General features: G+C 37.7%; 1 protein-coding gene across 1 annotated transcript; it reads left to right on the forward strand.

The window, feature by feature from the left end:
• The first annotated feature begins 1747 nt into the window (after positions 1–1747).
• IL13RA2 (interleukin 13 receptor subunit alpha 2) lies at positions 1748–32555 on the forward strand. Its single transcript, XM_078065303.1, has 11 exons — positions 1748–1850; positions 5641–5772; positions 9048–9171; positions 10883–11034; positions 12436–12589; positions 13114–13234; positions 16077–16261; positions 17604–17749; positions 19357–19501; positions 31530–31645; positions 32409–32555. The coding sequence occupies exons 3-11, from the start codon at positions 9081–9083 to the stop codon at positions 32457–32459; spliced, it is 1161 nt and encodes a 386-aa protein (XP_077921429.1). The 5' UTR covers positions 1748–1850; positions 5641–5772; positions 9048–9080; the 3' UTR covers positions 32460–32555.
• The last annotated feature ends 39534 nt before the right edge of the window (positions 32556–72089 follow it).

Genomic DNA, 72089 nt, shown 5'->3' on the forward strand with positions numbered 1-72089 from the left:
AACTGTAGTCATTGTCTCCACTGGCCCATCCATTCTTTCCTGAACCCACTTTAATCTGAGTTTTGCTTCAAATATTCCACATGTTCCCTTATCAACATCACCAATTATTTCCCATTTGCCAAGTCCATTAGATCTTTTTCAGGTCTCATCTTAGTTGTCCTATCAGCAGCTTTTGACATTATCTATCACTCCTTGAGACATTTTCTTTACTTGGTTTCTGGGGCACCACAAACTCTAGATTTTTCTCTCACCTCCCTGGCTTCTCCTTAGTCTCCCTTGTTGGTACATCCTCATTTCTTTGACCTCTATAGATTGGAGGGTCCCAGATCTCAGTTCTTGGTCCTCTTTTCTTTATTTCATCTATTTTATACCCTAGGGGACTTCAATTGTTTCTGTGGCTTTAAATACTATCTATATACTGGTGACTGCCAAATATATATCTATAGCTCTGGTCTTTCCTCTAATCTCCAGAGTCAAATATCCAACTGCCTATTCATCTTCCTCCCTTGGATGTTTAGTTAGGCAGCTTAAACTGAACCATACAAAGCTGATCCCTTGTCCGTCATCCCCAGGCCACATAAATAATTACCCAGTTGCCCATGACAAAAATAGAGGCATCATCCTCTGATGCTCTGCACTCAATCCATCAGTAGATCCTATCAGCATCTCCACTGCTATCAACTTGATCCCCGTCACCATCAGCTCTAGCCTGCATTATTGCTTCTACCCTTTCCTTCCATACATCGTGTCGCTATACTCACAACTGTCCAGTTGCCTCCCATTTTACTAAAATAATTGAGAAATTCATTACCATGGTCCACAGCCTGCCTATCTTTATGAGATCAGATAAACTTTTCTCTTTCCTATCCTGCTGGTCTTGCTAGTTCTAGAACTACTAAGCTGATTCCCACCTCAGGGCTTTTGAATGTGCTGTTCCTTCTACCTGGAAGATTCTTCTCCTGTGTCTTTACCTGATTCATTTCTTCACTTCACTGAGGTCCTTAATGCCACTTTTTCAGAGAGGCATTTCCTGACCACCCTATCTAAAAGGAGCCCTCATTACTCTCTTTCATATTATCTTGCTTTATTTTTCTTTATAAAAATCAAAATTAGAAATTATAATTATCTGATATGTTTATTGTCTGTCTCCCACACCAGAAAGTTCCAGGAGAGCAGGTTTTTTGTCTTGTTCACTGTTGTATCCCTCATGCCTGGAAGAAGGCCTGGCATGTAGTAGGCTTTCAGAACTAATTGTTAAATAATGAATACGTGATAGAAATATTTATATGTTTTTGTTAGCATTCCTTTCTATAATTGATGGTACTATATATGATATAATACTATATTTTCATGTATTTACAGTTTATACCTCATGGACCTGAAGGAATATACTGGTAGAATAACACTGAAGTCATATAATCTCTGCTATGGTGGGGGCACCTGGGTGGCTCAGTTGGTTAAGCGTTTGCCTTCAGCTCAGGTCATGATACCAGAGGGGGCGCCTGCTTCTCCCTCTCCCTCTCCCTGCTGTTCTCCCTGCTTGTGCTCTCTCTGTCAAGTAAATAAATAAAATCTTAAAAAAATTAAAACCTGCTATGATACATTTTGTATTCTGTTTTTACTTAATTTGAGGGGGTGGGGCACACTCTATTATTTACTTTTGAAGTTGTTAACGCGAAGTGAATGTTTTGAGTACACAGTGTTTGCTTGTTGACAAGTATTTGGGAGCATCTGGTAGTGGGGAGAAGGGTGGTGAACAAAAGAGATTGTTTTGCTAGTTCCAGAGAAGTGGTGCCTTCCAAGATACTGCATTGCTCTACAGCTGTGACTTCACTTGAATAGGATATAAGGTATATTTCACAATAACAATTTGACCTGTTCTAAGAAGTGGATGAAGTGGGGGCTTTTTTTAAAGGGTTGTAGAAGTCTGTTGGTGTTTTTTTGGGTGGGATTATAACCTAATAAAGTTCTGATCGGCTCAGATTAGGGACTGATTCTGAAATGTGTGAACTGCTTCATGAGTTAACACTGTAAACCTGGCAGTTGCTGTTGTAGCTCAAAACTGAATTCACTGGCTTTGTGTGTGCTTTAGGAAACTTGTTAGCTGGATGAACTCAGGATGTCATACAGGAAAGCATCTACAGAATGTTTTTTTTTTTTTGTATACAATGTTGGAATGTAATGTCAAGGACACAAATATAATCATATTATAGATAACCCGTTGTTAAAGTAGTATTTGTTGAAAAGAGATCCTACCTGTATTTCATTGGTCTACAGTGATTTTTATCATTCAGCTTGTGCCTAACATTTTTGTGTATTTTTGTGGGAGGTGTCTTAACACTTGACTAGTGGCAAGTATGATGAATCTGTCTGATTCAAAGTTTTTTTTGTGTGTTGGAAAGTACACAGTCATCTTCAGCATTCTTTATGAATTACTCCACTGCAGGACAAATTATTCGCTAGTTATTATCTAAATTAAATTTGTCTCACCACTAGTTCATATGCTGATTGAGCCACGTATTGATCTCAGCATGTTGTCAGACCTCAGGATCTGGCAGGTTCCAGAGGTGCTGATTATGATGCTGAGTCATGGCCATAGGCCAGAAGCTATGAATAGACATTTGCGCATGTTGAATGGTCTCCTTGAAACGAGATTAGTTTTTCAGGAAGTTAGTGCTTTTGAGTCACATCCTGAAACCATGCATGGATACACAGCAGATTAACTGATGAAACAGAGTGATATCCCAGGGATAACTTGTATGAGAGGAAATTTAGCTTCACTAAAGTGAGATTAGTTGAAAGACAATATTATATGTTAAAAGGAACATAGTCTTTAAGAATCAGATATACACATCTTCTCTTGCTTAAGTTATATGACCTTGAGTAATTGAGCCTCAAATGACTCATTTGTAATATTGGGATAATAATATAGTAACTATCAATGTTTGTGAGACTTAAGTGAGCTAATCCATATTGATGTGGTTTTAGAATATAGGTGAGGTTCAGTGGGGTCAAGTCCGGAGCCAATGACCAAGAATGAATTCTTGAGATGTCTTTGGTGCAAAAAGGTGATTAACATAACATAATAAAATAAAATTTAAAAGAAGTGGTTTATTAAAGCATGGGTACAGGATCAGTGGGCAGAAAGAACTGCTGCCCCGGGGTCTTGAGGAGTGGCTGATGATATTTTCCGGAATTGGGGGAAGTAAGGAAAAGGGAGGTTTCAAAAGGATTTTCATATTTAAAGAAGACCCTCAGGATACTGGAAGCCTGGCTTTTATCAAGCTAGGGTTGTTTTTCCCCCTGGCAAGGCATTAACATTAAGATAGTTGGGAGATTCCTGGGCGCCTGGGTGGCTCAGTTGGTTAAGCGACTGCCTTCGGCTCAGGTCATGATCCCGGAGTCCTGGGATCAAGTCCCACATCGGGCTCCCAGCTCAGCAGGGAGCCTGCTTCTCCCTCAGACCCTCTCCCCTCTCATGCTGTTTCTCTCTCTCTCTTTCTCTCAAATAAATAAATAAATAAAATCTTAAAAAAAAAAAAGATAGTTGGGAGATTCCTGGAAGAATGTCACACATGTCCCACTCAGGAGTGGGGGTGGGGGGAAGCTGCAGGGTGTCCACTCATGCTTTTCTCTTCGGCTAGCCTTCTGCTCCCTCATTGCATATCAAGCATCTGGCACAGAGCTTGACACCTGGTAAGAGCTTAAAAAACTGTAGTCCCTGTTAGTATTACTTTCTAAATCCCCTGGCAAAGTTGGTGCTAGAGCCCAGACCTCCTAGTCAGTGTGCCTTCTCACTTAAGACCATATAAATTGTTTCACCCACAGATGACATTTAAGCCTTTGCAATCACCCCACTTTTCCATTTTTCTCTCCTCAAGCTCTACTTCTCTATTTTCCCAGTTTGTTTTTTTTTTCTCTAAGCCCTATTCTTTTTTTTTTAATTTTAATAAATTTTTTATTGTTATGTTAATCCCCATACATTACATCATTAGTTTTAGATATAGTGTTCCATGATTCATTGTTTGTGCATAACACCCAGTGCTCCATGCAGAACGTGCCCTCCTCAATACCCATCACCAGGCTAACCCATCCTCCCAACCCCCTCCCCTCTAGAACCCTCAGTTTGTTTTTCAGAGTCCATCGTCTCTCATGGTTCTTCTCCCCCTCCGATTTCCCCCCCTTCATTCTTCCCCTCCTGCTACATTCTTCTTCTTCTTTTTTTCTTTCTTAACATATGTTGCATTATTTGTTTCAGAGGTACAGATCTGAGATTCAACAGTCTTGCACAATTCACAGCGCTTACCAGAACACATACCCTCCCCAGTGTCCATCACCCAGTCACCCCATCCCTCCCACCCCACCCCCCACTCCAGCAACCCTCAGTTTGTTTCCTGAGATTAAGAATTCCTCATATCAGTGAGGTCATATGATACATGTCTTTCTCTGTTTGACTTATTTCGCTCATAAGCCCTATTCTTACTGCTTTGGCTGATTTTTTAGATACCTTAAGTAATGTGAATGGAAAGGATCAAATTTTGTAACACCGATTTTTTTTCCAGTCTAATGGCAACATAAATGATATAGCCATACTTTATGTGTTTTTTTTAGAAGTCACCTTAGTGGTATTGCAAAACTCTATTCATTATTTAAAAAAAAAAAATAATTATTTGTCTCTGCAACTTGCTCACTGTCTTTATAAATGAAATAAGAACCTGTGATCATTTCAGATACTTTGGAATAGACTTTTTGTATTTCTTTGTCAGGGTAGAAAAGGAACTTTTTCCACAAAGCCATATTATTTAAGTGACTGCATTCTTAGGCTTGTAGCATTTTTCTGCCCCTTACTTCTTTTACCTTGCCTTTCCATACAGATTGTATCAGTTGTGAGATCTTGGGCAAGTCACATCACTTCTCCAAGCTGCAATATTACTGATTGTAAATATGTAATACCAACGTTATACACCTGCAGATTTGTTAAAATAATTCACTAAGTTCTTTGTAAACTGTAAAAGATAAGCAAAATTCATGAAGTTATTGTTAAGACAAATATCAGTAAAGGCAACTGATGGATCAGTAAGGGTGGTGAAAGTTTGAAGTTAATAATAATTGTCTACTTATCAACTATGGACAGGTCAATTTTGCTGAATTAGTAGGAGCAAATGTGTAGGGTTGCAGCAAGTTATTTTCAAATTTTTGATTAGTAGCAAGGTACTCAGAAGCAAACTCCTAAGCATACAGAGCAACTTAACTCTTACAGTACTTTCACATACATTGTCTCATTTAATCTTCAGCACAAATCTGTCAGGCTGGTGTCATTATCTCCATTTTATAGATGGAAATTGAATTATAATTTGCTTCCAGGAACATTAGTGGTTGAGGCAGACCTGAAATCCAAGTTGATACTTACACCACTGTGCCTTTTGTTATAACAAGTTCCTCAGCTGTATATGTATTTGTTTATCCAAAGATTAATTAGTCCTGTCAGCTTTTACATACCTTGCTGTAATTCTTAATTTGCTTTAGATGCTTTTAGCCCAACCCATAACCTCCCCTGTCTTGTGATTTGTATAATCTGTATCCTGGCCTGCTGGCTATTTCAGGAACACCTATCTTCTTCTTTTTTTTTTTTTTTTCCAGTGTGCTTGATCATCAGACAGGAAGGGAAGTATTAGAGATTCTAATTAACATCTCCAAAGTGAAGAAGAGAAAAAAAGGAGGACCTGTGATAATTGCCTATGATAATTAATTTCTTGGGAAACTATATTATTGGTAAGTACCTGGAGTTTCTCCAGTCATGCAAGGTTTATCCCTGTCCAACTCCTAGAACAAGGGGATTGTGTAGCATGGCTTTGAAGAGGTGGGGAAGTGAGGCTGAAAACAGGAAATAGTTTAGGCTTGCCATTCCAAAGGAGATTCTCAGTGGGAAACTGTTTAAGCAATAGTGTGTGAAACTGAGTGGGTAGAAACAGGAAGCTGCCCTCGACATTGATCTTAGCAATGGAAAATGCCTAGCCTAGTGGTTGTCATCAAGGACTCTGGTACTAGACTATCTGGATTCAAATCCAAGCTTCACCGTTTATAGTCTGCATGACTTACAGGAAGTTGTTTAATTTCTCTGTGTTTCAGCTTCTGGTCTTTAAAATGGGAATGAAAATAGTATATCCATCCAAGGTTGACTATGAGTATTATATGATATAATGTATGTAGAGTGCTTAGCATGGGGCAGTGCCTGGAATGCTGTGAATGCTGAATAAATAGGAGGAGGATTGCTACTATTATGGATATTGTGACTTGTCACTTGCACCTTGTATCTTGGACAAGATTTACCTGGAATAGTATCTGGCAAAACAAAACACACAAACAAAAAACAACAACAACAAACAAACGTGCTCAGTGAAAGCTTATTGAATTATTACTCTGCCAAAAATGTCATGATGGTAAAACTGTGTGGTGGGTTGATGGTTTGGGTGGTGAGAGTAGGTTGACCAAGGTTCAGGGGAGGCTTCTGGTAAAATAGGTTCAGGACAGACTCCTTATAACAAGAAAATTCATTGTTTAGTCAATGGAAAGGGCTCATGAGAGCTGGTTTTCAGTCCTAGCTTTACAACCAATAAGTTGTGTGAGTTTGGACAATTCATCTACCTCTCTTGGTATTTCCTCATTTTTAAAAATAAGGAGTTAAGGCCAGATGAGGTTTGTTGTTAACTGTGGTTGTTAGGGGACTGGGGGTGGAGAGTATAAGTGGTTGTTAACTGTGGGGTGGGGGTGGAGAGTATATCAGAAACTGTTTTAAATTTTGTATGTCTGTGTTTTCATCCCCCATCTTCCCTTTGTCTTCAGGTCCCTTCCCCTCTTGTGAAAAATCCTGTCTTTCCTGGTAACCATATAGTATGTAAAGCACCTCATTGCTCAAGTGGCAGTCTTGTAACCCAGAAGCCAAGGAAAGAGTTGTCTTCACATTCATTTGTATGAGAAGGTCTAGGTGGGACCCTAAGTGTATTGTAATTCAGGGAACTCCTTTCATAGGTTTATAGAAAAGTGACTCAGGAAGTGACTATTCCATTTCCTACCTTTGCTTAAATGTTTTGGGCTGATCTAGGAAATATGCCATTTGATAGCCTGAATCAAATTTCAGTAGCCTATAAAAGGAGTAGAAGCAAGGGATTTTTAACTCTCACCATTTGTGCTGCACATGCGACACAGGGCTATGAAAATATATAAGGACAGATTGATAGGGGAGAGAGAACTTTAAGATCTCTCTGGGAGCAGTTTAAGGGAGTTCTGATTGGCTTCGTCCTTATTAGTAATAAGAAAGGATTTCTCTTTGTCAGATCTATTTGCTGTCTTAGATCCCAAAGTAACCAGTGTGTTCATCTCAATCTAAGAGAGCAGCTCTGTGGAAAATCTGTTGACAGACCTACCTACTACTTACAGATGCTTTAGAGGACAGCAGTGGGTTTGCATGTGGGCAGAGAGGAATTGAGGAGAGAGATTTATTGGACCTCAGTAAGAGAAACGCTATTCTCTTACGATTTTATGAGACATAGAAAAAAATAGCATGGTGTGGATTCAGCCTGGCTAGCTAATTGAAGGAAGACTTAAATGCTGGAGTCCCAGAGGAAGAGCTTTCATAGTCCTCAAATGTGTGCAATCCAGCATAATAGGGTGGAAGTACACTGGGTTAAGAATCATATTTCTGTCCTACCTCCAGCTCTGTTACTAACTTGCTATGTAATCTTGGGCAAGTCTGAGTTTCACTTCCCAGTATATAAATGAGGCTGGGCTAACATAGTCTCCAAAATACATGCCGGCTTTAATAGTTTGATCTCAAGATTCTATGATGTAATAATTGAAACCTACCAATGTTAGAACATTACAGATGGACCAGGTAGGTTGAAGAGGGTGGTGCAGGGAGAGAGGGTCTCCCCTGCTTAATGAATTTATGTAGGAGAAAAGAAAAGTAATCACTGAATATTGGAATAATGACCTTTACTCCTTAACTTCCTGTGAAATTGTTGGTTCCAGGAATATAGACTCAAAGAGAAGTATAGAGCTGGGAGTAGTGATTTTTCTTTGAAAGAAGAGTGGTTGTTGATTAGGTAGGTATGTGGAGACATGAATCCTTTAAATTTTGATCACACAATCAATATTCTTCAAGAATGTAAAGACTATTAAGTTGTATTCTATGACAGTGAAGTGTTGTTTTAAGAAACAGGTGAAAAGTAAGATTTGCCCTTTAGAGAGGTCATTCTTGCTGTATGTGGTATGGAGGATGGCTTGGAGGCAGTAAAGACTGGATAATGAAATCCTGATGATAAATTCCTCATCTTGGAAGGGGTCGTGATAATGGAGAGGTTGTATGGGAGAGGGAGAAGTTGAAGAAAACTCCCAGGTTTCTGGTTTGGGCAACTGGGAAGATGAGAATGCTATTTACTGATACAGCAAACAGGAAAGAGTGGAACAGATAAAGAGTAGAGAACGGTGGTTTAATATTTATGGAGCAAAAAAATTTCTGAGGTATATGAGGCTTTGGTGTAGGTTCTGTGCTAAGTAATCAGATAACTTTCAAATACTTTTTAATCTCAGAAAAGAGTATATGTATCAATGTTTTTACTTTGCTGCTAGGGGAGAGGGTTGCTATAGAGATTAATGATACCATAACTCCCACTGTGAACCAATAAGGACACTGGTGGGTCTGACTCAGTCTTCAGGCGGAAGGCTATTTGAAGTTATCCTAGGCATGTGATGTATGAAAAAGTCTCTGTGTGTGGGGGGGGGCGGGTATGATGGGATACAGGCAGTTGTATGTTTGTATGTTTGTTTTGCCTTTTTTTTTTACTCTTATAGAAAAATGAGCCTAGAATCCTCCCTTTCCAGGTTATTGGTTCCAAACCTGGTTTTTTCTGTTTCCATGGTTCAAAGGGGCACAGTTTTCCCAATTCCTGGTAGAAAGCACACAGAGTCTCCAAATGTGTTTTTAATCACATTTAGTCTTGGTTATTTGAAGTAAGATAAAGTTAAAATGTTGTATTTTTCCTTCTTAGAGTGGATATTTCAAAGTATTGAATCTTGGAGAAATGGCTTTCATTCATTTGGATGTCAGACGTCTCTATACCCTGATTATTTGCACAGCATTTGGCTCTATGCCTTCAAATGCTGAGATACAAGGTAAACCAACAATGGAGTAGTTTTAAAATTTGGGATATTAACTGTCTTTTCAACCTACCCTGGGAAAGTGCATAACAAGTAGATAGATTGTTACTGGAAATATTTCAGGAAGTCCATACACAAAAGATGTGTTCTTACTAGTCGGCTTCACACATAAGGTAACTAATGATAACATTTTGCAGGATAAAAGCCAAACTAAAAGACATTTTCCATACCTTTTTGTATAGTCTTCTAAGAAATAGGTTAATTATCTGAAACCTCATTGCCTGGTACTCAGCTAACTGGAAACTTTCCTTATTTGTGGTCCTTAAGCTTTGAGACAATTAGATAAATAAGGAAAAATATACAGAGATTTAAAGTAAAATTTAAAAATAATTACAGAATTATTAAATCATGTCTAATGAATTTTTCTTATTGCAGAAGGTAATCAGAACAATGCATTTCACAAAGATTTGTAACCGTAAGAGTTGAAACAATAGAACTGTCATTTCATTCTCAAAAGAGACCTTTATTGGTACCTGGTGGGGGTCCCATGTCAGATCATAATTTGTGCCACAATTTCTTTTGGTAGATTCTTTTCTTCACCTCAGTAAGTATTATGAAGTTAGGCATTAAAATGAGCAAATGGGCAGAAATGAAAGGAAAATTATTAGCAGAAAGGCAACATGAGGGCAGTACTATAGTAGTATTAGATTTGTTAGTAGGAAAATTTATAGAATTATTTGTTTGTTTGCTTTTTAAACCACCAGTTGGGGGAGCCACTGCTGTGCACTGCTCCCTCCCCACAAATAAAATGGGCTTTTTCCTGATGTCACTTTGCTCAGCTGCCTGATACTTTTTCTTATGTCCTTCCAAAGAGTGGCCCTGGTTGGCCCTGGGATAGCTCTGAACTTTAGTTGGCGGATTCAGTTTACCAGAATGGAATGACAAGATCGGCTTGTTCTAATCCTTAAGGTGTTTAGCCATAGTAGTCATATTTTACACTTTCTATCCCTTTTGTAAGTTATATGCATATAGTAAACACTGAATTAATACTGATTGGTTCTTGCTATTAGAGTGATTTATGTAATAAAGTGTTCCCATCCTAGGCCAAATTCTGGTCTTTATAACCACAGAGATAATTCCATGTTGAATTGCCTGTTTCTATGAAAACTTAGTACCTAGGTAGGCAAAGTCATATTTGCATATAGCAGTATTCTAGACTTTTTAACAGCTTTATTGATATGATTTCCATAACATAAAACACAGCCTTATAAAGTGTACTGTTCAGTGGTCTGTAGTATCTTCACAGTATACTTGTGTAACAGCCCCAACTACTCAATTCCAGAATATTTATATCCCCTCCCCCAAAGAAATCGAATATTTATACAGCAGTCATGTGTTATTCTTCCTTTCCTCCAGCCTCTGGCAACCACTAATTGACTTTTGTCTCTATGGATTTGCCTATTCTGAATATTTCATATAAATTGGTCTTATGTGATCTTTTGTGATTGGCTTCTTTCAAGTTAGCTTAATGTTTTCAGGGCTCTTGCATGTTGTAGCATGGATCAGTACTTCATTCTTTCTTATGGCTGAATAATATTCCATTGTATAGATGTACTACAGTTTATCCATTCACCACCTGATGGACATATGGAAGTAATCTAGGTTTAGCAAGTTTTGTCATAAGATATAGGAAAAAAGTAAAAATATTTTATTGATTTTATTTCAGTTAATCCTCCTCAGGATTTTGAGATAGTGGACCCTGGATATTTAGGTTATCTCTCTTTGCAATGGCAACCTCCACTGTTTCTGGATAATTTTAAGGAATGCACAATAGAATATGAATTAAAATACCGAAACATTGATAGCAAACACTGGAAGGTAAGTAAAGCATGCACTTGAAATATCGGTGTGATTATTAGGAACTTTCTTGTAATTTTCGATGTCAGTGTCCACTCTGATTCCTGTATCTCAATAGCTACTTTTTTTTTAAAGATTTATTTGATAGAGAGAACACAAGTAGGCAGAGCGGCGGCAGAGGGAGAGGGAGAAGCAGGCTTCCTGCTGAGCAGAGAGCCCATACAGGGCTCGATTCCAGGACCCTGAGATCATGACCTGAGCCAAAGGCAGATGCTTAACCGACTGAGCCACCCAGGCGCCCCCTCAGTAGCTATTATTAAGAAATAACAAGCTGCCATGCCTGCTGCTATCTCCTGTGTATCCTGCCACATCTATTTTTACCCCACCCAGTATTAAGACGACTACCATTAGAAGTACAGGAAAAAAAAATTGATCCATGGAATATGGACTTGAAGAATACTTACACATTTTACTGTATTTTACAGTTACTTACATACCTGTATAAGGGTCTTATATATGCTATTGGACCATAAGCTTTTTCTTTGTAGGAATTAAGCCTTATTTTTCTTTGTACTTATCCCACAGAACACAGCATAGTTCTTTGCATATATTATAGTAAGTGTTCAATGAAAGTTTATTGACTTATTAACGACATAGTCAAGCATGTTCATTCAAAGATTTCTGTTGTATGAGGCATACTGTTAACCTTCCTCATTCAGTTTAGATAGTTTCAAGAGACAATTCAAATACAACATTTATTGAGCAACATTTTGGGCTAGGCACTTGGCTAGATATTGGGAATACAAGGATAAATGACATGATTGTAGTCCTCTCGGAGCTCACAATTTGTCTGGCTTTCTCCAGTTACCTCCAAGATTTTACTGTATATGATTCCTGAAGAGTTCAAGTGATATTTGAAATGTGATTAGATCATTTGTCATGTAATATGCATATGGTATCTGAAAATTATCTCTTGATTTCAAGTTCATTATAGCTCAAGTTCTTGCCATAGAGACTCTTCTCTTTTCCCAAGTTTTTTGGGGTTATTTTTGGTTTTCTTTTGTTTTGTTTGTTGTTGTTGTTGTCATCGTTGTTTCTTTGTTTTTAAGTAGGCTGTACACCCAACATGGGGCTCGAACTCACAACCCCAAGATCAAGAGTCGCATGCTCTACCGACTAGGCCAGCCAGGCACCCCTGGGGTTATTTTGAATAAGAAGTTCAGATTCAGATGATCTCATCAGATGATATAGTATGCAGAAATGAGCCTGCCAGGAATATATCTAGGACACTGTATCAGATAATCATTAGGAATTTCTTAGATATTGGGAACACTCCAGGGTGACTTCTTAGCCCTAATAATGTGGCTCATGATGCTGTCACTGTTTATAAGTTTGGCTTTGTCTCATCTCCTTATCAAACAGACCATCATTACCAAGAATCTACATTACAAAGACGGGTTTGATCTTAACAAAGGTATTGAAGCAAAGATACACACGCTTCTGTCAGCGCAATGCACCAATGGATCAGAAGTTCGAAGTTCATGGTCAGAAACTACTTATTGGACATCACCACGAGGTTAAAATAAAGTTCTCTTTTCATATTTAATGCTGTCAGAGCAATCCATATAGGGCATAAAGCCCTTAACCTGTATTTACCAGATTGTATGTATAAGTGAAAGTGTGGCAACAAATAGAATTCTTCTTAGGAGTGGGTGACTGGCCTTTTTGAATCCTTTAAATCAGCAAACAAATTTGGCAAAACCTGCATCTTATTAGGTTAATATAGTCCCCAGTTTTGAGGCCATATTAGTAAATATGTGAATATTTGCTCAACTGCTCAGAGCGTCCTAGAATTATTAATTTAGTACCTTTGCATATGCTTACACTAGTACCATTAAATGAGCCCTCAAAGTTTTTTGATTTTTACATGCCCCATTACAGTAAAGTGATTTCTAACAATTTCCTTTTGGAATATTCCTGATTATATTGATTGCTAAATGAAATGGAGAGATCAAAAGAAATGAATTAAAATTGCATAGTGATTTCCCAAATGATTCATCACCATGCCTTTCAAGCATTCACAGTTCATTCATTCCTTAGGAAATCTGGAAACTAAAATTCAGGATATGGACTGTGTATATTACAACTGGCAATATTTACTCTGCTCTTGGAAATCTGGCATGGATGTCCATTTTGATACCAATTACCAATTGTTTTACTGGTAAGTATTTTTATAATAAGAATTCCACATTAAGAAAATATCTATAAAAATTATAGTATGAGTAACTATATTTTTACTAAATTAAATTTATTATTTTTCAGAGATGTATTTATGATGAAGGTTGCTTACAATTATTTGGGGTTTTTCGATGGAAGTAAGTAGGTTTAGGCTGTAGCTACTGGAGGTCACTCTATGGGTGATATAAGGAATACAACACTGTTCCTGTACTGGATTAAATTTTGTATCCTTTAGATATATAGGATTATACCCTAAAAAGTTTTGGCATATTTTATAATCTCTCCTTTTAAAAAAAACAGGTACCTATTAACACTGGATCCTTTTCCTGACTTCCCTATCTTTTTTAACGATCACTGAGGCTTTTAAACTTAGAGCCATCTGAATCTTCTATCTCCTTCATTCCTTCATTGTTTCATGATAACATTGATCACTGCATTCTGACACTCCTTTCCAAGGTTGCACATCTGTTCTTTACTTCTCATCTCTACTATAAGAACACTACTGGAGGCTCACCTCATTCCACACCTGGATGACTGCCATAGTTTCCCAAATGATGGTCTGCTTCTAGTCTCTTCCCTTCCTGTTCATTCTGCACACTGTAGCCAGATTTATCTTCCTATATTGCTATTTTCATATATCAAAAACTTCCAGTGGCTATTCATTGCCTCCAGGATAAAAATCGAGTCTGGCATTCAAATTTCTGCCTCACTGTATCACTGCTTTTCCAATATTACCTTCTACTGTCACCAGTGAGTGTTCCACTCCATTTAGACCCATCTCTACATTTTTTTTTCTCACCCATGTTATGATCTTTTATGTCTTTGTGTGAATTACTATCTGGAATGCCTTTGGCCTTCTCACTAACTCTTACCCATCTTTCAAGGCCCATCTGGTATTCAGTTTCATTAACTCTTTACTGATCACATCGGCTTCTGTTCAGTTTTTCTCTGAACTATTGCTTATTTTGGCTCTTAATTCCTAGTCTGCATGGCATTTAAATTTTTGTCATATATGTGTGCTTTGTCTGCTCCCTTAAATTTTTAAGAGATTGGTGGGCATGAACTGTTTCTTACATTTCTCTTCACTATCTATGCTGTGCGATGCCTACATCGCACAGTAGATCATCACAAAATATTCATTAAATGAATGAAACAAATGAGAGTATTGGTACATTGATAAATATGTAACAGAATTTATTCATTTATTAAATAACATAAAGAAGCAAGGAGGACAAAGTGTTACTCTTTGTGTTTCAAGCCCAAATTATCATGGCTTTTTTCTTTAGACAAATCGTAAGATATAAGTGATAAGGCATAAGCTATTGAGAATACTGAGAACTGGGTTCTAATGCCTGCTCTGGCATCATTGAGTTTGGTGGTCTTGGGCAAGCAGTTTTCCTTTCTGGGGTCTCAGTTTCTTCATCTGGAATTGGCTGGGTCAATATCTACAGTCTAATTTATTTGTTCCTTAATTCAACAAATATTAAGCAATTATTAAATGCCAGGCACTGTTCTAGATAAAAAGGCCAAAAGTATGAATAAGACAAAGTTTCTGCCCTTTTATACATTGTAGTTCATATTTAACATATCTTTTTCCTCATCTTAGTAGTGAGAGATAAATACTGACATCTTAGAAACTGGAAAATAAGGGTGCCATGAGGCTTCACATTGGCACATAGTAAATCTGGGGTAAAGTCAAGCCTAGAACTCAAGTCTCCCAAACATAATCAGGTAAACTAACCAAGAGACTATAACTTTGCAATCTCTGCCCAAAATAAATACTTCGCTACTTGAAAAGGGAAATTAAACTTACTATAGAATGCTTGTATTTCCTTCCCTGTCTCTAGCTGCTGGCAGCTATTGTGTTAAAAAATAAAGTATATTTTCACTATCATAAAGTTCTTTTATTACCCCCCTCATGCAAATAAATAACAACTTGGGGTAAAAAACAAACAACAACGGAAACAAACTAAATACTTGGCATAAAGTGAATTCAAGAAAGTCTGGCTATTTGTATCAGCACCTGATCAGCTGCTAGATTGGCCTAATTTCAAAAGGGATTTTGGCTGCTTTTACAGATGTCACATTTTGCATTGCAAAGTATAATTTAGGAAAACAAACCAGGCATTTGTGCTTTGAAAATCAGTAGGGAAATCCACCCTAATTCCCACTAGCTTTATTACTGGAAAGAGGTTAACTTTCAATGATATGGCAACATTTCTTGTCTAGGAGAATGGGAAATCAGATATTTACTTGCCAGACAGCTCTTTTTCTTTTTGACCCCTCTGTTGGCTTTTCTGAGGCTTATCTCTTGATGTGTATTATATCTTCAGAGGACTTTCATTCATTTTATTAGACATAACAATATTTTGTAAGTCTGCTTTTTAGATGTGCTTTCTTCTAAGTTCTCCAGTACAATATAAAAAAGGCAGTATCACCCAGCATTATCTATATAAACCCCAGGTTTTCTTAATAGAAATCTTACTCTTTGATTCACAAATCCTGTGGGCAAGTCAACATAACCTAAGTACATGAGTAAGAACCCTTGCCTTATCTTTGATATTTTGTAAAGACTCCCACCAGATTGTAATCTCCATGAAATTATGGACTCTGTCTGCTTTCTTTACTATTGTATCCCTAGCACATAGCATAGGATGTTGAGCAACATCAATAAATACTGGTGCTCAATAAATATTGCTCAATAAATATTGCATGTTATTAAATGACTTTTTTATTCACTTGGCATCTGAAGATAATTGAAAACTGAATACCATGATACTTTAAGATATTGGTAAGCACAATTCTTACAATACCTCTTTTTACAGGTATGAGGGCTTGGACCATGCAATACAGTGCACTGATTACATCAATGTTAATGGAAAAAATATGGGATGCAGGTTTCCCTATTTGGAGTCATCAGACTATAAAGATTTCTACATCTGTGTTAATGGATCATCAGAATCCCATCCTATCAGACCCAGCTATTTTATTTTTCAGCTTCAAAATATAGGTGAGTTAAACAACTTCGAAATGTTTCTAGTTTAGGCCATTTACAACCACATGGAAGAGAAGAGATGGAGACAAAGATATAGAGAAACTTACGGAAATGCAAAGCCAGAAAAATGAGGGCCAAGAGAGCATATGAAGAAGCTCTTATTAAATATAAAAGTACAGGAATAAGGAATTGAATGAAGAATAATTTTTTTTTAGATTTTTATTTAGAATTTACAATTTATTCCCCAGCTTCAAAGAGTTGGTCTGCTGTAAAGTATTTTTGTCTAGTGTTAATGATGGAGTAATTATAGAATCCCTTATTCCCACATCTCAATAGGCAAATGGTTGGATATTCTGAGTCTGAGTTCTTAGTTTTAAGAGTTACAATAATAACAGATTTTAGAGTCAGCCATACCTGGATCTGAATCTTAGATTGACCACTTTCTAGCTGTATGACTTTGGGCCAGATACTTTTAATGTCTGTTTCAATTTCCTTATCAGTAAAATGAAGATAATAGAGGACACTTCATAGGTTTATTGTGACATGAGTGAGTTTTTGTTTTTTTTTTTAAGATTTTATTTATTAGAGAGAGAGCGAGCAAGAGAGCATGAGCAGGGTGGTGGGGGGAGGGAGGAAGGAGAAACAGACTCCCTTGCTGAACAAGGAGCCCAGTGAGGGGCTCGATCCCAGTACCCTGGGATCATGACCTGAGCTGAAGGCCGACACTTAACCGAATGAGCCACCTAGACACCCCCATGAGTGAGTTTATGATGTGACATCCCTGGTTCAGTGCCTGACATATCATAAGGTATAAATGAGAGTTAGTTATTGATAAAAATAGTAGTAGTAATGGTTGTGGCAGTTGTTCCTAATGCTACCAAATGGAAAAATGACTGTAATGATTTGGCTCTTCTAACCTTTCTTTTGCGCTTAAATATTTGTCAATATGTGACTTATCAAAATTTAGTTTCCAAAATAACCAAGTTTCTTAATAAACCAATCTTGGTTGGCAAGCAACTTTGATTTTAATTCACATTATAGAGATTAGTCTTAACCCATCTGATTGATTTGTCCTAGAGGCTTCTCTTACTAGGTGTCCCTAGCTTTTGATAAGAGCTACTGCTAAGGGCGCCTGGGTGGCTCAGTCGTTAAGCATCTGCCTTCGGCTCAGGTCATGATCCCAGGGTCCTGGAATTGGGCCCGCATGCTTCTCCCTTTCCCACTCGCCCTGCTTGTGTTCCCTCTCTCGCTGTCTCTCTGTCAAATAAATAAATAAAATCTTTAAAAAAAAAAAAAAAAAGAGCTACTGCTAAACTTAATGACCTCCATGTTGAAATGGCTTCCTTTTGCTTTTCAGTTAAACCTTTGCCACCAGACTACCTTAGTCTTACTGTGAAGAATTCAGAGGAAATTAACCTGAAATGGAGCATGCCTAAAGGACCCATTCCAGCAAAGTGTTTCATTTATGAAATTGAATTCACAGAAGATGATACTACCTGGGTGGTATGAACATTGCATTTATTTGGGAAAATCATAAACATAGCCTTTTATTTTTTTTTTAACATAGCCTTTTGAATAAAATAAGCAAACATGAGAATCAGAATCAGTTGCTATCCATATGAGGAATAGAATATGACATGTATCTTCGTATAATTTCCAGAAAACAATATAATGTAGGGGACAAAAGAAAGATGCTTGCTTGTGGTCTGAAAGCATAACCAGTCATACCAATTTTAAAGCTACTTTAGGAATTTAGAGATAATGTAGTCATTTGTTTCTAATATTGTGCCAATGAATTAAAGTTGCCAAGTACAAGTATGTGATGGATTATGATGAGGCGTCAGGTGAAAAGAAAAGAAAGGAAAACAACACAAATGTAAAAACCACTTCTTGAGGAACAAGCATCAGGTCAGAATTAGACTGACAGGGCTACCTGAATTTCTTGTAGTGCAGAAGAGGGGCTGACGGAGGAAGTAGACAATGATTGCAAGACTCATTACCCCCCAGCAACAACAATGTGATGATGCCTTTAGCCCTACATTGTTATATGTTAAGTTTATTCATTGGTTTCCAACTTAGAAAGTGGTGGAGACACGTAGGTGAGCCATTAGTTCTAATCTATTAATTTCATATACCGATGAGAAAACTGGGAGTTGAATTGATTTACATGTTGCAAGGAAGTGAAATGATTTACAAATTACTCAGCTATTCCCAGTCCATTACATTATGCTGGTTCCCAAGAAAAGTTACAACAAAAGAGAAGCTGTTATTTTAGATGAGAGATACTGTTCAGTTCTTTGAAATGCAAAACTGAAGCAATTTCTTCAGTGATTTTTTTTTTTCCCTTTGAGATCATCCAGCCTTGTGTATTCTCATATCTGAAGAAGTTTCATGCTAAGCCCTGAGCACTGCTACACAGCTTTTATGTTTTTTGTTTGTTTGTTTGTTTGTTTTTATTTATTTGACAGAGAGAGAGATAGCTAGAGAGGGAACACGAGCAGGGGCAGAGGGAGAGGGAGAAGCAGGCTTCCCGCCGAGCAGGGAGCCCGATGCGGGGCTCGATCCCAGAACCCTGGGATCATGCCCTGAGCCGAAGGCGGACGTTTAACGACTGAGCCACCCAGGCGCCCCTACACAGCTTTTATGTGAGTTAACCAAAATAAGGAGAAAAAAAAAGACTTTATGTGTATGAACTCTGTAGTTTCCATAGAAATAACATTCACATGATGGCTCCTTTTGCTAACTCAGTATATGTAGCATTTTCCAGTTTATGTAATCTGAGAAATTTGACACTAATCCAAATACTGGGTATCATAAACACGAAAGCTATCTAGGCATTTTGCTCTGTCACACATGCCTGTACTACAGGTGATCCATTATCAATATAGAAAAATTTTATAATATAGGTAAGGAAGGGAAGGAAAAAATGAAAAAAAAAACCCCACCATACAGAGAGATAATCATTGTTAAGATTTGGTATATAGCTTTCTAGTCATTTGATATTTATATTTTATGTAACAAAATCCACTACAAAAGTGACAAATCAAATGGGATCTATCTAGCTGCAATTAGATCAAATGATAGCATCTTATTTTTTACTTGGTTTTCAGACTACCACAGTTGAAAATGAGATACAAATCACAAGAACATCAAATGAAAGCCAAAAATTATGCTTTTTGGTAAGAAGTAAAGTGAATATGTATTGCTCAGATGATGGAATCTGGAGTGAGTGGAGTGATGAACAGTGCTGGAAAGGTATGAGATAAGAGCAGTAACTAAATAGCTATTTGCTAGCAGATTTATTTTCTTTCAGTGAATTTTGTAATTATGGAAATCAAAACGCTCTTGCATATAGTCTATAAAGAAGATAAATTAGCAAGCACCTTAAACATAAACTTATGGAAAATCTAATACTCAGTTTTAACTAGGAGTAAACTAGTTTAAGTAAGAATCTTGTTATAGTTCTGTCATCAACATTCTTGTTTTTCTGGCTGTTGGTAAAGAGAATATGCTAGTTCTTTTCTTAGGAAGCCCTATTTTAATCAATATTTTTCTAGGCTCTCAATTTTCAAGAGAACAGAAATCTTAAAGCAAGGATAGGTCAGCTTACACTTGTTTTTGAGTGTCTAGTATTGTGCCTAATGAGTATTTTTTCTAATTAATATATCATCATTAGTAAAAGCAATTCGATTTACTTCCAATTCTGATTTAAAGTGACTTATGATAAAAAAGACATTTAAATTAAATAACAATATAAACTAAAAAGCCTCGAGAGTGAGGCAAAATATTATTGTGCTTTACAGTACACTAGTTTTATCAACAGAAATTACTAATAATTGTTCAAAAGTGAAGGAAATTAACTCAGCATTACTTTTTCAGGTATATAGATATGTAAATACATATATAGATGTAGATACAGACAGATACTGGCATCTATCAATCATTCATCTCTTTTCCTATTGTTCCATTATAATAGAATCCCTGTTTGACTTATCTCACAATTTTTTTTTTTTTAAGATTTTATTTATTTATTTGACAGAGACACAGCGAGAGAGGGAACACAAGCAGGGGGGTTGGAGAGGGAGAAGCAGGCTTCCCGCTGAGTAGGGAGCCTGATGCGGGGCTCGATCCCAGGACCCTGGGATCATGACCTGAGCCGAAGGCAGACACTTAACGACTGAGCCACCTAGGCACCCCTGTTATCTCACTATTGTATTGATATTGTTCTCTTTCATTCATCAAATATTTAAAAAGCACCTAATATGTGTCAGACTTTTTCAGGCATCAGAGATACAACAGTAAAAATAAAAATCCCTCTCCTCACAGAATTGATATTGTATTCTCATATTGAATAGAGATAAGCAATAAACAAAGAAGCCAACTGTATCATATAATCACTAAGGGCTATGAAGAAAACACAGGTAGAAAGGGAGAACTCAATTAACCAAGAGATGTATGGAATCAGAAAGAACACTTACTGGTTCTGTTATTCATTTTTGTCACTGCTATAAGAAATCTGGAGATTCTATGGAACTGACATTGAGAAAATCGTATCCTGAATTATATCTTATCATTAGTCAATGCATAGTTTAAAGTGGATATGGTGAGTTTTTAGCCACATTCTCAAAATAATACATCCTTTATGTATATTACATATAATCTTAACTATGATATTGATGTTTGAGATTTCTTTTGCCCTGATGGGTATCTTTTGGTAGAATCTTAATAACTTTGAGGTTAGGAACAAAGAATTTCCTAAGCTACATGTGGTCTTAACTCTTTAGATTTCTTTTTTTATTTTATTTTATTTTATTTTATTTTATTTTATTTTATTTTATTTTATTATGTTATGTTAATCACCATACATTACATCATTAATTTTTGATGTAGTGTTCCATGATTCATTGTTTGCGTATAACACCCAGTGCTCCATTCAATATGTGCCCTCTTTAATACCCATCACCAGGCTAACCCATCCCCCATCCCCCCCCCCAGAACCCTCAGTTTGTTTCTCAGAGTCCACAATCTCTCGTGGTTCATCTCCCCCTCCGATTTCCCCCCTTTCCTTTTTCCCTTCCTACATATCTTCTTCTTCTTTTTTTGGGGGGGGGAGGAGATTTCTTATTGAATGTTTCAAGTAATAGAAGTATAGGACAATACTTTCTTTTGGAAATGAAAATACATCTTCTTTAGGATTGACTCTGTATGTAGGGAAAGCAACTGGAACCTCAAAGAAGCCTGCTTTCCCACTGTTAATTTTGTATGCCAAAAAGCTTAGATTATTAGTCATTCTTCTGGATTATATCTTGCAGATCTTAACTGAGCTGAACATATGAATTTGGTAATTTTTTAGTAGAAAATAAGACCGTAAGGGAACAGGACAAAGAAAATGGTGGGGTTGAGGGTAGGTTTCAGTGTAGGTATGGGCCTAGGATTCAAGATGCTCTGTAGTACTTCAAAATAAGTAGAAGATACTGGTTTTGGAAGGATAAGTTTTGTACTTTTTCAGTTTGTCTAGTGATTGCTCATTTCTTGCTATGCAGAGGAACCATTAAAACATTATCCTAAAAAGAAAAGAAAAACAACCTCATCTCATTTAGTCTCTAAAATATGAGACAACTTTAAAAACATGACCTTTAAAGACTAGCTCCATTATTCACACAGGGACTTTTATGAAGACCAGTGTAGGGGAGGAAAAATTTTACTTCTACCCTCCTATGTTCTTTGGCTGGTCTAATAGTTAACTTGACATAAGACAGACTAACAGGAGAAAAACAAATTTAATTTTGTTTGTATAGGATCCCATAAAAATATGAGACTCAAGGGTAAGTAGAGCAGTCAGGGCTTATTATATACCATCATGAGCTAAGGAATGGGATAGGGGCCTAGAGCTTCAAAGGGGAATAGGACTCACAGGACAATAAGAAGAGCAGATGGTTGGTAATTAGATGTTTGCCCTACCATGCAGATAGGTAATTCAGATAAAAGTTATCTTTGATAATAGTTCTCTCTCTGAGGCAGGCCCACTATCTAAATTCTTTAGATGGTTAAGAGAGAGGTAAGTGTTTTTCTAAAGACTGCTGGGTCTTGATTGTCTTCAGCTCAAAATAATCCACATGCCAAAGTGGCACATTTTGGTTCATGTATTCTGCTCCTCTACAGTCTTGCCTTTGAAACTTCAAGTTTCGCAGCCCAGAAACAGTTTAGTTAAACAGTTTTGTCTCATTTCAGGAGTTGGTGATGCAGGTGGGCTCCAAAAGTTAGGTCTATAATGCAAGCAATCAGGTTATTTAAGAAGAGGCACTTCTTTGGAAACAAAAAATGGTTAGTAATTGGGGCAGATTATGATTTTAGTTTCTGACTTCTGAAGGCAACCAGTCAAGAAGATTTCTAGATGTACTGCTTAAAGCATCTTTAGATGGACCAAGGGCAGGAAGTGGCAATCTGATAGATTTTCCTGGTTTGCAGTTTGAATGTCTCTAATGATCTTTCTTAGTAGCCCACACTGCAATAGGCATAAAGATTGTCTATACATGAGCTGTTGTGGTGATTTCTTTGAGGTTTATATCGAGTTGTTTAGCTTTAGCTTGCATGGCTTCAGGAAAAGGGATTTTTTTCTTCTCATTGATTCCAAATCAGAAGGATGAGAGAACATTGGAAATGTCAGTTTGGAGGGTTGTAGCCATATATGGAAGGAAAGTAGAAGAGTTCAAGATATAGTCCATTTTATAGGTAGAAAACAAAACCTCAAAGATAATTAACAGTACTAGAATTTGATATCCATAAAGGTGTATTACTAAAACATAGGTTTTGGGGTGCCTGGGTGGCTCAGTGTCTTCAGCTTGGGTCGTGATTCCGGGGTCTTGGGATCGAGCCCCGCATTGGGCTCCCTGCTAGGTGAGCCTGCTTCTCCCTCTCCCTCTGCCTGCCGCTCCCCCTGCTGTGCTCTCTCTCTCTCAAATAAATAAATAAAATCTTTTAAAAAATTTTTTAAAATGACATTAAAAAAATAAACTAAAACATAAGTTTCCTCCCTATAGTCAACTCCATTTTTATCGAGAACCACAGTAAGACAAATGTGTTTGCAAAGTCTAGTTTCAATACACTTGGCCTGATTATTTACATAAGTGCAACAAGAATAATGATTGATCATATAGGCTCCTCTAAATCTGCTTTGCTGGAACTTTTCATAAGGAATCTCAGATTGGATTTTTAAAAGCCTCTGGAGGCTATGAAGCCAAGCTGAATTTTCATCATTAGACTTTGCTTGCACTAACTATAGATTTGGATGAATTCCTCTCTTCTTGAGGTTCCTCAAATTTTCTGAGGTTCCCAAACCTGCCAGGAAGTGACCTTCCTTACTTACCTGGTAATGCTGCCAGGAACCCTGTAAATAAGGCACCAGGCTGATTTTTTTTTTCCAAAGGGCTTTGATTGCCAGAAAGACCACTTTAGTTCCTTAAAACTGTCTGGTGATATCTGAGTCTATGTAGATCTCTCTCAAATATGACTTGTAGTCAAAGCTTTAGTAATATAACCAATGTTTTCAATTGTGTCCTGTTAACAAGGCAACAGCTTCTCATTCAACTTACACAAATATTGCCATGAAATAAGAATACTCACTCCAAGTTCTGGAGGGATCAGGTAGGGAGAAAAGTTGTTCCATCTTTGTTCACAAAGATACACTTTACCAAGTTGCTCTAAGATGTAGGTAGCTCAAGAGAAAAAAGTTTCTTTAAATCTGGAAAAAGAAGCCATTAAAAAAACAGCAAAGTTTCAAACAAAAGGTTTTAAAAATTATAATTATCCTCATCAGTTCATTGAGTCCCATGTAATTCTTGTTCGGCTTTAATCCAGTTTTATCATTAGTTCTGGAAATTCTTACCTAGTTCAGTTTTATGATCTTAAAGTTATCAGAAACCTGTGCTTGTCAAAAATGCTTTCCTTGAATCTCCTTGAAGATGAAGTACTTTTGAAGGAATACTTTTGCAAAAGTATATGAGTAAAACAGTAACTCTGTAAATGAAAAAAGTTTTTAAAAATGCTTATTGGGTTAAAGATCTGATGAAAGTTCTTTACAATGGAATTGACAAGGAAATTTGGTTATTTATGTAACATATAACATTTTAAGATAATAACTGGAATTATGACTGACAATCATTATACCAAACATGCCACATTTCTAGGAATTTCACATAATTCTGGAACACTTATAATACTAACATATATCCACACAAATAAAATCTAAGAAGTTTAAGCCTCACTTATTTGACAATGCTTCCCATGTAATGTAACATAGCAAATAAGCCTAATTAGTTTAACATCTCACTTTTTATAAGAAGAGAGAACACATCTTTTGGGATGTTCCAGGGACTCTCTAGAAAATCCCCAAGTTCTGAGTCAGAAGGACTTCATTTAGAATTTGATTTTAAGAAGTTTGTCAAAAATATCAAAAGGTTTGGACACTTGATGAAATATGATCACATATCATTATGAAACAATATTTAATTATTTATTTGACCAAAGTGACAATAAAAGATTTCAAAGGAAAGTATAGAAGGTTACATAGTTATTATCAAAACTTTGCTCTTTCAATATTGAGGAGATTCAGTTTTCTTAACTGTCAAAGACCAGACATGAAGCACAGGAAATTACTTTGATAAAACACAAGATCTTTACTTTCTAGGCAGACTACTTAAAAGTTAAAAAACCTTTTACAATCTCTTATCAAGAGCAGGCCAATAGTCCAAGAAAATTTGTCCTTTTAACAGATAAAAGAAAATCAAGTTCCAGTTTTATGTAAGTGCATTACTTAATTTAAAGCTTAATTTTATAACCCCTGTAATAAATTAATTCTATTTTAGCTAACGAGCACACAAGGTATGATTCTCTCTCTCTCTCTTCCCAGTTTTCTATATTATTTGCCCTTTATTTTCTTCTTTCTCCTTCTGAAACAACCAGTTTCGCTTTAGGATAAAATTTCTTTTCCCTCAACAAAAAAATGCATCTCCATTCCTCATAACTTCTCTTACCAAAAATACATATCCTACTTTCCTTGTATACAGAGATGTTTTCTTTATTATTTCTAGCAGCTTTAATTACATATATTAATTAAAATTCTTAATCCTTAGAAATCTTAATTTATAGTGAAACTAAGAAGCAATTGTGAACTGTATGTTATGCAAACATTCTTTAGATTGGAAAATTTATGAATACATTTCATAATTTCTAGAAACATATGTTTCTTCACAATATAGTCTTTCAGTATAACACAAGGCATGCTTACCAACAGACCCAAATATCTTAGTTTCTTTGTAATAGTGTTTAAAAAACAAAATTCAGCTGTGTAAATTTGAAGATCTAATTGGCTTTATGTAAGATTTATAAATTAAGCAGTATCCCATTTAGCAAATAGGAAGGAGCTCTGAGGAGCTGTATGAAATGGAAGGCTTTTATGAGCAGAAGGGGGAAAATCATGGATTTTAGGAAAGGTCACCTTCCTTTATGGGATGAAAGGGGTCAGGAGCCTACCAGGCAGATTACCTCACTAGTACTGATCAGGTAATGCCAGACACTCGATAAAGGTCATGTCCCTGGCAGAATGCTGAAACTGTAATTAAGTTAGATATTAAGTCTTAGTTTGCTGGTGTGGAGCTTAGCACAAGTGACTCCATTTTGAGCCTATTGTCTTTTTGTTCTAGCAATAGGAAGAAAAAAAGTAGATAAACCTATGTTCAGTAATTAATGTTTTAGTATTTTATCTTATTTAAAAATGATTTTTCTTTTTTCTTTTTTATTTATTTATTTATTTTAAATATTTTATTTATTTATTTGACAGAGAGAGACACAGCGAGAGAGGGAACACAAGCAGGGGGAGTGGGAGAGGGAGAAGCAGGCCTTCCGCTGAGCAGAGAGCCTGACGTGGGGCTCGATCCCAGGACTCTGGGATCATGACCTGAGCCGAAGGCAGACGCTTAACGACTGAGCCACCCAGGCGCCCCTCTTTTTTTTTTTTTTTTTTTTAAAGATTTTATTTATTTGAGAGTGAGAGAAGGAGAGAGCATGAGCAGGGGGAGGGGCAGAGGGAGAAACAGACTCCCTACTGAGTGGGGAGCCAGATGTGGGGCTAGATGCAGGGCTAGATGCAGGGCTCAATCCTGGGACTCTGGATCATGACCTGAGCTGAAGGCAGACACTTAACAACTGAGCCACCCAGACACCCCCAAAATGATCTTTATTTATGACTATATATTATGGATATTTAGAGTTATCCCTCATTTAACTTAATTAACTTAGCAAAACTTTAAGGTTTTAGGTTACCAAAAAGATTTGGGGAAACTAAAAATTTCACCTAAAAACTCTTATTTCATAAACATATATCTAATTCACTTGTTTTTAACAATTATGTTTAGATTACTCACAAAAACTTGATGAGACATTAAACAAAGTCAGCCATCATCTCAATCTATTTTTTCATGCTGATAAATTTTGTAAGAGATAAAACATGATTTCTTTTGACCTTTAATAAGCCTTGGTAGAATAAAAGAATTATGTTTAATCCTGGTGACTCTGAAGACATGCCTGTTTTAATGAAACCAATAAACTTAAAGTAGTTTTAATACCCAATGTTTTCCCAGATCATGTAAACCTGAAATTCATTTGGGTTAGTTTCTATTATATTTCTGAGAATTCAGTTTATATAAATGCTTAATTTTCTTTAAGTCACTTAAATAGAATTCTTTTACAAATTAATTTTGGCAGTACTATCCATAGGAAGAAAAATACCTTACAGTACATATATATAAACACACACAAACAGGGGCACCTGGGTGGCTCAGTTGGTTAAGCATCTGACTTCTGCTCAGGTCATGATCTCAGGGCCCTGGGATAGAGCTCCAGTAGGGCTCCAAGCTCAGCAGGGAGTCTGCTTGTCCCTTTCCCTCTGCCCTTCCCCCTGCATGTGTGCCTGTGCCCCAAATAAATAAAATCTTAAAAAAATAAACACCTATAAATATACAGACAGATAAACAGAGAACTTATAGCTTCCATTTTAAAAATCACTGCCATTGAATCAAGTGCAATAATACAAATTAATATTTGTGAGAAGCATTCCTATAAGTTTCAAATGACCTTTTCCTTTTTGTGTTCTTCTGATAAGAATTACCTCCCTGAAGTTTGTACTTTAAAGAGATGACCTAGATAAAAGTTAGCATTTGCATCTCAAAGACACAGGGAAAGAATTCACGTTCTTCCAACAAGGACTTTGGTGTCCTAAGGCCAGAATTTTTACAATACTTACAAGCCTTTAGAAATAAAGAGGGGAGGTTTGGGGAGTGATAAAAAGTAGTAAGTGAACTTTAAACTACCTCTACAGCTACATTTCTAGTTCTGTAAAGATTTGTAAGATAAAGACAGTTACTCTCAATTTCTCCAAGAATTGGATTGTAGCCTAAATGATATCATAGGTTGATCCACCCATTCAAGTACCTTACCTTCAATTTGATTTTTTATACCAGGGATCTTTAGAATGTTTTAGTAAATCCTTTTACAAAGGCTTTGGAAGGTTTTTCTTTCTGAGTGCATAATTTCATTTTAGTTTAGGGAAGGAGGCCTAAAATAATTTCTTTCAGGCTCCATATATCAGCTTTCAATTTCTGACCAACTTCCGACCATAGAACTACTAAAAAATCCTTTAGAGTATCTTGTCAGTTTTCAGCTAGGACAAACAGTTATTTCTGGCAGTACTTAACAACCCCACTTGGGTGTAAGAAGGGCCCCATAGAGGATGCAAAGGATATTATCTTCCCAAGATCCAGAGTCACTCCCAAAGATAGCCAAAGGGAAGAATCAACCACCTGCATGTCCCAGGCAGGCAGGAATCCAAGCCTGGTTTGTAGGACACAAAATGAGAAAAGCAAGAAGGCATGTAGCTATCTCTGGGAGAGAAAGGATCAATAACTAATGGGTCTGGATTTGGAAAGGAAGGGACAATATGAAATTTTATTTTCTGTTCTTGATTAAGCACTATGGACAGCGATTTGTGAGAGCTGACTCTGGTAAGAATTCTCACCCTTTGCTGGCTTCTACCAGTTTTCCCAAGATGCCCTTTGCAGGCTCCAGAATTTGGCAAGGTTTTTAATTAATTTTAGTTTTAGTTTCCCTTGGCTGTTCAAGGGAATAATGTAGCAGTTTACCAGAAAATCCCTCAGGGTCTCATCAACTCTGGGAGAGGCCCATACGGGAATCTTCCTTCAAGGATAGATATGAGGGCATTTGAGTTGATGTTGAAGAATTTGCATAGGGCCTTTGTAAAGTCTGTATAAAACTTTAAGCAAAGGTCTTCTTTCTGAGTGTACAATTTAAACTTGGACCAATTCACCTTTGTTGCGGGGTGGGAGGGAAGCATCTCCTGTTGCTTCTATCAGCCCCTGAATATTGGCCGTCAGCTGATCGTTTGTAGGAGGGCCTAGGAGAAATTCTGGTCATCTGTTTCCTCTGGGGGGGTGGGCAGTTTTCTCAGGGAGCCATATGATTTGTCTCTTAACTGCAATATACTTATGGGTGGGAAGGACACCCCTTAGCATCTAGTAAGGTCCTTGTGAGTGGGGGTTTGAATGGCCACTAATCTTTCCAACTCCTCTCTAAATTGGTATGATCTTCTGAAAGTGAAGATAAAGGGGCTTTATAATTTAAAAGATCGGCTGCTGTCCATGGGACATGAATTCTTTGCAGAGGGGGTCCAGGATATACCTGAAAAGGACATTGTATGGGAAGACCTGAAGCTGGTAGAGCCTGATTAAAGAGCCCTGGAAAGTAGGAATTATAAGGGATAGCAAATTGAGCCCCACCACCCTTCTTGGGTGCTTCTACTAAAATCACTTCCTAGCTTTCAGCACTTACACAAGTAACCCGTATACCCTGGACCTAGAGATCAGGCAAGAGTGTTCTCTGTAAATGTTAGAGAAAAGGGAAGCTGAACTAGGCAAATGGAGCCAGATTTTGAAAAGGAGAATTTACATTGGATGTAGACTTTAATTTTTTTTCTAATTTTTGTTCCTTCATTTTGTTAAGGGAGTCCCTAAGGCTAGCCATTATATTCCTTTGTGTCCCAGTTTTAATTTAGTTTTTCCACAGGTGTCAATAGGATGAGTGCTCTCTAAAAATTTCAATGTAGAAGTCCAATTCAAAAATCCATTGTCTGGCCATTGATAAGTAGGATCTATTAATCTCAATAGTGACTCAAACCAATAAGCCTCTCTATGGACACAAAAGGTATCCCAAAGGAGAGTGCAAAAGATGCAGCCCCACAAGATCCAGCATAAGAAAACAAAGACATTTATTATCACAATGAGACAATGAAGGTTGAGATGACAAAGGCCCCTTATGGACTGGGATCCCTTAAGACAAAATCCCCCTGACAGCTGGCAGAGTCAGAGGAAGAAACCTCACTCTAGACCTAGTTTAGCCCAAGTTCTGGTTTTTAAGTTGGACCCAGGCCTAACTCCAGTCAGCTCAGATCCACAGCCTGTTCAGCTGTCTGCCAAATGCACACTGGTACATGTACCCTTTGGTTGGCAGAATATTCTCACTGGTCATAAAGCCAAGCTCTCAAGTTGAAGAAAGTGACAAAGGGAAACAGAGGAAAATGATCAATAGAAAACAAAAGTACTAATACCAAATCTTTATCAGACGTACTATACCCAAAGAACTTGTTCCATAAATATTTTCTCCTGCTAATCTAAATTCAGAAAAGAAAAGGACTCTCACCACTCTTGCTTTCATGAGACTCTGTAGGCAGAGATCCAGGAGACTGACATAGTAAGAATTCTTGCCAGCCAGTTAAAATTTATCTTGCTGAATATGCTAACTGTTGTGGAGGAAAAATGTTCCTTCTAGTCTTCTAGGTTCTTTGGCTGCTGTAATAATTAAAATGACATAAGACAGATTAACAATAAAAAAATTAATTTCATAGGTGCAGGGGCCCCATGGAAATATGAGACCCAAGGGCAAGTAGGGCAGTTGAGGCTTATATGCCATCATGAGCTAAGGAATGGGATTGGGGCCTGGGACTTCAAAGGGGGAGAAGGGTAATTCACAGGACAGTAAGGAGAGATGTTTGATACAATAGACCCCCCTCTTATCCACAGGGGATATAGTCCAAGACCCCCAGTGGATGCCTAAAACCATGGAAAGTACTGAACCCTATATAAACTGTTTTTTCCTATATAATCTATGGTAAAGTTTAATTTATAAGTAGGCACAGTAAGAGATTAACAGCAATAACTAATAAAATAACTAATAAAATAGAACAGTTATATTGTTATATGTTATACTGTGATAAAAGCTATATGAACGTGGTCTTATATGAACGTGGTCTTTCAAAATACCTTATACTCACTCTTCTCCTCCTTGTGATGATGTGAGATGATAAAATGCCTAAATGATGAGATGAAGTGAGATGAATAATGTAGGCATTATGACATAGCATTAGGCTACTATTGATCTTCTGATGATACATCAGAAGGAGGATCATCTGCTTCTGGACTGCAGTTGATCGCGCATAATTGAAACCATAGAAAGCAAAACCGTGGATAAGGATGTGGGGGAGGGGGAGACTACTGTAATTAGATGTTTGCCCTTTGCCAGGACCTTTGCCAGGTCATTCAAATAAAAGTTGTTTCTGGTAATAACTCTCTCTCAGACCAGGCCTCCTAATCTATAAATTCTTTTATGTAGTTAAGGGAGAGGTAAATGTTTTTCTTGAGTCTGCTGAGTCTTGATTGCCTTCAGCTCAAAATAATCCCCATGCCAACATGGCATATTTTCCAGTCATGTATTCTGCACCCTGTCACCAGCTCTTGCTCACTATAGCATTAGGTGATATAATATAAACCTTTGACTTAGTAAGAGTTAAGAGATACACAAGACCTGTTTCTCTAATCACTTAGCTATATTTTATCATTTTGTTATGAAATTTCACAAGGTAAAATTTTAAATAAAATCATATCAGAAAATAAGAATTGAGCTTTGGGGAGTGTTTTTCTAAGTGAAATGAAGAGATGTTACATTTAGTAAAGTAATTGTTCTATATACAAAGTGCACAAATGAAAGGAATGCTATCCTCAAACATAGCTGTGGTATCTATGCACTAGCAAATATGGCAGAAGTTGCCAAGTTTAACTCAGTTCTTCATCAGTTACTGGTTTATTTATAAACTAATTTAGTTTCAAAAATAATTGTAAACATCTAATCCTTCCCCCTTTTTTGTGATTTTTAATCCTAGGTGACATATGGAAGGAGATCTTAGTACTTTTCTTGATACCATTTGCTTTTGTCTCATTATTTGTTTTGGTAATAACTTGTCTGCTTTTGTATAAGCAAAGGGCTTTACTGAAAATGGTAAGTTGTATAACATAATGTTTAATCTGAGATAGTAGCTAACAAATAAATGTTCTGCATTTAGAACTGATGGACCTATGTTTTATAATTTTTCCTATAAACTGTGGGTGTACAATTGATGTTGTATGGATTATGATGATGTCTTCAGAAAATACAATAATTTAAAAAATTAACCCTATAAAGCTAAATTTGGAGGTGGATTTACTTTTGTTGAAATATAGGAATAATGCTTTAGAATATGAAACACTATTTACCTCTAGATTAGGGAACAATATAAGGAAAGAGTTACAGGAGAAAAGCAGGATTGAGAGGAAGGAAAGAGTGACTTAAACTGGATGCAGACTGAAATATATTACTAGTGTGTCACAAGCAAAAATCACAAAAATTGAAAAAGATAGTGTCTGCCCTCCAAGAGCTTATACTCTATTTGGGGGAGATAGAATCCATAAAAAATATAACCTGTACTGTGAGCTGTTTTTAGATGATTCCTATTTGAGCTGTACAGATGTTATAGAATTTCAGAAGATGAAGGTCACTACGGATTGGTGAGCTTTAAGAAGAAATTGTGACTTGGAGAAAGATATCTTAATGCCAAGTCTTTTAAAGATAAAGGGAAATTTGAATGTGTATGAAATGTTTCACTTTATTTCTCTGCTGAATGCTTTTTTAAGATCTATTTCTCTGAGTTACTAATCTGAGTTGAAATAGTTTGTGTTATTATTGACTATTTGTTAATAATGGAGCTCTTTTTTTTTAATTTCAGATCTTTCATACAAAAAAAGATGTCTTTTCTCATCAAGAGACATTCTGTTGACTCATTAACTTTCAGTCTTATGGCCAAATGTTAAATATGAGTCTTATTAAACTGAAGCTTTTCTCCAAATATTGAATAAATCTTATTTTAAAAGCATTGTTGTATTTAAATAGGCTTTAGAATACTTAAACCCTCAACTAGTAGTACATTTTCTGGATTCTATTAATAGGTTTTTTCCTCATTAATACATGGTCAGGGTGCTACACATAGAGAAGTCAAGGGTTGGGTCAAATTCTATTCACTGATGTGTTAATAAAACAATGTGATTTTATAACTTGCACTAAGCCAGAAATATTGTTGAATTCTGGAAGATAAGAGTCTCATTTTTTAAAAAAAATTGTCCTTGGGATGAATGTATTCACCATAAGTAAAGTTGTTTGGCTTTAAAAGTAACCTGTGGAGAGGATTAATAAGAAGCAAGAAGTTTTCAATACATTCATAGTGTAAATACGTGCTTTATATTTTGTGAAAAAGGTGGAAGAAATGCAATGCATAGAAGGCTGAAAATAATGAAATGAGTAGAGAGATCATATTTGAAAAATTCAGATGTCACAAATATGCAGTAAACGCTTGGGAGTTTCCTGTACTAGTTGGCAGGCAGCATCTCCTACTTTCTGACGGTGTGATTTTTTTTTTTTTTTAAAGTTCAGGAACCAAGAGGCAGAAGCCTTTGAAGTTACTGAGAAGCCTTTTAAAAGTACATCCAACTTTCAGACTAATTGACAACTTCTGGAAGAGAACATGACAACCTAAGTGTAGAGAGTTGCTTTAAAACTTAGGGAATAATGACCTATAGATTACAATCAAGAGCCAAGTTTTAGTTTGGACCAATTTCTGTTTAATATTATTCCGAGTGTTTCTTCTCTGTGGTCCACAGACCAATAGAGTAGGGATTTCCTGGGAGCTTATTAGAAATGCAGAATCTCAGACCTTAACCCAAATCTACTTAATTAGCAATCTGCATTTTAAGAACATCCCCAGGTGATTCATTTGCACATTCAATTTGAAAAGCACTGATATATAGGAGCATTTTAGAATGGAAATGATTAAAATAATGGAGAGATAAGCCCATGAGGAGGATAACTGCAGCTTTGACTATTATTGGTAGTGACCCTTTATCTCTAAAAAGGGGAAAAGAGCTAAAACTGAGGTATAAACCAGAATACCATCCTCTACTGTCACTTGTAATCAATGACAGGATGCACTACCACTTCCCTAAGTAGACCTATCCTTGTTAAACATTAAAAGCCCCATGGTAATATATAATATGATTAGCAAATTAGTCACAAACCAGGTCTTGCTGAAGATGTTTTTGAGGTATTGGGGAAGAAGGAGGAATGTGGAGGGAAAAGGTCAAGGCTAGACAGGGAAATGGCAGTCAACCACATGAGTGGGTCTAGGGGAACTAGTATTTCAATTCCTCTCTTCAGAGCTGCATAACAAGTTCTACTAATCAAAAGATTTCTGGAATTCTTTCCATAAACCTAGAAGTCCCTGTCAGAATTGCCCCAATAAACTGGATATGACAACAAAATGACAACAAATCTTTACAAAAGGACAAAAAGTCCTTGCAAAAGGACCCCTGGAACTCCTGGCCTGCTAGCTGTATAGATTTATTAACCGTTCAATAATGTGACTCCAAATTTTCTGAAATTGAATTTTTTAAAGTCCTTTTTTTTTTTTTTTTTTGGCATTCTGATAGAATTTTAAGATACCAAATATTTCCCAAATGCTTGGTATACAGATAGTACCCTAAGTCACATCCCCCCTCTCTCCCATCTGACTTCTGTCACCGAGGGCTGCCCTGTGATCTCACTTAGAAGCCTCTCCCCTAGGACCTCCCAGAAACACCTTTAATAACCTTTAAATACCACCTTTCGGGGTGCCTGGGTGCCTCAGTCGGTTAAGAGGCTGCCTTCGGCTCAGGTCATGATCCCAGGGTCCTGGGATCGAGCCCCGCATCAGGCTCCCTGCTCGGCGGAAGCCTGCTTCTCCGTCTCCCACTCCCCCTGCTTGTGTTCCCTCTCTCGCTGTGTCTCTCTCTGTCAAATAAATAAAATATTAAAAATAAATAAATAAAATAAATAAATAAATACCACCTTTCATAGCAGGAGTTCTCCAGGATCCTACTCTAGGGCAAAAATGAGTGAGGATGACTTCATGAGTATATGCCCTGTGCAATTAACAGGTCCCTATGCTTGGGGGCTTGGGAGGGCCTCAAACACGATTTAATGATCTGCTGTCACCATCTTGAAATTCCTAATGAGTTTTGAAGAAGGAGCCCCATATTTTATTCTTCACTGTGCCTGTTAATTATATTTCCACTCCTGAGAGCCAGCATCAGTTCTGATTAGACTGCTCAGGCTGTACCATAAAAACATCTATATCCCAGTTTATGACTATGATTTCTCCCCAGGAGGGGTTGGCCACCAGCATTACTTATCCTTCCCAGTTCTGTGTTGCAGAAGCTCTGTCCTTGGCAAGGGATGTTTGAGGCTCCCTCCCTCCACCTAGCTCCCATTCCCAGGCACAGCAAGCTGAGAATACTCAGTTCCAGTAATCTTTTACCCCAGCTTCCATGTAGGGCTGAGGTCCTATGCTGGAAGGGACAAATAAGAAGACCAGAGATTCCCCTTCCCCTCCTGCCCCGCAGTCCAGAGTCTTGCTTGTAATGGGTGGTACTGCAAGAGTAAAAATTCTTGCCCCATCTCTGGAGCAGTGGCACAGAGCTTCAAATATGGGGAGAGTCGGGCCATAAGAACAGAGAGCTTGGTAGCTCTCCCTAAAGGGGTTGACTTTATTTGGAATAGAGACTGGAAAGGTTCGTTTACGGATGCTGTCAAAAAATGCAGATTTGGGGCGCCTGGGTGGCTTATTCGGTTAAGCATCTGCCTTTGGCTCGGGTCATGATTCCAGTGTCCTAGGATTGAGTCCTGCATCAGGCTCCCTGCTCCGCGGGGCGTCTGCTTCTCCCTCTGTCCCTCCCCCCCTTCACACATGCACTCTCTCTCACAAAAATAAATCAATAAAATCTTTAAAAAAATGCAGATTTTGCTGGTGAGCAAACATCATACAAAAAGGCAGAGGAGAATAGAGCTACATAGGTAGGAGTAACATTTCCCTATCACTGTCCTTAAGTTGGTATAAATTTGAAGTAGATCTGAGAAGTTAAGATGTATACTGAAAGCCCTAGTGTAACCAAGAAAATAAATTCTAAAAATAGTGAACAATTGTTAAAATAATTGAAATACTACACTAAAAATGTTCACTTACACATGAAGGCAATAAAGAGGAAAAGAATGAGAAAATAACATGAATCATAGGAAAAACATAAAGTAAAATGACAGTTGTGAAACCAGTCATATTAATAACAGTAAAACTGTGAATTAGTTAATCTATGCAAGAAGCAGACATTTTGAGACTGGATTTTAAAAAAAGATCCAACTATATACTATAAACAGGAGACAGATTTTGGACTTAAAGATACAGGGTTTCAAGTGAAATGACTGAAAAAATATACCACATAAGCATCACCCAAAGACAGCAGAATTGGCTACACTAATATCAAACAAAAAGGATTTTAATTTAAAAAAGTCACTAGGGATAGAGACATTTTATAATGATGAAAGAGTGACTCCATCTGGAAGACAACAATTATATATGCATGTAACAAGACTGTCCAAAAATATATGGAGACAAAAACCTGAAGGAATTGGAGAAATAAACAACTCAGAAATAATAGTTATACTTTAATAACTCACTTTCTTTTTTTTTTTTTTAAAGATTTTATTTATTTGACAGAGAGAGACACAGCGAGAGAGGGAACACAAGCAGGGGGAGTGGGAGAGGGAGAAGCAGACTCCCCGCCGAGCAGGGAGCCCAATGCAGGACTCCATCCCAGGACCCTGGGAACATGACCTGAGCCGAAGGCAGACGCTTAATGACTGAGCCACCCAGGCACCCCCTCACTTTCTTTTTTAAAAAATATTATTTATTTGAGAGAGAGAAAGCACAAGCAGGGGGAGAGGGAGAAGCAGATTCCCCACTGAGTGCAGAGCGCGATGTGGGGATCGATCCCAGGACCTTGGGGCTCAATCCCAGGACCCTGAGATCATGACCTGAGCCAAAGACAGACACTTAACCAACTGAGCCACCCAGGCACCCCAATAACTCACTTCCAGTGATAGAACAAGTAGGCAGAAGATCAGCTGGGAAACAGAGAACTTGAACATAATATAAACCTGCTAGGCCTAACACATCTATAGAGCAATTTATCCAACAGCATCAGCATACACATTCTTCTTAAGAGTACATGGAACATTATCCAGGATACACCATATGCTAGGACATAAAACAAAACAAATTTTAAAGGATATAAATCATTTGAGGTATGTTCTCTGACTATAAAGTAATGAAATTAGAAAATAATAAAAAATAAATATTTAGAAATAGACAAATGTGGAAATTAAATAACACACTCCTAAATAACCAGTGGGTCAAAGAAGGAATCACAAGGGAAGGTAGAAAATACATCAATACTGGGAGCGCCTGGGTGGCTCAGTTGTTAAGCATCTGCCTTCAGCTCAGGTCATGACCCCAGGGTCCTGGGATCGAGCCCCCCATGGGGCTCCCTGCTCAGCTGGGAGTCTGCTTCTCCCTCTCCCACTCCCCCTGCTTGTGTTCCCTCTCTCGCTGTGTCTCTCTGTCAAATAAATAAATAAAATCTTTTTAAAAAAAGGTAAAAGAAAATACATCAAGACTGAAAAAAAAGAACACAACATACCTAACTTATGGGATCTAGCCAAAGCAGTGTTTAGCAGGAAATTTATAGCTACAAATTCATATATTAAAAAGGAAGAAAAAAATCAATAATGTAACCTTCCACTAAAGACACTGGAAAAGGAGAGCAAACTCAACCCAAAGTAAGCAGAAGATAGTATGTAATACAAATTAGAGCAAAATAAATGAAATAGAGAATAGAAAAACAGATAATCAATAAACCAAAACATGGCTACTTGAAAAGATCAATAAATTGACAAACCTTTAGCTATATTGATAAAAGGGAGAGAGAAGATTCATATTATTAAAATTAGGAATGAAAAAGAAATTACTACTAACCTTAGAGAAATAAAAATGTTTATAAGGGAATATTATGCCACAAAGTAAAAAACTTAGATGAAATGGACAATTTCCTAGAAAGACACAAATGACTGAAATTTACTCAAGAGGAAATAAAAGATCTGAATAGTAAAGAAAAGAGATAGAATTAGTGACTTTTAAACTTCTCCACACAACAGCCTAGGTCCAGATGGCCTCACTGGTGAATTCTACCAAATATTTAAACAAGAATTCATGTCAGTTCTCCACAAACTCATTCTAAACGTAGATGGAGAAGAAACATTGCCCAACTCATTCTTTGAGGCCAGTATTACCTGGATGCCAAAACCAGAAGGCACTTATTTTGTAGGAATCTCTTCAATTTTGGTTCACTGAGGTTTTCCTCATGATTAGATTCATGTCATACATCTTTGACAGAAACATCACAGAAACAATGCTGTGTTCATCTCATTGCATTTTATCAGGTAGTGCATGGTATCAGTGTGTCCCATTATTGATGATATTCACTTTGGTAACTTCATTAAAGTGGTTGCTATCAAGCTTTTCCCTGTAAAGTTACTCTCTCCCCACCTTGTAATAAGTATTTTGTATTTTAAAGAATGTAAATATTCTGTTCCTCATCAAACTTTAGACTTAATTAATTTATATCTGTTAAATTAGTGGTTTATTCTTTTATTCACTGAATTATAATCCATCACTATTATTTATTTTGGTGTTAACGTTGTTCCAGATGTGTTGGACAATGGGAACTTTTTAAGCTGGCTTCTCTGTCCTTTTGACACGTCCCTATCATTCTTTGAGCAATTCCATGCTTTTGGTACAATTATTCTGGGCCCATTTGTACTATTCCTGCCCTAGCCATGAAATTAACTATTTCTCCAAGAAATCCCAATTCCTGTCAGTGGAAAATGGAATTTAGAAGCCAATATATAAGAGAAATATGTACTCATTATTTTCCAACTCTTCTCATTGGACTCTGCCATGTGCAGATACCTTCCTTACTCCAGTCAGTCTCTGACTGCCCGCATAGGGCAGCCCCACCCCATGCATGGATGTGCTTGTCTTGCTTAACTTCTGACTTTCCATGCCAGCCTGCCACATTGTGAATTTCTTCCTCTCCCCACTCAAGCTATGACTCTATACACCAGGCCAGCCTCCTATTTGGATACTGAGCTGCTTCCCTGTACAGATGCCTTCCTAATTCCACTTAGGCACTGACTGCCAATATCTGGACAGGTCCTAGCATGGACATTCTATTTACACTAATCAGACTCTGACATCTCATACTACTCCCCGCTCCACCTTTGTGGGTCTCATCTTCTCCCTCTATTTGAGTTCTGACACCCCATACTAGGTTACTCTGACTGCATGGATATCCTCTTCACCCCCCTTCACCTCTACCAACTCACTCTTGAACACCACGGTTCTACTCCTCTACATCATGGATGCCTACCTAGATCTATCCCAGCTGCTCAGCAAGAGGAAGAAGGGGAAGAGGGGAGGGGGTGTTTGAGTTGAATTTTGTAGGAAAAGTGGGCATTGCCAATCAAAGATAAAGGGAATTTCAGTAGGGAACTTATATGTGAATTATGGGGTATAGAAAAATAATTTTTCAAGTATATAGTTTTTTCCAGAAAGTTACCCGATAATTACATCACAATTCGGTGAACAAACTATTTTCTCCCAATGTAAAATGACACTTTCCACATTTACCATATATTTAATTTGTGTGTGTGTATGTCTTAGTCTGTTCAGGCTGCTATAACAAAAGACCACACAGTGGGTGGCTTGTAAATAACAGAAATTTATTTCTCATAGTTCTGAAGGCTAGAAGTCCAAGATCAGTGTACAAGCATGGCCAAATGAGGGCTCTCTTCCAGATTGCAGACTTCCCTAATATCCTCACATGGTGAAAGGGGCTAGGGACCTCTGTGGGTCTCTTTCATAATTTTGTAGGAAAAGTGGGCATTGCCCACTAATTCCAATCATGTGGGCTCTCCCCTTTATGGCCTAAGCATCTCCCACAGGCCCCACCTCATATATCTTCACATTGAGCATTAGGATTTCAACATTAATTTTGGGGGGACAAAAGCATTCAGACAAAATTAGTGTGTATGTGTAGTTGAGTTTATTTCTGGACTCTCTTTTCTTTCCATTGAGCTAAGTCTAATCATGTCCCACTACTAGTCATGCACCAGTACCTCTGTTTAATTATGTAGCCTAATAATATGCTTTCAGATCCAGTAAGGACAGCACTCCCCCTTCATCAGTCTTCTTTTTCAGAAAATTCCTGGCTCTTCTTACATCTTTGTTTTTCCCTATACATTTTGGAATTAGCTTGCTTTATTCTCCACTTCAGTCATATTGGTATTTTTTTTTTAAACCAAGTACTTTTAATTTATTTTTTATTTTTAAAGATTTTATTCATTTATTTGACAGAGAGACCCAGCAAGAGAGGGAACACAAGCAGGGGGAGTGGAGAGGGAGAAGCAGACTTCCCGCTGAGCAGAGAGCCTGATGCTGGGCTCAATCCCAGGACCCTGGGATCATGACCTGAGCCAAAGGCAGACGCTTAACGACTGAGCCACCCAGGTGCCCTGGTGTTTTTTTTTTTTTTTTAATTGAGATCACATCATAATTATAGAATAATTAGGGGAGAATTGTTAACTATACAAGATTGGGTTTTCCTGTTAAAGAAAATGGATGCCTTTCCACGTTGTCAAGTAATATATTGTGTTTTTCAATAGCATTACAAAATTGTCTTCAAATAGATGTTGAATGTTTCCTGTTAAATATCTTTTTTTTATATTTTCTTTTATTGGCTTTTTATTTTAATTCCAGTTGGTTAACATACAGTGTTATATAAGTTTCAGGTGCACAATATAGTGTTCTGACGATTCCATGCATCACTCTATGCTCATCATGACAAGTGCACTCCTTAATCCCCATCACCTATTTCACCCATTCCCCCCTACGACCTTCCGTCTGGTAACCATCAGTTTGTTCTCTAGAGTTAAGAGTCTGTTTCTTCATTTGTCTCTCTCTCTTCTTTCTCTTTCTCACTACAGGTTTGTAATATAACTTGAAGTTCGGAATTGTGATGCCTCCAGCTTTTCTTTTTCAAGGCTGCTTTGGCTATTCGGGGAATTTTGTGGTTCCATACAAATTTTAAGATTGTTCTCCCTCTGTGTAAAATGCTGGTGGTAAATGCATAGGGATTGCATTATTGCTTTGGGTAATATAGACAATATAGTAAAACAATATTTGTTCTTCCAATCCATGAGCATAGAATGTCTTTCCATTTCTTTGTGTTGTCTTCAATTTCTTTCATCAGTGTTTTATAGTTTTCAGAGCACAGATCTTTTACCTCTTTGGTTAGATTTATTCCTAGGTATCTTATGCTTTTTGGTGCAGTGGTAAATGGGATTAATTCCTTCCTTTCTTCTGCTGCTTCATTATTGGTGTATAGAAATGCAACAGATTTCTCTACGCTGATTTTATATCCTGCAACTTTACTGAATTCGTGTATCAGTTGTAGCAATTTTTTGGTGGAGTCCTTCGGGTTTTCTATATATAGTATCATGTTGTCTGCAAATAGTGAAGGTTTGACTTCTTCCTTGCTGATTTGGATGCCTCTTATTTCTTTTTGTTGTCTGATTGATGAGGCTAGGACTTCCAGGACTTTGTTGAATAAAAGTGGGGAGAGTAAATATCCTTGTCTTGTTCCTGACCTTCTGGAGGTTTTTTCCCCATTATGGATGATGTTAGCTGTGGGTTTTTCATATATGGCCTTTATTATGTTGAGGTATGTTCCCTCTGAACCTACCTTATTGAGGGTTTTTATCATGAATGGATGTTGTACTTTGTTAAATGCTTTTTATATATCTATTGAAATGATCATATGGTTTCTCTTATTGATGTGATGTATCTCATTGATTGATTTGTGAATATTGAATCACCCTGGCAACCCAGGAATAAATCCCACTTCATTGTGGTGAATGATTTTTTTTAATGGATTTTTGGATTCAGTTTGCTAGTATATATTTTTTTTAAGATTTTATTTATTTATTTGTCAGAAAGAGAGAGAGAGAGCACAGGAAGGGGAGCAGCAGAGGGAAAAGACGGCTCCCCGCTGAGCAGGGAGCCTGATGCGGGGCTCCATCCCAGGACCCTGGGATCATGACTTGAGCCAAAGTCAGATGCTTAACTGACTGAACCCCCCAGGTGTCCCTCAGTGATCAGTTCTATTGTTTTTTGTTTTTAGTTTCTATATCATTTATTTCTGCTCTAATCTTTATTTTTTCCTTCCTTTTGCTGGGTTTGGGTTTTGTTGTTCTTTTTCTAGCTCCTTTACGTGTAAGGTTAGGTTGTTTATTTGAGATTCTTTTTCTTTCTTGAGGTAGGCCTATATTGCTATAAACTTCCCTCTTAGAACCGCTTTTGCTGCATCCCAAAGATTTTGGACTGTTGTGTATTCGTTTTCATTTGTTTCCATGTAATTTTTAATTTCTTCTTTGATTTCCTGGTTGACACAGTTATTGTGTAGTAACATGTTATTTAACCTCCATGTGTTTGTGGTCTTTCCAGATGTTTTTCTTTTGGTTGACTTCTAGTTTCATAGTGTTGTTGTCAGAAGAGATACATGGCATCCTTCTTGAATTTGTTGAGGTTTGTTTTGTGGGCTAATATGTGATCTATTCTGGGGAATGTTCTGTGTGCACTTGAAAAGAATGTGTACTCTGTTGTTTTAGGATGGAATGTTCTGAATATATCTATTAAAACCATCTGTTCCAGTGTGTCATTCAAAGCCATTGTTTCCTTGTTGATTTTCTGTTTAGATGATCTGTCCATTGATGGAAGTGAGGGTGTTAAAGTCCCCATACTATTATTGTCTTATTATCAATTAGTTCATTTATGTTTGTTATTAACTGCTTTATGTATTTGGGTGCCCCTATGTTAGGTGCAAAAATATTTACAATTGTTATATCTTCGTGTTGTGTTGTGTCCATTGTTATTATAGTGTCCTTCTTTGTCTCTTACAGTTTTTGTTTTAAAGTTCTATTTTTTCTGATATAAGTATTGCTATTCTGGCCTTCTCTTGCCATCTATCTACATGGTAGATGTTACTCCATCCCCTCATTTTAAATCTGCAGGTGTCTTTAGGTCTAAAATGAGTCTCTTGTAGACCGCATATAGATGGGTTTGTTTTTTAATCCATTCTGACACCCTTTGCCTTTTTATTAGAGAGTTCAGTCCATTTACATTCAAAATAATTATTGATATATATTTATTGTCATTTTATTATTTGTTTTGTGGTTGTTTCTGAAGATTTTCTCTGATCCTTTCTTTTCCTTCTTCTCCCATGGTTTGCTAATTTTCTTTAGTAATGTAGTTGGCTTTCTTTCTCTTTATTCTTTGCATATTTATTAGTGGTTTTTGATATATGGTTACCATTAAGTTTGTATATAACCTGTTCTGCATATAGCAATGTATATTAAGTTGATGGTCATTTAAGTTTGAACCCATTCTTTACTCCTCTCCTCCCAACATTTTAGGTATGTGTTTTTATATTTCTGATCTTTTATTTTGTGAGTTCCTTGACTTCTTACAGAAATATTCATTTTAACTGCTTTTGTATTTCCTACCTTTATAATGTCACTTTTGGTCTTTCCTTTCTACTCAGAGTCCCCTTTAGGATTTCTTGCAGGGCTGGTTTAGTGTTCATGAACTCCTTTAGTTTTTGTTTGTCTGGGAAACTCTTTATCTCTCCTATTCTGAATGATAGCCTTGCTTGATAGAGTATTCTTGCCTACAGATTTTTCCCATTTATCACTTGGAATATATATAATGCCACTCCCTTCTGGCTTAGAAAACTTTTGCTGAAAACCCCCCTGCTAGCCTTATGGGTTTGCCCTTGTAAATTACTGTTTTCTTTTGTCTTACTGCTTTTAAAATGTTTTATCACTATATTTTGCCAATTTAATTACAATATGTCTTTGTGTGGATCTGCTTTTGTTGATTTTGATGGGAGTTTTCTGTGCCTCCTGGATCTGGATATTTGTTTCCTGCCCCAGATTAGGGAAGTTTTCAGCTATTATTTCTTCAAATAAATTTTTTTGCCCCCTTTTCTCTCTCTTCTGGAACTCCTATAATACAAATGTTATTACATTTGATGGTCACTGAGTTGTTTTTTTTTTTTTAATTGGTCACTGAGTTTTCTAAGTCTATTCTTGTTTTGCATAATTCTTTTTTCTCTCTTGCTCAGCTTGATAACTTTCTGTTACTGTGTCTTCCAGGTCATTAATTCCTTCCTCTGCTTCTTCCATCCTGCTGCTCATTCCATCACATGTGTTTCTTATTTTGTTTATTGAGCCCTTTATCTCTGCTATGTTATTCTTTATCTCTGTGTTAAGAGTCTCACTCATGTGTTCCACTCTTTTCTCAAATCCAGTGAGTATCTTTATGATCATTACCTTAAATTCTCTATCAGCCATGTTACTTATATCTGTTTTACTTAAATCTCTGGCTGTGGCCTTGTCCTGTACTTTCATTTGAGATAAATTTCTCTGTCTTCTCATTTTGTCCAAGTCAATGTGCCTGTCTCTGTATGTTAGGAAAGTCAGCTATGTCTCCTGTTCTTGAGGGTAATGGCCTTATGAAGAAGAGGTCCTGTAGTGCTCTGCCATGTAGTGTCCCCTATTTCCCAGGGCCTGGTGCTTCAGGAAGTGTCTCCCATGTGTGTTGTGTGTGCTCTGCTGTTGTGTTCTGGCCACTTTATCCTTCAGGCAAGTCATCTGCAAAGGTTCTCTTTGCCTGTTTTGGGCAGTGTTTGGTCCCTGGCCTGACTGTGGCACATTTTAACTAGGTGTGCTCTGGTCTGCTTGTGAAATAAGACCTGTCACCACGGTCTCTGCAACTGAGATGCCACAAAGCTCCCACATGGTATGACATTGTGTTAGCAGGGGTATGGGCTGGTCTTCTGGGGGCAGGGGCCCACTGCACTGGGACTGAGGGAAGCATGGCTAAGTGGGCTGTTTCCACTGGAGCATGGGGGGGGGGGACAGGGCTTAGTGTAAGCAAGTTAGGTAGCAAGTTTTGGTGCTGTGCTGGTTCCCACAGGTGGTCCTGTGCTTATGCTGAGGGGTTGGGAAGGAAATGTTGCTGGCCAATTCTTTTATCCCTGGAGTGGTTTCTCCATGAATGCTGTCTCTCTGGAATGTGCTGTGACATGAGCAAATAACCTCCCCACTGTGTGCCTCATGCACTCTTCAGATTTCTGTTTCCACCCTGTATGACCCCAGAGCATTTGCCTGCCTTCTCTCCAAGGGCAGCACAGTGCCCCCCCCATGCTGTATTGCATCCAAGCCTGCTGACCTTTAAAATTCCAGGCTCTAAGCCCCACTGGTTGCAAGAACTCACAAAATTCAGCCTATCTCACTTTCCATGCCAGTGGGTTTGAGGATTCATTTTTCCCATGTGCTCCCCTCTATGCTTGTCTGTCACTTCCCCTTCTCCACAACTGTGGCTCCCTCCCAACTTCAGTAGCCACAGTTGTTTCTCTCCCAAACTGTATCTCTGCACTCCCTACCTCCTACAATGTGGCCTCTTCTCTCCCTTTAGTTGTGGAGTTTGTTCTGCCAGTCTTCAGGTCAACTTCTGGGGTATTTAGGATAATTTAATAGCTATATAGTTGTATTCATGGGACAAGGTGAGCCTAGGGTCCTTCTACTTCGCCACCATCTTCCAACTTCTCCAGTGCAAAGTGCACCAGGACATCGTAGGAGAGCCAGGGAAGCACCCTGGGGTCTACTGTTCCTCACCAATAGCCCAGGAGCAGGTCCAGTGTGCAGCCCATGACCAACAGTGTGACACACAGGGAGTAGCCCTGTTAAATTTATTTCTAAGTTATCTGTTTATAACTATTGTAAATGGTATCTTCTATTATAAATGTAACTGGTTGTTACTACACAGGAATACTGTTTGTTTTATATATTATTTTTATCATTTAAAGTATATAGTAATTTTCTCTGGGGTCTCCATATATACAACATCATCAACAAATAATGCTAATACTACATGCATCATTCTTTTTAAAAAATAAACTTTAAAAAAATTTAAAACAGTTTGAGATTTACAAAAAAATGTGAAGATACTACAGAGAGTTCCCATATATCACACACATTATTATTTATTATTATTATTATTATTTTTTTTTTTTAGAGAGAGAGCAGGGCAGGGGGCAGTGGGAGGCAGAAGGAAAGAGAGACAGAATCTTAAGCAGGCTCCATGCTCAGCATGAAGCCTAATGTGGGGTTCAATCTCATGACCCTGAGATCATGAATGACCTGAGCTGAAATCAGGAGTCAAATGTTTAGCTGACTGAGCCACCAGGGGCCCCTCACACACATTATTATTAACTAAAGTCCATATTTCATTTAGATTTCTTCAGTTTTTACCTAATGCCCTTTTTCTGTTCCAGGAACCCAACCAGGATACCACATGGCATTTAGTAATCATGTCTCCTTGGACTCCTCTGGCTGTGACAATTTCTCAGACTTTCCTTATTTTTGATGACCTTGACAGTTTTGAGGAATACTAGTCAGGTATTTTATAGAATTTCCCTCAACTGTGGATATTTTTCTCATGAGTATATTGAGGCTATGGGTTTTTGATGAGGAAGACAACAGAAGTTAAGTGCCATTTTCATCACATTTATGTATTATCAACATAACTTGTCCCTATTGTTCTTAACCTTGACCACTTGGCTGAGGTAGAGTTTGTCAGGTTATTCTACTGTAAAATCCCTCTTTTTCTCTCTTTCTGTATTTTACTCTTTGGAAGGAGGTCACACTGTATAGCTCACACCTCCTTGAAAGCAAAGTTATCTACATAAATTATTTGGAATTCTCCTACATGGGAGATTGATCTATTTTCCCACATTTATTTATTTATTCAATAATTTATTTGTATCTGTATAGACTCATGGATACTTTTATTTTTTTAATTTTTAAATTTTTTAAATATTTATTTATTTATTTTAGAGAGAGAGAGCACAAGTGGGAGGGGCAATGAGAGGGAGAGAGAATCTCAAGCAGGCTCTGCACTGAGTGTGGAGCCTGACTTGGGGCTCGATCCCATGACCCCGAGATCACGAACTGAGCCAAAACCAGGAGTTGGACATTCAGCCAACTGTGCCACGTAGGCACCCCATGGATACTTCTTTTATACTTTGGGTTTTATTTATTTATTTATTTATTTTTATTTATTTATTTATTTATTAAAGATTTTATTTATTTATTTGACAGAAAGAGAGACAGTGAGAGAGGGAACACAAGCAGGGGGAGCGGGAGAGGGAGAAGCAGGCTTCCTGCCGAGCAGGGAACCCGATGTGGGGCTCAATCCCAGGACTCTGGGATCATGACCTGAGCCGAAGGCAGATGCCCAACCGACTGAGCCACTCAGGCGCCCCTATTTTTATTTATTTATACAGATTTTATTTATTTATTTGAGACAGAGAAAGACAAAGAGAGCATGAGCAGGGGGGAGAGGCAGAGGGAGAAGGATAAGCAGACTCCCCGCTGAGCCAGGAGCCCGAAGTGGGGCTCGATCCCAGGATCCGGAGATCATGACCTGAGCTGAAGGCAGACGCTTAACCATCTGAGTCACCCAGGTGTCCCTATACTTTGGGTTTTAATCCAGTACTATTGTATTTATTTTATTGCTCATATTTTTACAGTTCTGGCCATTGGGAGCTCTTTCCTGTCTCCCTTTGACATACCTCCATCATTGTGAGGCTTTTATGTTTTAGCACTTCCTTACTTTTTGGCATTATAAGACCCTCTAGGCTCATCTTTTATTTTCCCTCTCTGAGCCCTAGAGTGAGTCATTTCTCCAAAGAGCCTGGTCCTTTTATTGGAAAATGCTATTAGAAACCAGGATCTGGGCACACGATGTGCTTATTGCTACCTAGTAGTTTCTTTTAGATTTCTGAATTGTCATGTCTTTTGGGTCTTTTCAGCTAATAGAGCAAAGAAATATATGTGTGTATACTCATATCTTATAATTATATCATATACCCATATTATATTAGTGTATATACACATATATATGAGTATTTCTATATGTAACCATTTGTATCTATAAAAGTTAAATATTGGAGCGCCTGGGTGGCTCAGTTGGTTAAGCGTCTTTCTTCAGCTCAGGTCACGATCTCCAGGTCGTGGGATCGAGTCCTGCGTTGGGCTCCCTGCACAGCAGGGAGCCTGCTTCTCCTTCTCCCTCTGGGGTGCCTGGGTGGCTCAGATGGTTAAGTGTCTGCCTTCCACTCTGGTCATGATCCCAGGGTCCTGGGATCGAGCCCCACTTCAGGCTCCTGGCTCAGCGAGGAGCCTGCTTCTCCCTCTACCTCTGCCTCTCCCCTTGCTCATGCTTTCTCTCTGTATCTCTGTGTCTCAAATGAATAAATAAAAAATCTTTAAAAAAAAGTTAAATATGAATTTATACTGATGTATCCAGCAGTAATCCATTGCCACACAAATAAATAATTCTAGCCTTTCTCCTGTTCTTATCTATAACCTCCCACTCCAACAATGAGAAACCTGTCTCCCACCATCTGCTATCTATTTAATTAATTGTTCAATTTAAGTATACATGTATAGTGGTATTAGGATTTTTAACCTGTACCCCTGTGGTGAAGAACATCATCAACTAGAGTACAGTGCTTTTTTCTTTTGCCTTTAGTGTTACAGAGTCTACTTGTTTCCTTTAGTGTTACAGACTCTACTTGTTTCCAAAGTTACTTAAGTCAGTACTGTTTTTCCCCTACCCCCTTCTTACCATATGATCTATCAATCATGCTTCTAGGTATTTAACCAACTGATTTGAAAGCTTATGCCCCCACAAAAACCTGCACATAAATTTTATAGCAACTTTATTCATAATCACACATGCACACACACCTGGAAGCGAACAAGCTGTCCTTCAATAGCTAACTAGAAAAAAAATAAATAAAATTAAATATTTTTAAAAAAGCGTACTGGAGTTAATTTATCCAAAAACACTTGTGGTACATCAACATAATGGAATATTATTCTGCAGTAAAAATAAATGACCTATCAAACCATGGAAAGATATGAATGAAATTTGAATGCATATTGCTAAATGAGATAAGCTAGTCCGAAAAGAGCTATACACTGCATAATCAATTATATGACATTCTAGAAAAGGTAAAACTGTGGAGTAAAAATATCAGTGGTTGTTAGAGGATCAAAGGGAAGAGGTGAAAGTTGAATAGGTGCATCCTAGGGGATTTTTTAGGGCAATGAACTGTTCTGTATGTGTTAGTATGGTGAATACATGACACTATACATTTGTCAAGACCTGTGGAACTTTATGGCACAAAGAGTGAACATTAATGCATGCAAATTTTTCAAAAATCATTTAGGACATCAGGAATGGAATGCAGAATTTAATTAAACAACCTAACTATATCACAAATGTGTGAAACCACATGACTGAAGGGGGATATAATATATAGTGATTTCCATGAAAATTAGAACACTTTTTTAAAATTTTATTTTATTATGTAAAAAAAAAATTAGAACACTTTTAAGTGCAGATCAGTTTCCCCAGTTGTAAATGTATTTTGTGGCTAGTGTTCAAAAAGATTCTTTGAATTAATAAAACACCTACATGTGCTCTGTGGAACTTTGGTCCACCGGATGTTAGTAAGTGTTCCATGGAAAAAGGATTCTGGAATTAAACAGTTGGGGAAATCTGGGTTAAGCAAAGCTAAATCTAAGTTTTTTTAAACTGGAAGACTTGGTAGAGCCTTTATTTTACTATGCATTGTGACTCTGTGTCATAGCATTCATCATAGCGTTCATCATTTCTAAATTTGTTTGAGAAACTACTTTTTTTTTAAACCACAGCTTTTTTTTCTAGCTTTATTAAGATATAATTGAAGGGGGGAAATCGGAGGGGTAGACGAACCATGAGAGACGATGGACTCTGAAAAACAAACTGAGGGTTCTAGAGGGGAGGGAGGTGGGGGGATGGTTTAGCCTGGTGATGGGTATTAAGGAGGGCACGTACTGCATGGAGCGCTGGGTGTTATACGAGAACAATGGATCGTGGATCACCACATCAAAAACTAATGATGTAATGGATGGGGATTAACATAACAATAAAAAATTAAAAAAAATATAATTGACATGTACCATTGTCTAAGTTTGAGGTGTACAATGTGTTGATTTGATGCACTTGTATATTGCAAAATGATTACCACTGTAATATTAGCATTAGCTTATCACCACCTCCATCATGTCATATAATTACCCTTTCTTTTTAAAAATTATAACCACCATACAGTACATTAGATTCCCAGAACCTATTCATCTTATAACTAGAAGTTTGTACCCTTTGACCAACATCTCTCCATTTCCCCCACCTTCCCATCCCGCCCCCTGTCCTAGCCCCTGGCAACCACCATTCTACTCTCTGAATCTATGGGTTCAGTTATTTTATTTTATTTTTTTAAAAGATTATTTATTCATTTCAGAGAGAGAAGGAGCAGAGTGAGGGGGGGGGAGAGAGAGAGAACATGAGTGGGGGGGGAGAGGCAGAAGGAGAGGGAGAAGCAGGCTCCCCACTGAGCAGGCAGCCTGATATGGGGCTTGATCCCAAGACCCTGGGATCACAACCTGAGTGAAGACAGACACTTAACAGACTGAGCCACCCAGGCACCCCGAGTTCAGCTTTTTTACTTTCCACGTCTAAGTAGACAGCTATTTACATCTCCCAGGAGAGTATTCCAGAGATAAAACAGTTTGAGCCATGTTAAAAATATCAGTGGTATTTTCTCCCTGCCTGAAAAGTGAGGTGAAGCTAACTCCAAGGACTGGGATATCAATCGGGAGGAGATAGGCATTAAAGGAGGCATTCGTGTATCTTGGGCTCACGGAGGTTTAGATTTAATTACTGCCTACTTAACCAAAATCTGTGATTCAATCTAATGCTGAATGAGAAACAAGTTGTCCTTCAGAGTCTTTAAGGTTGGGAAAAAAATGTTTAGAAGTAAGATGACAGCTGGTAAATAAGACAATACTGATAGTGGAGTTCTTACACCTGCTTCAAGTGCTGCCCAGCCAACAGCTAATAGGACTGAGGACGGAGTGAGATAGATGTGCAGTCTGTCCTCTGCTCACTTCCTTACCAAGTCTTCCTCCTCTCACCCCTGCCACTGCCATGTAGTCAGGACCCAGATTTCTGTTTTGAACACTCTCTCTTTCCTCCCTTCCCTTCGGTTTTCCTTCATTTTCTCCTTGCATAACCTTGTCCATTCTCTTGGCTTTGGGTACCATGTCCATTTCTGGGTCTTCAACCCAGATTTCTTTTTTTTTTAAAGATTTTATTTATTTATTTGACAGAGAGAGACACAGAGAGAGCAGGAACACAAGCAGAGGGAGTGGGAGAGGGAGAAGCAGGCTTCCCGCAGAGCAGGGAGCCCGATGTGGGGCTCGATCCCAGGACCCTGGGATCATGACCTGAGCCGAAGGCAGACGCTTAATGACTGAGCCACCCAGGCGCCCCTCAACCCAGATTTCTGACCTGAGCCTTAGATCTGCATCTTTACTCAAATGTCTCACAATCACCTCAAAGTCATCCTTTTCAAAATCCAACTTCTCCCTCCTTCCCACTTCAAACCCATAGTTTCTTCTTCTGCTTGGAGCTGTGTGAAAGTGATGTTCCCAGGCAGAAGATGGGATGCACTGGTGCTGAGGACATGATCTGAGTGGTAGTGTGAAGGAAGCCATCTCCAGGCCCCCTTCTACATGCTGGTTTAAAAAAGAGAAGTGCTGGGGTGCCTGGGTGGCTCAGCTGGTTGAGCATCTGTCTCTTGATTTCAGCTCAGGTCTTGAGTTCAAGCCCTACACTGGGCTCCATGCTTAGTGTGGAGCCTACTTAAAAAAAAAATTAAAAATTAAAAAATAAAATAAAAAAAGAAGTGGAGAATTAGAAGTCCCTGAGCTCTTATAGCTCAGGGTCAGAGATCCTGTGACTTCTTGTCTTGACAGAGTAGTTGGAGAGAAAAGGGGTGAAGGGTGAGAAATCTGGCTGAGATAAAGACATAGTTTTTGTTAATAGATGTGCCCTCCTGGCAGGAAGGAGCTCAGGCAGGCAGCCCTTTTATTCTCCCTGGATGTAAAGAAATAAGGATTAGGGGAGGCAAAGAGAATAGCAAGAATGTTCTTTTATTTACTTTTGAGAATCCAATAGTTGTGATGAAGTGTTTATTACAAAGCAGTTATTGGTAAAGGCAAAAATCACTTTATAAAGTCTTTAGATTTCAAAATATTTTGAAACAGTGACCACATACTGTGGTGTGGAAAAAATGTTTTTTTTTTCCTTTTTTTCCTCTAGATTAAGAGATTTGGTTGTGGTGAGGCAGTTGTGGCTGAGGTGGGTTTTGTGGTGTTCTATCCAAACTAAGGGATAAAGTTAGGATTAATTAACATCTCCAAGACCCAGATTCCAAATGGGAGAATAATACAACTTCATAGCATTTTCTTTAGGATTAAACGACCATAGTATGTATCACTTCACTGATCACAAAGTAAGAGCTCAATAAACTTTATGTTTGTTTTTATTTCTCTCAAAAGATGTAAAATGACATCCTTGCCCCCAAAATACAGCTTATCAATAGTGTCTGAGCCAATTTACTGCTTGAGGACTGTTGCATTATGAATGTCCAAGTAAAAAAGGGAACACATATGCCCAGGCAAAGTGGACCTTACTTCAAGACACAGGATTTGAGTTTTGAGTTTGTGTTTTTCAAAAAATATTTTTACACTAATATTAATAATGTTATATTATATTATAATATTATCCATATAGGACAACAAAAAGTGTTATTTGTCATCTTTTTCTGCCCTTTAAGGAGGGGCACTACTAACAACTGGAGGGTTCTTGGCTTGCTAAGTAGGTTTTTGAGTTTGGAAGTCCTTAGGACAGAGATAATGTAATCTCCTAATAAGAAAGAGAAGAATAATGTTGCTGGAATGGAGAAACTAAAGCTGGGGAGGCTAAGCATAACAGAAGAGTGTAGGAAAGGAGACCCACTGGAAAGATTTAACAAATGAGGATTTTTGAAGAAAAATATTTTGTTTTGTGAACCTACTCCAATTTGCCTCTGAAATCTTTAGTATGATATGCATTTGACAAAACGGGCTTCTTTACATAGAATGCAAAAAACTTCTGAGTCCTGTTTCACAGTTGGTGCAGGGGCAAAAGGAGATGTTGTCTGTGGATACTGCCAACATGTGGATTATACTAGTCCACAAACAAAGGTACTGATAGCAACGTTCAGAGAGGTTAAGAAATGTGTTCAAGGTCAATAGCTAGGAAATGAAGGAGCCAAGATTTAATCCTTGCTCTATAAAGTCCTAATACGTATGATCTTAACCTTTAAAATAGACTACCTCTCTGAATATTTTAGTTTTAAATACTTTTATTAGTTTATAATCTCAGACCCTAACTTTTAATCTGGGGCCCACTGTATTCTTCTGGCTCACTGGAGCACTACAATGTGTCCTCCTTGGCCAGAGTGTAAGGGATTCCTTTGCTCTTCCGCCTTTCACAGTGGCTTTGAGGAAGGTAAGCGAAGTGTGACCTTCTCTGGAATACATTTTTGAGGGCTGCCTGTCAAATGTATGGCTTCTGACTTTCAACTGAAGAGCTGAGTAGGGTAAAATGTTCACCATGAAATGAATAACACAATGTAAAAAATTATGGCAGGAGCTTAACCTTTAAACACTGTTTCTTTGCTTAAAAACACTTTTTAAATGGCTTCTTTTCCCTCCTGAATAGAAAATGTGCAAACACTTCCTACATTTTTCCTCTCAAGTTCCCCTCTTCAGCCCCCCCTCCACCTTTGCCTCCCTCTTCTTCACTGAAATTTTCAAAGGAACTTTATAAGGCTTGAATGTTTCAAATTCCCATTGAAATCGAATCCCCCCCTCCAAGGTATTTTCTCTGGGGTTATTGAGCTAAGTTTAAACCCAGATTTATCAAGAGCTACCTGAGAGCCCAGGCCTCAATTCAGTGGCAAGGGTCTTGGGTAGGGTTTATCTGTTGGAGCTGGTTGTAAATCCAGGACCTGAAAGTGCCGAATCTTCTGCCTTCCAAATGCTTCCACAACTGAGTGACTAGAATCATCTGTAGCTGGTCAATTGGTCAGGAAAGTGTGAATAGAACAAGTCTCCACCTTCTTTTAGAACTCCAGAACCAGCCTCACTGTGTCTCTTCGATGTGCCAGAATCATTTGGGCAGTGCCCCCTCCTCAGAAATCTGAGGCCTGACCTGGGCATTGTGTTGCCCCAGTGCTCCCTTTTTGTTTTTTCAATCTTTTACTGCCTGTTTACCCAATTCCTTATGTTAGAATTCATGTTGAAGTACCTAATACAGTTTCTGTTTTTCTGTGGAAGTGGGTTTTTTTTTTCAATGTCTTGATGGATAGATTGAGTCAGTCAAGAGATTTGTTGCATTTCCCATAATTTTCAAGATTTTTGACACTTACCCAAATCCTAAGCAACAAGATAGGCCAGGAGGCTAAAAGGGCAAAATTCTTTTGTAACTCCTTCATTGCCTTCTTTTAACTTAATCATCTGCTGTTGGTCTTCAAGGAAGAAAAACACACAGAGGTCATTTGTGGGTGTGTTTTAGTCTGTTCAGAGCTTCATGACCTATATGCTTGATTTCTACATGTATCAGAGGATTACAAGAGTGCTGAGGTACTAATCCCCTCAAATACCCCACTTCCCTGGCCAGTCTTTTCTAGTTATAAGGAGCCTCGTTCATTTCCCTTTTTATCTACAAATATATTAACACTTTCTTCCGAGGTGGGCATTGACAAGAAATGATTAGGAAGCATTGGATCAATTGCATTTCAAGCAGACTTTTTATTTTTATTTTTTTAAGATTTTATTTATTTGACAGAGAGAGACACAGCGAGAGAGGGAACACAAGCAGGGGGAGTGGGAGAGGGAGAAGCAGGCTTCCCGCGGAGCAGGGAGCCCGATGTGGGGCTCGATCCCAGGACCCTGGGATCATGACCTGAGCCGAAGGCAGACGCTTAACAACTGAGCCACCCAGGTGCCCCTCAAGCAGACTTTCTTAAGACCTCTAAGTTTAATGTTCCCCAAAGTATATTCTGTGGAATAATGGTCTCTCATGAGGTTTGCAGGTGTTGCAAGGGGGAAAAGATGTTCTGTGGCCAAACTCATTTGGAAAGTTCTGGGTGAAATAGCAGACTAACCATAGGTCTCAATTTACCCAGGACATTTCCAGTATGTGCTTGCTGTCTCGGTGTAATTATTAACAACATTCCCTTTGGCACTCAGAAGTGGCCTAGTTTGGGTGATTAATTATAGGTCACCCTATCTTTGAGACACAGAGCTTACTGCAGCATTTCCAACACTTAATTGTCCGTGGAACTTTTTTCAAGGAGTGTCTTACATGCTCCATGGAATATTTTTAGGAAATATTGTATTTGTATTTATTTGATCTTTATGACTGTAAGTATCTTGTAGCAGAGTAAAGGGTATTTAGTTTCATGAAGCCCATCCCCTTGCTTCTGGGCAGAACAGAGGAAATGTGACTTTATAATCCACAAGTTTTACCCTGGGCAGGCTTTCATGGCTTGGAGTCTGAAGTCAACTGAGATGTTAGGAGGTGGGGAACTTGATGTTGTAGCTGTTTGCTTTAGAATAATTCCCCATTCTTTCTATATTCTTGGAATCAGAGACTTGAACCACCGCAGGAGGAGAGAGAGAAAAGAAGATCCCTGTGCTTCATATATAATCTCTATTCCCTAGATTTCCCTGCTGGATTCTATACCAGGTCTTCACAGCTGTGCTGATCCCAGTGTCATTCTGGAGTTCCATTCCCTCAGCTCTCAGATGACCATCAACCAATCTCTGTGAAGGTGGTAGGGGTTAAGAACATGAAGCACTGGACCTCTACCTTAGGAACCATGAATGGCTGTCTTCTTTTGAAATCTCAGAGCCATGGAGTTCCATGGGGAACAGGGAACTACTGGTTTATGTTACCATATTCTAATGGTATAGATTGTGGTTAAACACACAGATTTAAGAATCAGAAAAATCTAGGGGCGCCTGGGTGGCTCAGTTGGTGAAGCGTCTGCCTTTGGCTCAGGTCATGATATCAGGGTCCTGGGATGGAGCCCCGCATCAGGCTCCCTGCCCAGCAGGAAGTCTGCTTCTCCCTCTCCTTCTGCTCCTACCCTTCTTGTGCTCTCTCTCTCCCTCTCTCTCTCTGTCAGATAAATAAAATCTTTTTAAAAAAAAAGAATCAGACAAATCTAGATCTGAATCCTCTGCTTCTTTCTATCTTTATAACCATTGGCAATTAAATATTTTGAGCTTTGATTGCTTCATCTGTAAAATATGGATAACATTACCTTTTGGTAGATTTGTTTGAAGGTTAAATGATGTAATGCTTATACATTGACTGGCACAGTTCCAAGTATACATTAAATGCTATATAACAGGTAACTAGAAATATTACAAAATGCAGAGTTGAGTTAGGTTTTGCACTCATACAGACCTGGATTTGAATTCTGATTTTGATCACAAGCTGTCTGACCAGGGGCAGTTTACTTAATCTCTCTAAGGATTAGTTTACTCATCTGTCAAATTGGGATATTAACAGTATCTAACTCATGGGATTTTGTACATGTATGAGATAATGCATGTAGTTTCTAGCACAGTACCTGGGATATAGAAAAGTACTGCATTATTAGTATCATTTTTGTTTCTATTTTTATTTATGGTTCTCTTATAATTATTATTTGTGCTTCTATGGGGACTTGAAGACGACAAAAAATTTAAGGCACCAGAGAATGGTTGTATGACATTGGAATTATGTAGGTCCAATGACAGTTAAGTGGGACAAGGGCTCTAATATAGTTGGCCACTTTCATTGAAATAATTCCTTGCAAAATGAATGCTGGTTCAGGTAGACTGGTCATGAGAATCACTGCATTGCAGCTATTATAGGATCTCAAAAATTGTGGTAAAGAGCTTCTTCAATGTAATTCCTGAGATAAGGGCAGTTGAGACAATTACCTGGTGGATAATTGATTCTAAAACAATGATGAGTTAGAATAAATTATGAAATAAAATTCAAAATTTTCATTTCTTGGGACGCCTGGGTGGCTCAGTCATTAGGCATCTGCCTTCAGCTCAGGTCATGATCCCAGGGTCCTGGGATCGAGCCCCACATCGGGCTCCCTGCTCGGCGGGGAGTGTGCTTCTCCCTCTCCCACTCCCCCTGCTTGTGTTCCTGCTCTCGCTATCTCTCTCTCTGTCAAATAAATAAATAAAATCTTTAAAAAAGGAAACAAAATTTTCATTTCTTTCAACGAGAATATTGTAAACTTTAACACAACTTAAAAATAGTGTTCTCATTGAATCTGTTATGGAAATATCAAGTGTGAATTTCCTTGTGAACTATATTCTTGGTGACCTCAACTGACATACTTACTGACTTGGACAATTTGTTACTGCTTATGAGTCAGTTGTGCCTTTTTGGTGAGTGGCCCCAATTCAGCCTCCCTACTCAGCAGGGAGTCTGCTTGAGGATTTCTCTCTCTCCCTCTGCCCCTCCCCCCGCTTGCAAGTGCTCGCTCCCTCTTTCTCTAAAATAAATAAATAAGTAAATAAATAAATAAATAAATAAATCTTAAAAAATGAAACGTTATTAGGAATTATTTCTTTTTAAATAAAAAAGTATACTTTAATGTTTAATATGCTTTAAAAATATACCTCTCCTTGTTCTACAAATTCTGTCAACACCCCTTCCTGATCTCCATTAGCATCCTTCTCATCTGGTTAAGAAATCACTATGATAGGTAATAAAATTTTCCTTACAGAGGGTATAAAGGAGAATGCCAAGAGACCAATTTGTGGTTATATTTGCCATGTTATCCTTCCTGAGGGATTTGGAGACACTGAAGGCAGAGCAGAGGAATGTTCCAGACTTGTAAGCTGAGTTGTAGTCCTGGCTCTGCAACTAAGCAGTTTTGTTGACTTGAACATTTGCAAACTTTTCTGGGTCTTTCCTCCAGCATTTTTTTTTTTTTTTTTAAAGATTTTATTTATTTATTTGACAGAGAGAGAGAGCACATGAGAGGGGGGAGGGTCAGAGGGAGAAGCAGACTCCCTGCTGAGCAGGGAGCCCGATGCGGGACTCGATCCCTGGACTACAGGATCATGACCTGAGCCGAAGGCAGTCGCTTAACCAACTGAGCCACCCAGGCGCCCCTCCTCCATTATTTTTAAAATGGAAGAAAAATTAACTAGGTTAGTATTTCTTGGAGTACATTTGAGGTGCACTATTATTTTGATAGGTGTTACTAAAAAAGTTTAGTTGCTGTTAAATATATTTGAGACACACTAAATTAAGCAAAGTTAAATAGTCTTTTTTTTTTTTTTTTTTGAAATCAAGATCCTGTAACATGCTAATGTCTTTTAGAGTCCTCTAGAGGGACTTTAAAGTTTTGTTATGTTTTGTTGTTTACATATTTTAACTATGAAATCCTTCTGATTCAGAATCTCTTGTAGAACTTGTGTTCTGGGTAATACAGCTGGAAAAATGATCTCTTGTGGTCTTTCCTATTTCGGACATATTTTGATTCTTTAATGAAATTGTTTGACACTCAGCCTCTAGGTCTTGTTTAATCTCTTTTCCAAAGCAAACTAAAGCATTTATCTCTGATTCATTGATAATCTGAATATTGACACACTCTATGGAGCTCCTGGTGTATAATTTTCATGGTTCAATTTCTTCCGCCTTTTCAAATGACTCAACATTTCTGGAATGCATAATATAGAAGATGGTGACTAGCTTCAACTAGTTGCTTTTCTATATACAAGAGGCTTTGGGGCATTCTGTGTTTGTCATTAGTTATGCAATCCAGGGGGTCATGTTGAAAAACTTTCTGGAGAAAATATCTTGGGAAACCACCTACGGAAATATGGAAATTTTGACAATACACACAAGCTCTTACTGCCTGAGAGCTGTCTGTTCCCTTTTTAGATTTAGAATAACTAGTTAGAACAAAACAAAATGGAACAGACTTTCCTCTGAAGCCGTGAGCTTCTTGTCACGAGAAGTGTATTTTCTGAAGGATTACAGCTGAGTTAGTTCATGAAAAATGCCAGCAATGTGAAAGAAGAAATTCTCACATTGCAAGGGGAATTAGACCAGATTACCCATGGGAAGGTCTTTTCCAGATCTAAGACTGGTCTGCGGTGGCATAGTCCTCTCATTCTGAATTGTTAGCTGCGCCCTTAAAATCTCTTTTCTGAAGGTTAGCCTCCAGATATCCAATTGAGAACTGAACAAATAATACCTGGGAAGGGTCTCCTATAGATTTTTCTTTTAGTTATTAATAGGGCTTTATTCTTCACTTAATTGTTCCCTTTGAAAGCTCAGAAATTCAGGACATGAAGGAATGGATAATGGACCAAAAATATACAAATAAGTAGATGATCAAGACTAGGTAGTGGAAATACGACTTGGATGAGGAGGACGGTGTTATAGATGTGTGAGTGTCACTTCATGTATCTGACAGAGAAAAAAAAATGGGTAATTGTTAGGGAAGGGAAACCACTGGAGTGCCAAATCAAGGGAAGAGTAAAATATCTTTCCTAAAACTCTTCTCTCATGTGTTATAGAGATACAATTAACATATACCAGGGTGAAGGGGAAGATAAAATTAATAGGATTTAGTCCCTATCTTCAAGTAGTTATCAGTTCAAAAGAGTAGACAATAAAATAAGCAGTTATGATCCTATGTAAAATTAGACAATACAATTTTGGAAATAAGGAATAGGTGCTATGGGAATGTTTCCATGGTTAGTCCTTATGTTCTCCTATTTAAGAAATTATTTCCTATTCTAAGGTCCTATAAATATTTTTTATATTTCCTTTTAGAAGTTTTAATGTTTTCTCTTTCACATTTAAGTCTTTAATCCATCTTAAATTAAATGTTGTGTATAATGTAATATAAGCCTCCAACTTCATTTTTTTCTAACTGGATAACCAATTTATCTCAGTACATCTTATTGTACCATCTTTCCTTTCCCCATGATTTACACTGAGCTCTAACATACCTTATTTCCATATGTGAATGAGTATTTCTGATCTCCCTATTCTGTTCCATTGATTGTTGTCTTTTTCTGTGGCAAAACCACACTGTCTTTATTTCTATAGCATTGCAATCAGTCTTGAGATCTGCTAGGGCAAGTTTTCATCCATATCTCTCAGCCTTCTCCTCCTCTTCTTCCTCCTTTTTTCTCCTCCTCCTCCTCCTTCACTTCCTCTTTGTTCTTCTTCAGGAGTGTCTTAGTTATTCTTGACTCTTTTCTGTTACATATAAATTTTAGAATCAGCTTGTCAAGTTCCCGGAAAAACTCTGTTGGGATTTTTATTAGAATATTGTTGAATCTCTATATGAATTTTGGTAGAATTGGCATATTTATAATGTCAAGACTTCTATCCACAAGCAGATATGTTTCATTTACTTGGATCTTCTTGATTATCTTTCAATAACATTAATAATTTTCTATATGTATAGACCTTTCACAACTTTATTAGCTTTATTCCTATGTACCTTAATATTTTGTTATTGAAAGAAGTTTTAAAATTTATATTTTCTGTTGCTGGTATATAAAATTGATTTTTGTATATTGATTTTTACATTCACTGACTTTGCTAAATATTATTTCTCTTAAGTTGTAGATTCTTTGCATTTTTCTCTATAAATAATATCTTCTATGAATATATTTGTTAAAGTAAAAGTTGCTCTCTAACAAATACACCATAAATACCAGTGTCTTTTTTTTTTTTTTTTTTTTAAATATCAGTGTCTTAAATCAATAGTAGTTTGTCATTCACATAGAGTGCAGTTTTGGGTGTTAGTCTTCCATTGGTGACTCAAGGACAGAGACACCTTTCCTCTTGATGCTTTGCATAGTAGGTACCAGCAGTATTATTTTTTCTTTCTTAACCTCATACCTTTTGTTTCTTGCTCTTGCCTTTCAGTATCATCTAGTTAACTACAGTGCATTATTAAATGGAAGTGTAATAATGGATGGCAATAATGGCTATCATTTTTTTCTTGATTTTAAGTGAAGAGCTTCTAACCTTTAACTATTAAGAATGATATTTGCTGGGACACCTGGGTGGCTCTGTCGGTTAAGCGGCTGCCTTCAGCTCAGGTCATGATCGCAGGGTCCTGGGATCGAGTCCTGCATCGGGCTCCTTGCTCAGCGGGGAGCCTGCCTCTCCCTCTGCCTGCTGCTCTCCCTGCTTTACTCTCTCTCTGACAAATAAATAAAATCTAAAAAAAAAAGAATGACATTTACTATATTTTTCAGTTGATAACCTTTAACAGGTTAGCAAAATTACATCTTACTCATCATTGGTAAGATTTAATTTTTTATTTTGAATTTTATTAAAAAATCTATTTTTTTAAAGATTTATTCATTTATTTGAGAGACAGAGAATGTAAGTGGGGTAGGGGCAGAGGGAGAGGGTGCGAGAATCCTCAAGCAGACTCTCCGCTGAGCATGGAGCCCAACATGGGGCTCAATCCCAGGACCCTGCGATCATGACCTGAGCTGAAACCAAGAGTCGGAGGCTTAACCAACTGAGCCACCCAGGCGCCCCCAAAATTTTATCTATTGAGATTGTTATATATATTTGCTCTTTTAATGTATTAAAAAGTTGAAATACATTTATGTAATTCTTTTCCTGAGATCAACCTAACATTAATAAAGTATTAATAAAGTATTATTATTTTTACATGCTACTGGTTTCTGTTTGCTTTTTTAAAGAATCTTTGTATTGAGGTGCCTGGGTGGCTCAGTTGGTTAAGGGTCTTCCTTCAGCTCAGGTCATGATCCCAAGGTCCTGGGATCGAGTCCCACATCAGGCTCCATGCTCGGCGGGAAGCCTGCTTCTCCCTCTCCCTCTGCCTGCCACTCCCCTTACTTGGGCTCTCTCTCTCTCTGTTAAATGAATAAATAAAATCGTTTTTTTCTTTTAAAGATTTTATTTATTTATTTGACACAGAGGGAGAGATAGCGAGAGAGAGAGAGCACAAGCAGGGGAAGTGGCAGGCAGAGGCAGAGGGAGAAGCAGGCTTCCCGCCGAGCAGGGAGCCCAACGTGGGGCTCGATCCCAGGACCCTGGATCATGACCTGAGCCGAAGGTAATGCTTAACCGACTGAGCCACCCTGGCGCCCCGCAAATAAATAAAATCTTAAAAACAAAAAGGATCTTTGTATTTATGATTTATGGGTAAGATTTGTCTATAAATTCCCTTACTCATACTGTTATTTTAAAATAAAAAGTAAAGTAACACTGTTGTTTATCGTCTGGTCTCTGGAAGATTTCAAATAATATTTGAATTGGTTCTCAATTGAAAAGGTATGACACACATAAATCATCTAAGACTAGCATTTACTTTGTGAGAAGAATTTAAACTACTATTTTAAATGGTTAGAATTATGAATTATTCAGTCTTTCTATATCATCATTAGTCAGTTTTTAGTGGGTTATATTTTTCTAGGTAATTAACCACTCAGTCTAGAATGTCAAGATTTTGGCATAAAGTTGTTCATACTACTCTTTTATATTTTAAGTCTATGCTGTTTCTATAGATATGAACTTCTTTAATTATTTTAAAACAAGTTTTAAATATGTCAAACACTTAAGTTATATTAAGATATAATTTATTCAGGACTTAAGTACACCCATTTAAAATGTACAATTCAGTGTTTCTTAGTATATTTACAGTGTGTAACCATCATGTAATCTAACTTTAGAACATTTTCATCACTCCAAAAATAATCTTGTACCTATTAGCAGTCAATCCCTATTCTTTCTCCAACCCTTCTCTCAGCCCCAGGCAACCATTAGTCTATATTCTGTCTCCATAGGTTTGCTTATTATAGACATTTCATATAAATGGAATCATCTAACAAATGGCCTTTTGTATCTGGCTTCCTTTACTTGGTATAATGTTTTCAAGGTTTATTTGTGTTGTGGCATGAATCAGTATTCATTCCTTTTTATGGCTGAATAGTATTCCATGTATGACTATACCACATTTTGTTTATCCATTCTTTAGTCCATGGGTGTTATTTCCACTATTTTTTTTTAAGATTTTATTTATTTATGAGAGAGAGAGAGAAAGAAGGAGAGGGGTAGGGAGAGGGAGAGCGCAAGCAGGGGGAGCAGGAGAGTGAGAAGCAGACTCCCCACCGCACAGGGAGCCAGATGCGTGGCTCCATCCCAGGACCCTGGGATCATGACCTGAGCCGACCATGATCAGATGCTTAACTAACTGAGCCACCCAGGCGCCCCTCCGCTATTTCTTTATTATGAATAATGAGGCTATGAACATTCATCAAGATGTTTTTGTTTGAATGCCTGTTTTCAATTCTCTTGGTTATATACTTGGGAGTAAAATTGCTCAGTCATATGGTAATGTTATGACCTTTTTGAGGAACTGCCAAACTCTTTTCCAAAGTTACTACACTACTTTATATTCCTCCTGCAATGTATGAGGGTTTTAATTTCTCCACATTCTCACCAATAATTGTTATTGTTTGTCCTTTTGAGTCTAACCGTCTTAGTGGTTGTGGAGTGGTATTTCATTGTAGTTTTGATTTGCATTTTCCTAACGGCTGATAATTTTGAACATTTCTTCAAGTACTTGCTGGCCATTTGTATATCTTCTTTAGAGAAATGTCTATTTGCGTCTTTTGCTGATTTTATTTTATTTTATTATTTTTTAAAGATTTTATTTATTTATTTGACAGAGAGAGAGACAGTGAGAGAGGGAATACAAGCAGGGGAAGTGGGAGAGGGAGAAGCAGGTTTCCCGCTGAGCAGGGAGCCTGATTCGGGGTTCAATCCCAGGACCCTGTGATCATGACCTGAACCGAAGGCAGACGCTTTAACAACTGAGCCACCCAGGCACCCTTCTTTTGCTGATTTTAAAATTGAATTATCATTTTATGATGGAGTTATAAGTGCCTTTTATATATTAGTATATGCCCAAAAGAATTGAAAATAGGTGTTCAAACAAAAACTTATAAGGTATATGATTTGTGAATTTTTCCCCATTCTATGGGTTATCTTGTCACTTTCTTGGCAGTCCTTTGAAACACAGATTTTATGTTGATGAAGTCAAAACATCAGTCACTTCTCACTTGTAATTTTGGTGTCACATCTAAGGTCATAAAGTTTCAGTCTAATGTTTTCTACTAAGATTTTTATAATTTTAGCTCTTACATTTACATCTAATGATTAATTATGAATTAATTTTTATATATGCTGGTTTAACTTCATTTTTTGCATGTTGACATCCATTTGTTCCGGCATCATTTGTTGACAAGATTATTCTTTCCCCATTGCATTATTTTGACTTCTTTATTGAAATTCAGTTGACCTTCAATGTAAGGTTTATTTCTGTACTCTCAATTCTGTTCCATGGATCTGTATGTCTGTCCCTATGCCAGGAACACGTTATCTTGATTTGCATAAGTTTACAGCAAGTTTCAAAATCAGGAAGTGTGAGTCCTCCTCCTTTCTTCTTGAAGTTCACTGATTCTTGCTTTTGACAGCTCAAATCTGCTGTTGAGACGCTTTAGTGAATTTTTCATTCCAGTGATTGTATTTTTCAACTCCTAAATTTCTTTTGATGCTTTTTAAAATAATCTCTCATTATTGATAGTATCTGTTTGATGGCATAATATTCTCATACTTTTTCTTTAGTTTTTAAAACATGGTTTTCTTTAGTTCTTTGGTCATACTTAAAATAGCTGAGTTAAAGTTTTTGTCTAGTAAGTTCAATGTTTAGCTTCCTCAGGGATAGTTGCTATGATTTCTTCTCTTCCTATATATGTGCTATGCTTTCTTGTTTCTTAACATATCTCATAATTTTTTTTCAAAATTAGACATTTTAATTAATATAATGTATTAACTCTAGAAATCAGATTCTTGCCCCTGCCTAATGTTTGTTTTTGTTGTGACTTTAATATTATTGCTGATTGTTTCTTAGTTATTTTACAGAGTTAATTCTGTAAAGTCTTTGTTCTTTGTTGTGTATAGTCACTGAAATCTCAGTTCACTTAGCCCCTAACTCATAAGCTGATGAATCAATTGAGATTTCCTCAAACACCTAGAACCAAGCAGTCTCCTAATATTTGCTGAAGGGTTTTGTGTGTGTGTTAGGGTATACCTACAACACTTAGCCAGGTAATTGACAACTGTACCTGAGCCTTCACTTGTTGCTTGTGTAGAGCTTCAAGGTCAACCAGACAGAGAGTTTAGGTCTCTGGATGTGTGCATAGTCCTATACATGCTTGTGGCATTCTGAATTCATAGAGCTTTTCAAATCCTCTATGGATATCTCATTCCCCAGCTTTTCCTTTTCAGGTTTTTGATTAGTCTATTTGCCCCAACTCTTACCAACTTCTTCAGGAAGCCTGAAATTCAAACAACTACCTCTAAATGATTTCATCAAAATTCCCTGGAGTAAAGGTTTTTTGCATTAAGTGAGCTCTGAATTAGGTGATAGTCTGAAACTGTGGTGTTCTGGGGAACTACGAGTTATATAAAATGATAACACATCTGTGAGAATGAGGTTATGAAGAAACTTTAATCCCCTTCTGCCCCTGTGTTGGCTGCCAGGCTGCTGATTTCCACCATGATAGCTAGCTGTTAGTTTTCTAGGGTATCATGGAGGTTGAGAGAGGGGGATAGGAATAGTGCAAGTCAACAAACACCAAAACTCATTGTTTTTATCAAGGTTTCTTGAATAAATTCTCCTTGGATTGCTGCAAGCCTTTAGTTAATTTGCAGAGTTCTAAAAATATTGATTCTAAGAATTTTTGCAAGTTTTCTAATTGTTTTTACATAGGAGAGAATTTTTTGTTAGGTCACCCTGACAGTTATATTTTGCAACTATTTTCTCCCACACTATATCTTTGTCTTTTTAAATCTTAATTATGTCTTTGATGAACAGGTATGATTACCGTTTTTCCCTTTCAAGATACATTTTTATTTACTTAAAATGAATGCTTCATTGCTAATTAAATAGCATTTGATATCAGAATTTTTTTATTTAGTTTTATCTTGTCTAGCATTTTTTGTTTGTTTAAAAATAAACTTTAAAAATGAACTAGTTTTTACTGTTAGTGGGAATGCAAACTGGTGCAGTCACTGTGGAAAAGAGTATGGAGGCTCCTCAAAAAGTTAAAAATAGAACTACCCTATGATTCAGTAATCACACTACTGGGCATTTACCCAAATAATACAAAAACACTAATTCAGAGGGATACATGTACCCCTATGTTTATTGCAGCATTATTTACAATAGCCAAGATATGGAAGCAGCCCATTCCATTGATAGATGAATGGATAAATAAGGTATTTTATATATATATATATATAAATATAATATTTATATATTTTGTATAATATTTTGAATAATATTCCACTGTGTGTGTGTGCGCATATATATATACATTGTTATGTTATGTTAATCCCCATACATTACATCATTAGTTTTAGATATAGTGTTCCATGATTCATTGTGCATAACACCCAGTGCTCCATGCGGAACGTGCCCTCTTCAATACCCATCACCAGGCTAACCCATCCTCCCAACCCCCTCCCCTCTAGAACCGTCAGTTTGTTTTTCAGAGTCCATTGTCTCTCATGGTTCTTCTCCCCCTCCGATTTCCCCCCCTTCATTCTTCCCCTCCTGCTACATTCTTCTTCTTCTTTTTTTCTTTCTTAACATATATTGCATTATTTGTTTCAGAGGTACAGATCTGAGATTCAACAGTCTTGCACAATTCACAGCACTTACCAGAACACATACCCTCCCCAGTGTCCATCACCCAGTCACCCCATCCCTCCCACCCCACCCCCCACTCCAGCAACCCTCAGTTTGTTTCCTGAGATTAAGAATTCCTCATATCAGTGAGGTCATATGATACATGTCTTTCTCTGTTTGACTTATTTCGCTCAGCATAATACCCTCCAGTTCCATCCACGTCGTTGCAAATGGCAAGATCTTATTTCTTTTGATGGCTGCCTAATATTCCATTGTATATATATACCACATCTTCTTTATCCATTCATCTGTTGATGGACATCTTGGCTCTTTCCACAGTTTGGCTATTGTGGACATTTACAGCATTGATTCTTGGTGTTAGTAGCCTGGTAGGCGAATGAGCTACAGCTGGGATTCTTTACAGGCTTGTTTCTTCCCAAGAATAGCTAGCTTTCTAACTCAAAGAAACAACACTGTCGAGCACATAGCATTCCAAGCACACATGGAGCAGTAGTGTTAGCTTCAGGTAGCAAGAGCTGAGTCCAGAGGTGCCTTCTGCCCGGACCTATTTCTCCCTTGGTTTCACGTATGGAACCCGTTCCCCAGGCTCTCAGCCACGGTACTCCGTGTAATGCTTCCTCCGTCTAGAGGTCGACGGTAGCTAAAGCACGGTTTCTCTACAGTGTTGTTTCTTCGAGTTAGAACACTAGCTGTTAGACTTCCATGCAAAAGTGGGGCTGCCGTGCTAGCGTGATGAAACACATGGGGAGTCGTGTTCTGCCTTTCGCTGGGCCTGAGTCTCACTCGCAAAAAGCTTTGGACTCCCTTGCAGTGCTCTCACGCACGCACACAACAAAATGCTGCCACCCTCAGGAGCAGCTGTTTTACCTGCAGCACAGGCTCTCAACCGAGTTTTTCCTTCGAGTTAGGTGGCTTCATTTAGGCCTGCACACACACCCTGGGCAACGGTACTAGCCCCATAACCATGATGTGGGTTGAGAGCTGCCCTCTGTACCAGCCTATCTCTCCCCGATATTACGATATTGAAACCGTCCCCAGGCTCTCAGCCACAGTACACCCTAAACTGTTTCGCCCACAGAGAGGTCGATGGTAGCTAAAGCACGGTTTCTCTACAGTGTAGTTTCTTCGAGTTAGAACGCTAGCTATTAGACTTCCATGCAAATGTGGGGCTGCTGTGCTAGCTTGGTCAAACACATGGGGAGTCGTGTTCTGCCTTTCGCTGGGCCTGAGTCTCACTCGCAAAAAGCTTTGGACTCCCTTGCAGTGCTCTCACGCACGCACACAACAAAATGCTGCCACCCTCAGGAGCAGCTGTTTTACCTGCAGCACAGGCTCTCAACCGAGTTTTTCCTTCGAGTTAGGTGGCTTCATTTAAGCCTGCACACACACCCTGGGCAACGGTACTAGCCCCATAACCATGATGTGGGTTGAGAGCTGCCTTCTGTACCGGCCTGTCTCTCCCCCGATATTACGATATTGAAACCGTCCCCAGGCTCTCAGCCACAGTACACCCTAAACTGCTTCGCCCACAGAGAGGTCGACGGTAGGTAAAGCACGGTTTCTCTACAGTGTTGTTTCTTTGAGTTAGAAAGCTAGCTATTAGACTTCCATTCAAAAGTGGGGCCGCAGTACTAGTTTCATGGAGCAAGTGGGGAGTCGTGTTCTGGCTTCTTCCGGGGCCTGGGTCTCACAAGGAAAATGGTTTTGGACTCACTTGCTGTGCACTCACGCATGCACACCACACAATGCGTCCACCCTGAGGCATGGCTATTTTCCCGAAGCAGGAATTCCCTACAGAGTTGTTCCTTTGAGTTAGGTGGTTGGCTTATGGCCTGCAGGCACACCCGGGGCAAGGGTACTAGCCTCATAAACAAGAGGTGAGTTGAGAGCTGCCTTCCGCAGCACACACACACAGTGGAATATTATTCAGCCATAAAAAAGAATGAAATCTTGCCATCTGCAACAACATGGATAAAACTAAAGAGCATAATGCTAAGCAAAATAAGTCAGTCAGAGAAAGACAAACACCATATGATTTCACTCATATGTGGAATTTAAGAAACAAAACAAATAAGCAAAGAAAAAAGAGAGAGACAAACCAAGAAACAGACTCTTAACTATAGAAAACAAACTGATGGTTACCAGAGAAGAGGGGTGTGGGGGGATGGGTGAAATAGGTGATGGGGATAAAAGAGTACACTTACCATGATGAGCACTGGGTAATATATAGAATTGTTGAATCACTATATTGTACATCCGAAACTAATACAACATTGTATGTTAATTATACTGGAATTAAAATAAAAAACTTAATAAAAATTTAAAAAATAAAACATAATACAAAATAAACTAGTTTTATCTTCTTTAGCACTTTTTGTTTGTTTAAAAATAAACTTTATTGAAGTTTAATTCACATAGAATAAAATGCATCTATTTACAGTGTACATTTAGCTAAGACTTGAAAATATTTCCATCCATGTAAATTCCATCACAGTTAAGATATGGAATACTTTCATTACCACAAGAATTTTCCTCATGACCATTTGTACTTAAACTCCTTTCTCCACCACTAACCCTTGGCATCCACCCATTGTTTCTTGTCCCTATAGTTTTATCTTTTCCATAATGTCATCTTAATGGAATCATTGAGCATGTAGTCTTTTACATCTGGTATCTTTCACTTAGTTTAATGGTTTTGAGATTCGTCCATGTAGTTGTATGTATAAGCATTTCGTTCCTTTTTATTTTTAAGTACTCTTCCATTGTTTGCATGTACATTTTGTTTATCCATTCATTGATCAATGGACATTTGAGTTGTTTCCTGCATTTGGCTATTATAGATAAAGTTGCAATGAACATAAATTCATATGCAATTATTTGTGTGGAGACATGTTTTCTTTTCTCCTCAATAAATTTCTGGGAGTAGTCTTTGTGTCACATGGTAAGTGTTTTATGAAAACATGCAGTCTTTTTTTTCCGAAGTGTTTGTAACATTTAACATTCCCACCAGCAATATATGAATTCTAGTTACTCTACATAAACACCCACACTTGACATTGTCAGTTTGTATAATTCTTCTTATTCTGATGTTTATGTAATGGTATGTCATTTTTTAAAATTTTGCACTTCCACTATTAGTAATGAGGTTGAGGACTTTTTAATATAATTTCTGGCTATACTGTTTTATAAAATGAAGTCTTCTGCCTAATATTATATTGGGTTGTCTGTCATTTCTTCTTGATTTTTATGAATTCTTTATGCCTTATGGATATGAATTATTTCCAGGTTATGTCTTGCAAATTATCTTTTACCATTCCATGACTTGCTTTTTTAGTCTGTTGTGACATCAATGAACAGATGTCCCTAATTTTAATGTGGTTTGTCACTCACTTCCTTTATGGTTAGTCTTTAAGTGTCCTGTTTAAGAAAGCTTTTCTTACCCCAAGGGGATCAAGATATTTTAAATGTTATTCCCTCTATAAGCTTTCTTTTTTAAATGTTTATATTTAGACCTACAGTCTACCTAGAATTGATTTGTGTGTCTAGTGAAGCCATTTTTTTCTCTTTCTCATGTGCATATTCAATTTATCTAATGCCATTTATTGAAAAAGTATTTTCCTTACTTTTTTTCAGTAGCATCATTGTTGTAATTTAAGTGATTGAATAATTGTGAATCTATTTTGGACTCTTCTATTCCATTGGTCTATTTTGCTATCCTTGTGCAATACCACACTATCTTATTTACTGTAGTTTTATGAGTTTTGATATCTGGTTGTATAAGTCCTCTGGCTTTGTTCTAGTTCTTCCACAAAATTATCTGGATATTCTTGGTCTTGCATTTCCATAAATATTTTGCTAAGAATTTGCCAATTTCTACAAAAAACGTTCTGGGATGTTTATTGAGATTGTACTGAATATCTATATTACCTTGGGGGAGAAGTGTAATCATTACAATACTGTGTCTTCTAATTCATTAACATAGTATGAGAGTCCATTTATTTAGGGGTTTTTTTTTCATTTATTTCCAAAATGTTTTATAGTTTTCTGTATAGAATTCTTTCTTATTGTTCATTAGACTTATTAATAGGAATGTGTTAACATTTAATGACATTATATATATATGTCATATATTATACATATATATCTTCATCTTTTGTTTGTTGCTGGTATATAAAAATGCATTTTAAAAATATTGATTTTGTATACAGCTGTGGTATAAGGCCTAAAATTAAGGCCAAATATTATGTGCTACCTTGACTTCTGGTAAAACTGGAAAGACCTCTAATGCACTAACTGCCAAGTTCTCTTCCCCATTCTGCCTCTGTAGATAAGGTCCTCTAGTAGCTAAAATATCCTCCTCATCAAGGGGGCCAGGCATAGTTTCTGCTTATCCTGAAAGAATGAGTTTCAGTTCCCTGATAGCCCACAGAATTATTCAAATAAGCCAAATACATTCTCCCCCAGAAACCAGGGTCACTCCATCCTCTTGCTATAAGGCCTCCTACAGATCTTGGTTGTTCACTCTGTTCCTGTGTGGTGTGCAGTACCCTCCCCCTGTGGGCTATGAATATATATGACTAATAAACTCTATTGATCTCTTCTGTGCAGTGTTTTCATGTGTTTGCCAGCTCCATAATCCTAGAGCAGGAATCCCTCCTTATCAACACAGTTAATAGGAGACAATTAAAACACCTGTATTTTTGCTAAACTCACTTAACTTTATTTGAATATTCTTTGAATTTTCTGAAAACATAATCATGTGTTTGGAAGTAACGTCAGTTTTATTTCTCCCTTTTAAATTCTTGTATCTGTTATTTACTTTTCTTGCCTTATTGAACTAGCTAAGACTTCCAGTACGATGTTGACTATGAGTAGAGATTGTAGACATTTTTGGTCTTTCCGAAAGTTTCAAAATTTTGTCCCTAAGTTTTTTGTTTGTGATAGTATTTTTTTGTAGATAACATTTATCACATTAAGTGTATTCCCTTCTATTTCTAATTTTTTTTTAAAGATTTTATTTATTTATTTGAGAGAGAGAATGAGAGAGAGTGAGAGAGCACATGAGAGGGGGGAGGGTCAGAGGGAGAAGCAGACTCCCTGCTGAGCAGGGAGCCCGACGCAGGACTCGATCCCTGGACTCCAGGATCATGACCTGAGCCGAAGGCAGTCGCTCAACCAACTGAGCCACCCAGGTGCCCTCTATTTCTAATTTTCTAATAGTTTTCACCATAAAAGTTAATCAAATCTTCTTAGGTAGTTTTTCTGCTTCTATTGAGATAATTTTTTTCTCCTTTGTTCTACTAATGTAATGAATTACATTAATTGATTTCTCATATATTAAACCAAACTTGTATTACTGGATTAAACTTAACTTGATCATTTATTTATTTTTCTTTTCTTTTTTTTAAAGATTTTATTTATTTATTTGACAGAGAGAGAGATAGCGAGAGCAGGAACACAAGCAGGGGGAGAGGGAGAGGGAGAAGCAGGCTTCCTGCAGAATAGGGAGCCCGATACGGGGCTCGATCCCAGGAACCTGGGGTCATGACCTG

Source organism: Halichoerus grypus, chromosome X (genome assembly GCF_964656455.1).
Source record: "Halichoerus grypus chromosome X, mHalGry1.hap1.1, whole genome shotgun sequence".
Classification (NCBI taxonomy): domain Eukaryota; kingdom Metazoa; phylum Chordata; class Mammalia; order Carnivora; family Phocidae; genus Halichoerus; species Halichoerus grypus.

Coding starts and splice junctions, on each gene's coding strand:
- IL13RA2 (XM_078065303.1), top strand. CDS start 9,081: ATGGCTTTCATTCATTTGGATGTCAGACGTCTCTATACCCTGATTATT. Junction 9,172..10,882: donor TTCAAATGCTGAGATACAAG/GTAAACCAACAA, acceptor ATTTTATTTCAG/TTAATCCTCCTCAGGATTTT. Junction 17,750..19,356: donor AAGATGATACTACCTGGGTG/GTATGAACATTG, acceptor CTTGGTTTTCAG/ACTACCACAGTTGAAAATGA.